Genomic DNA, 69,604 nt, shown 5'->3' with positions numbered 1-69,604 from the left:
GATGATGATGACGATACTAGCGCTGCTGCTGCCGCTGATGCTAAATCAGCTGGTGCTGATCATGATGCGAAAAATCAAGGTGATGATGCAGTTGATATTGCCCGTGCCGCTGGTGCTAACTCTGCCGATGCTGATCATTATTGTAGCTGTTACTATTAAAACAAATGATAATGCTTTTCATCATGCTGCTCGTGGTGCTGCTGCTACTGCTGATTGCTGATGCTGCTAATGGTGCTGCTGCAACTGCTGATTGCTGATGCTGCTGCTACTGCTGATTGCTGATTGCTGCTACTGATGCTGCTGCAACTGCTGATTGCTGATGCTGCTGCTACTGCTGATTGCTGATTGCTGCTACTGGTGCTGCTGCAACTTCTGATGCTGCTGCTAGTGCTGATTGCTGCTACTGGTGCTGCTGCTACTGCTGATTGCTGATGCTGCTGCTACTGCTGATTGCTGATTGCTGCTACTGGTGCTGCTGCAACTGCTGATTGCTGATGCTGCTGCTACTGCTGATTGCTGATTGCTGCTACTGGTGCTGCTGCAACTGCTGATGCTGCTGCTAGTGCTGATTGCTGCTACTGGTGCTGCTGCTACTGCTGATTGCTGATTGCTGCTACTGATGCTGCTGCTACTGCTGATTGCTGATATTGATGCTGCTGCTGCTGATTGCTGCTACTGCTGATTGCTGCTGCTGGTGCTGCTGCTACTGCTGATTGCTGATGCTGCTACTGGTGCTGCTGCAACTGCTGATTGCTGATGCTGTTACTGGTGCTGCTGCTACTGCTGATTGCTGCTGCTGGTGCTGCTGCTACTGCTGATTGCTGATGCTGCTACTGGTGCTGCTGCTACTGCTGATTGCTGCTGCTGGTGCTGCTGCTACTGCTGATTGCTGATGCTGCTACTGGTGCTGCTGCAACTGCTGATTGCTGATGCTGCTACTGGTGCTGCTGCTACTGCTGATTGCTGATGCTGTTACTGGTGCTGCTGCAACTGCTGATTGCTGATGCTGCTGCTACTGCTGATTGCTGATATTGATGCTGCTGCTGCTGATTGCTGCTACTGCTGATTGCTGCTGCTGGTGCTGCTGCTACTGCTGATTGCTGATTGCTGCTACTGATGCTGCTGCTACTGCTGATTGCTGATTGCTGCTACTGATGCTGCTGCTACTGCTGATTGCTGCTACTGATGCTGCTGCTACTGCTGATTGCTGATATTTATGCTGCTGCTGCTGATTGCTGCTACTGCTGATTGCTGCTACTGGTGCTGCTACTGCTGATTGCTGCTGCTGGTGCTGCTACTGCTGATTGCTGATGCTGGTGCTGCTGCTAGTGCTGATTGTTGATGCTGCTACTGGTGCTGCTGCTACTGCTGATGCTGCTGCTACTAATGCTGCTGCTACTGCTGATTGCTGATGCTGCTACTGGTGCTGCTGCTACTGCTGATTGCTGATGCTGCTGGTGCTGATGCTGCTGCTGATTGCTGCTGACGATGACTGCGAGTCTGGGCTGCTGGCGCCTCTGGCCCCGCGTACAACACCCCCCGGATGCGCGGCCTGCCGCGCTTGGCCGCCGTCGCCACGACAGCGCGATCCTTTGATGGCCATCACGGAAACGAGCGACACATTTGGGGGTTGAGGGGTCACGCTCGGAAACTTCCTCAACTCCTCTCTCCCCACCCCCCACCCGAACTCTCTCGAGCCCCCCCCGCGCCCGCTGACCAAGGCCACCGCATAACAATCACAGATCACCTCGCCGCGCGCGTAACAAACCCCCCAATTCCCACCGCTCACAACCAACAAATCCGACCTCCCGCCACTGCCATCCTCACCCCACCACCCCCCACTCCGGGCAGGGGCGGCGGGGGGGGGGGGGCGCGGGCGGGGGGGCAACCGGGGGCACAAAGTTGGGGATGGGGGGGGTAAGAGGGCAAGGTCAAGTTATTTTTAATTTTTTATTCTAAAAAAAATAGTAAAAAATAAACTCCTGGCGCCGTTTCGCCACCGCCGTGGTCGAGAGTACAGGAAAGAGAGAGCGCGTGGGAGGCAGGGTGCGTGGGCGGCAGGGTGCGTGGGAGGCAGGGTGCGTGGGAGGCAGGGTGCGTGGAGGCAGGGTGCGTGGGCGGCAGGGTGCGTGGGAGGCAGGGTGCGTGGGCGGCAGGGTGCGTGGGCGGCAGGGTGCGTGGGCGGCAGGGTGCGTGGGAGGCAGGGTGCGTGGGAGGGAGGGTGCGTGGGCGGCAGGGTGCGTGGGCGGCAGGGTGCGTGGGAGGCAGGGTGCGTGGGCGGCAGGGTCCGTGGGAGGCAGGGTGCGTGGGCGAGGTGGAGGTGGGGGGTGGGCAGTAACCACGCCCAGCCACCTTTGTCTCCCCAATGTTGATGTTTCAATCCCCACTGCCCCAGGTAATCGTCTAGCCTCAACACACTGTTGGGAGCAAGTGCTGTTAGCGAGTAGCACCTATGAAGGCCGGAACGCCACACCAGGGGGTGGGTGGTCAAAACCACGCCCGGCCACCTTTGTCTCCCTCGTAGCGATGCTAGGTACTCATTTTTGGGGCCGAGTAGACCACGAGGGGGAGGCCCAGGACCGGGTACGATATTCGCCGCTCGTGTTATTATTGGTCGTGATCCGGAATCAAAACTCGGGACGCCGGGTTCATAGCGCAGTGCGCTAACCACTGCGCCACCGCTCCCCCACTACAGCACGCGTGCTTATAGGTACAGCGGGAGGAGCGGTCGTGTATCGGAGGACAATATCTTAATCGAGTAGGTGACTCTGCAGGTTTCTCTTGCAAACGAGGCTATCCCGGTTTCACGGCTTCTCGCCTGGCTCAACAAAATTAACTTTAACCGTGGTTATGGGACTCCCCTAGTTCTACTCAGCCTTAAATTAGTACCTGGTGCAGTGTAAAAAAATCACTGCCGGGGAGATGCGTGGGGGGTCACGCCCCCCCCCCCCACCTCACCACCACTCCCGCGACACCCCCTCGTGCGCCGTCCCGACCTTCACAGATGCTTGCGAACAGCACTTTGCCTCACCAGCCTCCGTAGGCTACACGGGGGATCTTTGTTTTTGGTATGTGAGTGTAGGGATACACGCGCGCGCACACACACACCTGCGTGCGAGCACAATCCTGGCGCGTTTCCCTGCCCCCACCCTCCATCCCCCCCCAGCCCCCCCCAGCCCCCCTCCCCCCCGGGGTAACGCCCGTTCACACGCCGCTGGCATGGAGGGGAGGGGGCGCGCGGGGGGTGGGGGGCACAAATAGCCCCCCACCCCCCGCATCCCTACCCCCCCTCCCTCCCACCCACCCCACCCACCCCGCCCACCCAGTTTCCTTCAACTTTCGGGTTGAGTCGCCGAGCCACCAAGGGCGCGGTAACGCCTCTCCTCCCCCCGCCCCTCACCCCCCCACAGTCCCCCCCCCCCACAAACCCCCCCCCAACTCCACCCCTCATCCTCCCCCGTGCTCACCCACCCCTCCCCCCTCCCATCGCCTCCCGTCTGCTTCATTCAATGGGCCAGAAGCGCAGCGTCAGAGGCTATGTGAGGGCAGACAGCGGACAAAGACAAAGCTCTCCCGTGTAGCCTTGACAGGAGTTTGGGGCAAGTGCTTTTAGCGAGCACCTACGGATACACGAATGTACACACGCCCACACACAAAGGCGAATATCCCCCTTTGGCTTTCGCATATTGTTGAGCCAGGTACTACTCGTGAGCACATATGAAGGACACCACGAGGGGGTGGATGGTCAACACCACGCCCGGCCGCCTTTGTCTCCCTAGCGCTGATGTCTAACCACTGCACCAGGTGTAAAGACCAGACGTCTCACACACACGTAGACCAATGTTTTCCGGTGACGGTTGTATCATCAACACATTCTGGAAAGGTGTCAACTTATCTGTGAGTCGTCAGCAGGGTTGGCCATTCTTAAGCTGACGTCCACGCACGGTAACTATTGCGTTCGTCAACTGTTGGGCAACTTCCCACGTGAAATAAACAAAAACATGCCATCTGGGCCCTTGGCCTAAGGGTCTACGTATCTGTGTGAGCCACTGGAATCAATCACCGCTCGTGTCTCTCTGTGTGATAAAGTATGGGTTGGGAAGTCCGACCCTCTGCCATCTCCCCACGCCTAGGCGACTTGGGCCCAGGAAACACGGCAAGAAACCTAGGCAAGGAAAGGCGCCTCCTCGGCCTACGAATCAAATCAAAATTAACCGGGCCTTGTAGATATATACGGCGCAAATAATATAATATGAGGATAATAAATTCGCCTGGGTTGTGTTATTGGCACTGATGAAAACAAATTAACGGAGGGTTTTCTCAAACGCCGTAATGCTGCCACGTGCATAACATAAATATTCAGCCATGTTGGATTTAGAATTGGCCGCGCCAGCCACGTGATCCCGCCCAGCCAATCAGAGTACGTGCTGCTCCTGCAGCAGCAGCAATAACAAATGTCAAACGTGGTTTTAGCAACTCCATTGTACTCGTTGCAACCCGACAAGCAACATCGTTGCGAGCAACTTTAGCAAATAAAGTTGCAATATTTTATCTGGATTGTTCGAGGAATTATAAAATACCCCCCCACACCCGTCTTCTATAATTAAAGCCAGTGATGGAGGTGCGTATTCTAATCTGGCAAACCTAAACGAGCGTCGCTGTGAATGTATAACAAAATTAATTATCAGACACCGAGCGACACTCGTAATTATATCAGTTACGTAGGACTAACAAATTGTGCCCGAACTGGGACCCACCGCACCCCATGTCGTATAAAGTGAAGGGACGTTGGCAGTCACATCTGGCAGTCCCCACAGCATTGATTGAAGCGAGGTCTGCTGATGAGACACCCAATGTCGAAACCGGTCCAGTTTTTTTCTCGCTTTTTGAATCAACGCTGCTGAAAATATACATTCGCGGAAGGCCGTGCCGCTGATGGGATGTGTAAAAGAATACTTTTATTCTGTGGTAGTGTATGAAGAAAACACATTGTCTGCGTATGCATTTCGGTGTAATCCGGTAGCTGTGTGTGAGAGAGGCCAGATTTGTGTAATTTTATGGACACCGGGCGCAAGTTTGAGGCGCTTCTTACTTTCGGGAGCGTCTTATAATCCGGAAAATGTGGCATCTGTCACCTAATCCTCCCCCCCCCCCCAATTAGCGCGCAATGTTAATGGCATCAGCTGCTGTCAATGGATGCAGAGGAGCTTCACTGACGATTTCGTTATAACGCTAATCACACGCCAGGCTCTCTAATTACAGAGTTGGAACACCTCGTCCCTCAAGGGTTATTGGTAAACAACAACACGAATGAACAACAACCACGAACACGACTCTGGCAAACCGCAACAAGAAAAATCGACAAGGTATACGATCATAATACCAACAACCGAACAAACCACCATAAAACCATCAACAACCACAATAACCACCACACAACCACAATAACCACCACAATAATAACCACCACACAACAACCACAATAACCACCCCACAACCACATTAACCACCACAACAATAACCACCACACAACCACAATAACCACCACACAACAACCACAATAACCACCACACAACAACCACAATAACCACCACACAACAATAACCACCACACAACAACCACAACAACCAGCACACAACCACAATAACCACCACACAACACCAACCGCCACAATAACCGCCCCGCAACAACCACAACAGCAACAATCACAACCACAAATACAATCACATGCCTTACACGAGTACCTGGTGCGGTGTGTAAACATCGACACTGGGGAGACAAAGGCGGTCGGGCGTGGTGCTGGCCACCCATCCCTTCGTGTGCCGTTCCAGCACCTTCATAGGTGCACGCTAGCAGCACTTGCCTCTACAGTCTGTTAAGGCTATACGGGGGATCTTTGTCTTTGTACATTTGTTGACATTTGTTGATGTGTGTCTCTATGTTCACGTGTGTGTGTGTGTACTGTGTGTATGTGTATTTGAATGTTATTTATAGCCGAGTGGTTAGCGCTACGAGACCGAGAACCCGAGTTCGATTCCCGCTCACGGCCAACACAACTGGGATTATTTGAAGGGGGTCCCGTGCCTCCATTCGGTAAACTTAAATAAGTAAAAACTTAATTTGGAGCTTTCGTGACTGCAGGAATTACTCTTTGGTTCTTTCGGCAAAGTCACGTATGAAGATAAAATAATTAATTAAATACTAGCATACGACGTTTCGATTGCAACACAAGCAATCGTCATCAGGTATACATGAAATAGAAACACAAATCTAGTATACTTAGAAATGTAATGTAATTCAACAGAAAGTCGGTTAACGTAACAGTCAACACCCTACCTGGTTGATTACGTTCTTCCTGAGAATGCTCAATTTGAGAGAGAGATAAAACACAGAACCAGAGACATATAGACAGACATATAAGCAGACAGATATCACAGAGATACATAGAGAGAGACAACACAGAGACACACAGAGACACACAGAGAGATACACACAACATAGACACACAGACAGACATATAAGCAGACAGAGATACACAGAGAGAGACAACACAGAGACACACAGAGACACACACAGAGAGAGACACACAACATAGACACACAGACAGACATATAAGCAGACAGATATCACAGAGATACATAGAGAGAGAGAACAAACACAGACACACAGAGCGATACATGAATAAGTAGCTGGTGCTCTGTGTAAGCATCAGCACTGGGAGAGACAAAGGCGGCCAAGTGGAGTTGTTGTCCACACCACACCACCATCATCACGTCGCATGCCGTGAATGTTCGCGAACAGCACTTGCCCCAACAGTCTGTTAAAGGCTACACGGGGGATCTTTATCTCTGTCTTGTGTGTTTGCGCGTCTGGGCTGACTCTAATTAACTCTCCCTCCCTCCCCCCGCGCGCGCTCTCTGTTCCCAATTAGCTCCCAATTCTGTTTATTATTTCTCTCGCACGGTGGGGAGAGGGGGGGGGGCTGTGATGCCCCCCCACGGCTCACTAAATTCCCCCGACCCACCCACCCCCAGACCGCCTTTAATTCCCACCCTAATCGATGCGCGATGGGGGTCGCCTGCTTAGCGATAATTGTTTAACCGCGTTATTGCCATCGCTGGGAAGGGTTGTAACGCGATATGGCTTGCCCCCCCCTCCCCTCCCCGCAATGTTATTTCAGGCTCTTTTAGGGGAGGGGGCGGGAGATGAAATTCGTAGGGGTGGAGTGGGTTGGGGGGGGGTATGGGATTAAGAGTCGCATCGTCTGTGCGATGGTAAAGATTGGGACGAGCTGGGGGAGAGTGGCCGACACGAGATCCACTCCAATCCCCTCGAGTCCACGGGAGGTGTCGTCAGGGCTCGTGTGGCTGCGTGTGCGCATGCGCTAAACGTAGGCGCTGGAGAGACAAAGACGGCCGAGTCGGGTTCTGGTCACGCCAACGACGACAAACACCCCCCCCCCGTGTCGCCTGTGACATACTGTAGGGGCAAGTGCTGTGAGCAAGCACCTATGAAGGCCGGCACGGCACACGAGGGGGTGGGTGGCCAGCACCACGCCCGTCCGCCTTTGTCTCCCCAGTGGCGATTATTATTTTTTTCACACACAGCGACCAGGTACTCATTTGAGGCTGAGTCGACCTAGGGGAGGAGGCCCAGGACCGGTTCACATAATCGTCACTGGTGTTGGCCGTGAGCGGGTCGCCGGGTTCGTAGCGCAGCGCGCTAACCGCTTCACCGCCGCTCCCCACACACCGCCCCAACGCTCACACCACCACCACCAATTCGTGTGATGTTCCGGCCTTCATAGGTGCTCGCTAACAGCACTTGCGGTAGTGGTGATCGCGGCTCCACGCTATCAAGTACGTATCGGTGCCACGTTGAATCTGCCTTGCAATCGTACAACGCCATTAGAATTTACATGAGTTCAGGACCGCCGGCTATACTAGTTGTTATGATAACAACACAAAATCAACGCGCTCGTCAACAACACCGTTCATGGCCTCGGAAGGAGTAAAACATAACAATAGGCGACGTTTCGAGCAATGGCCCTTCTTCACGGCACATGAACAGAGAGGCGAGCGAGGGCTCGAGTGGGCAATGCGAGTTGGACACACCGCGGCGGGGTGGTGGTGGTGGCCCTGATGAACATCGCATTTTCATCTTCTTGTTTCTCCGATGACCCCGTTTCTAAATAGGCGACGCGAATAGTTACCGAGTCGTGGCTGTTGAGTAACAGACAACCCCCTGACCACAATCACAAAAAGCGTTATCACAAAATAAACGTATCCATGTTTGTCTGTTATCTTTATTAGACGTACACGCGTGCTTACGTGTGCGCGCACACACACGAGTACTGCACATGCACAGTATTTCACTTTTTGGTTATTTCGGTAAAGTCACGTAGAAGGGAGATAATAAAATGATAAAAATAAAACATAATTTTCGATTTAAAGCTTTCGTGACTGCAGGAATTGATCTTCTTGGTTCTTTCGGTAAAGTCACGTAGAAGGGAAGTAATAAAATAATAAAAATAAAACATAATAAAATAATTCTGTCTCCCCGACAGACCTGGTCTTCACCTGAGGACGGCTGCTTGCGTTGTGGCCGAAACGTCGTGAGAATTATTTTATTATGTTTTATTTGTATTATTTTATTATTTCCCTTCTACGTGACTTTACCGAAAGAACCAAGAAGATAAAACATAATTTTCACGTAGAAGGGAGATAATAAAACAATAACAATAAAACATTATTGTATTATGTTTTATTTTTATTATTTTATTATCTCCCTTATGTTTTATTTTTATTATTTTATTACATCCCTTCTACGTGACTTTACCGAAAGAACCAAGAAGATGAATCCCTGCAGTCACGAAAGCTTTTCATCGAAATTTATATCCCTTTTGTCAATCCGCTGCCGAATCGGCGTTCTCTGTGGGTCGTGGCGGAGGTCGTGGTGGATTCCTCGACCATACTTCACCACGGCGCTCACTGCGGATTCGTAATTGCGAGCACAGGCGCGGGAGCACAGAAGTACAATACAACAACGTGCTCCGTCGTACGGAAGATGAAAGTTAACCAGACAGAGATGAAGTTCCTACCAGAGCCCCAACAGACCGGTCCGCCAGTGGGGGGGGGCGGGGTGGTGGCACGTGCCCCCCCCCACCCAATGATCCGATCTAAATCCCTCATTTCGATCGGATCATTGGGGTTTATTAGTAATAAATCGGCATTTTGCGACCACCACTGCCACTGTGTAGCATATTATTACGTGCCAGGGACTTTTTGAGATGATAGGACAATAGTCTGAGTCCATAATTGGCAATAAGTAACGGCAAAGCGGTTATAAGTGACTCAGAATTGTGCGCAGTTGCGTTTACAGTCCACGACTTCCCTGAAGGCATCAACAGCTTCAGCGAGCGCGATGCCGATCACACAACGCGGTTCGAATTCGACCCTCGATCGATGGCTGCGCCATCGCCGCACACGCGTCGAATAAAAAACAAGGCACAACTCCTTACTTACTCTTTAGTTCTTTCGGTAAAGTCACGTAGGTGAAACATAAAAGTAAAAAAGAAACTCACTATTTATTTTTCTTTTTTCACCTACGTGACTTTACCGAAAGAACCAAAGAGTATGGATTCTTGCAGTCACAAAAACTTCAAATCTAGAATAACGACTTACTTACTAACAACTCCTTACTTACTAACAACTCCTTACTTACTAACAACTCCACTATCATGTTTCATTGCTGGAGGGGTTGACCCCCCTTCCTGAAAATCCTGGCTCCGCCATTGCCGGTGACGATTATCTTGAACCTGTCCTGGGCCTCCCCTACATCGACTCGGCCTCAAGCGAGTACCTGGTGCGGTGTGTAGTAAACATCGCCACTGGGGAGACAAAGGCGGCCGGGCGCGTTGCTGGCCACCCACCTCCTCGTGTGCCACAGTGGCGGCCTTCATAGGTGCTGCTACTCGCTTACAGCACTTGCCCCAATCGTCTGCTGAAAGCTATACGGGGACACGTTGCTTCTGTGTCGTGGTGTGTATTGTATGCGGAGTGTGTGAATGTAGTTGCGTGTATATTTGCGTGGCTCTCTTTGTGTTATTTCATGTGAATATGCAATTGTGTTTTTGAGAGTATGTGTGTGTGTGGATAATGCCACGCGAATGATCCGGGGGGAGACGCGGGGAGACACGGAGGGACACGCAGGGAGACGTGGGGGAGGTTGCATAGAGACACGGAGAGAGACGTGGGGGAGGTTGCATAGAGACACGGGGAGACACGGAGAGACACGCAGTGGAGGGGGTAGAGGGGGGGGTGGAGGGGGTGGAGGGGGTAGAGGGGTAGAGGGGTGGAGGGGGTGGAGGGGGTAGAGGAGGGGAGGGGGTAGAGGGGGGTCTCACCTGTTCTCTCTGCGCGGAACCGCAGCTCCAGGTGTTTGGGCCAAAATTCCTTCTTTTCCCTTTCCTCAACCACAACCTCCACCACCAACTACCACCAACTGCCACCAACTACCACCATTCGCCACAAAATAGCGGTGACATCACTACAGCATGTGCCAGACTAGGTACACATTGAGACCACGTGATTGGTCGAAATCCCCCGGGCAGCAGCTCACGGGACAGACCCAGGTGCTGTGGGTTGACTGAGTTGACTGACAGATGCACCACCTGTACAACCCCACTGCCCCACCTGGCTGAGTTTTATCCACCCAACGCCTCTGCTCGTGGTTGTGAGCGTCGTTCCTCCGCTGTTGTTGGGAGGGCGACTGCCTCCAACTGCCCAGCGGCGTCCTTCACGAGCCTCCTCCACTGAGGCCGATCGTGACACCGCCGGTACCAGTCACCGGCAAATCCACTCAGCTCCACGTCCTACCTGTAACCACATCACTCCCATCACCACTCGCGCCACGATGCCCAACCATCACCACTAGCTACCATCACCAACTACCATCACCATCATCATCATGACCAGCACCATCATCATCATCATCGCCACCACCTCCGCGTGCCGAGCTTCTGCGCGATGGAGTTGGAGGATGCGTTCGAGCGGCGTCGACGGATGGACGTGAAAGACAAAGATTGGGATGCCACTTCGGATGTCGTGGCCACCGCGGGGCTGTGGCGCCACCAAGCGAGCACGAGACGACACCGACATGGGAGGTGAGGGCTGGAGGAAGGGGGGCGATTTACAAGGTGCACCCAAAAAAAAACGATTACTCAACGTGTACCTCAAACTAAAAAAATCAAACGAGTGTCCAAATATTGATTCAGAATTATTCCTGCACAAGGCCGATCTACTGAAACGTCGAGATCTTACCTTTACTCAAGACAGTAACATCCTTTCGATTGCGTAATTCGCCTCTTTTTATTATTACACGCTTTTTATTAACTCACTGTTGTCGTTGTTGTTGTATCCACAAATCTTGTAACTCAATTTTAACCCACTTCCCAATGTGGTATCGACTGCAAACTTGGTATACGTATGTCATACTGATGACAATATTTCATTCTATCATAAAAAATATCTATTTTTAAACATTCTTCTGTATATGTTACGTTTCGGCTTGGGTCTAATTGTCCCTTACGTGATGGCAAGCTTCGGGGCCACTTTCTGGAGTCGTGGAGTTCTGCCATTACTAGTACGGTACATTTCATTAAAGCGTGTTTTTAAAATGATTACTTATTTGTTGAACGTTGAGCCGGCTCGTAACTCCGCACGGCAATTTTCAGCCGAGACGGGAGGGTCCGGGACGTCTTGAAACGGGCCACCCGATTTCATGAACCGGCAGAGGTCGCAACCGGGTACCCGATACCCGGCCAGGTACGGGTACGGGTAGCCTTTTGCGACCCTGGTGCGGCCGGGTACGGGTACGGGTAGGCCGTGAGTCACTGGTGAGTAACCGTTTGTCACTCATTTCGGGTAGGGTACGGGTAGGGAACGGGTACCCGTACCCGGCCCATTTGCGACCCTGGTGCGGCCGGGTACGGGTAAGGAATCAAAACCAGTTTGCGACCTCTGTGAACCGGTCCAGGAAGCGGTGATCCCACTGGGGTGTCACGAGGAGGGTGCCGATTGGCTCGCGTCGAGTGTAGGAGAGACGGCACGGGGCGGCCGAAGTCAAGGCGCCGTTCATTCGCCCTCGTTCCACGCTTCAAAAAATGCGGGGACAGTTCGCGATTGCGTCTGGCGCGAGACGTTCTCTTTATAAGTGCGGCAAAACTGGGTTTGAACCGGTTTTTCCCACCCATGCGGTTACCGGTTTTTCAACAACAAAAACACATTCCTGCGGAGGGAGCTGGTAGGAGCGTTGGGTTGCTCGGTCAATGGCCAGGGTCAACGGCGGCGTGGTGTATTCCGCAAATATGCCTGACTGTGAGGGCGGGCACAAGCCGGCGTGAGTAGGTTAAACGTTGAGTTTCATAAGGGCACCACGGGGTGACCAGCCCCTCCCCACCCAGCCCCACCCTCCCCACCCAGCCCCACCCTCCCACCCCCCACCCAGCCCCTCCCCACCCAGCCCCTCCCTGCACGACGGACGGACAGAATAATCCCCTGTGTGCAACAAGGGCGAGCGGCATCTGGACCGGTCACCGGGCCTTCCGCTTCACCAACAAACCATCAGCGCCCAGCGCGGCGAAGAATGTTCAAAGAGCCGCCGTGATCGAAGAGGTGGGAGCGAGGAGGCGTCCATCCAGCAGTGGAGTGACAAGGGAGTTCCCGACGAAAGCAAGCATCTCAATTTATTGTGAAGAAGGAAAATATCGTGAAAACGTCTGTAGCGTCCGGTCAAATCACCATCATCACGGCTGTCACCATCAACCAACCACTGACATGATGTCATCATCTTGGTTACCATCGTCACCTTCGACATCATCATTGGCATCACTATTATCGCCACCATCTCACGCCCGCTGTCACTGGTGTTCACCTGAGCACGGCATCACCCACGGGGTTCCATCGCTTGCATCACCATCATCAGTCGTCATCATCGCCATCGTCAAACATACGATTCATCGTTGTCATATCGTGGTGGTCGTCGTCGTCATCATCTTCGTCATCATCGTCACTGTCATCACCATCACTGCAGTGTTAACATCATCACAGGCATCATGCTTATCGTCGTCGTCACTGTCACCACCATCATCATCTTCATCGCGATCGTTGTCTTCGTGGGCACACAGAGCTCGTGTGCCGCCCCCTCTTCACGTCGTCGTCGCCGTGGTGGCGGTGGTGGCAGTGGTGGCGGTGGTGGCGGTGGTGGTGGTGGCGGTGGTGGCGGTGGTGGTGGCGGCTGCTGCTCTGTCCATGAAGCGAGCTAGCCGCACGTCGTGCTCCGTGACCCCACCGCAGTCGTGCGACGTGAGGGTCACGCTCACCTAGGGGTCAGGGGTCATGGGGGTTGAGGGCAAGTGGTGATAGGGGGCGAGGGGTGATGGTGGTGAGAGGGAGTTGATGGATCGTGGTGAGGGATGGTGGTGAGCGGGGTGGGTGTCTGTGGTGCCTCACCTGCTTGTAGATGTTGCTCCACTCTGGGTGGTGATTCATCTTCTCGGCCTGCATCGCGACGCGCGTCATGAACCCAAACGCCTGCTCGCACAAAAACAAAGATCCCCCAGGTAGCCTCAAGAGGGCAAGTGCCGTTGGGCAACAACAAAGAAACGCCACGGCTCACGAGGGGGGTGTTTGTCGCTCGCCCCGCTTTGTCGACCCAGCGCTGATGTTTGCACTCATCAGCGCCGGGTACTGATTTAAGGCTGCGTTGACCTAGGCGAGTCACATGATGAGTCTCGATATGCGTCACTGGTGTTGACCGTGAGCAGAACTCGGGTCGCCGGGTGGTCAGCGCTGATCACCGCACTACCGCTCCTCACACATGCACTCACAACCCACAGGCGCACATCACAACAGCGCTTGTGCCAGGCTAGGTGCACTTTCAGGCTGGCAAGTGAAGTGTGGAAGGCTCCCTGCTGACAGGTCACGGACAGACCCAGGTGTTTTGGGTTGACTCCTGTGCCAGGCTAGGTGCAGGAGGTCACGTGACAGACCCAGGTGTCTTGGGTTGACTGCTGTGCCAGGCTAGGTGCAGGAGGTCACGGGACAGACCCAGGTGCCATGGGTTGACTGCTGTGCTAGGCTAGGTGCAGGAGGTCACGGGACAGACCCAGGTGTCTTGGGTCGACTGCTGTACAAGGCTAGGTGCAGGAGGTCACGGGACAGACCCAGGTGTCTTGGGTTGACTGCTGTGCCAGGCTAGGTGCAGGAGGTCACGGGACAAACCCAGGTGTCTTGGGTTGACTGCTGTGCCAGGCTAGGTGCAGGAGGTCACGGGACAGACCCAGGTGTCGTGGATTGACTGAGCGAGATGACGAACAAATGCACCACCTTGCTGCATTTTAACTGCCCAGTGTTCCACTCGTTGTTGTGAGCATCCCGCACACACACACACACGGTGGGTGGATAAAGTGAAGTGTGGGGAGGAGGTGGGCAGTGCTGCGCTCTGTAGCCGTGCATGGCTTCCTCTCTGCATGCACTGGGCGCTACGATGGCTAGGCGATGTTAACTACCTCGCCTGGTCCGCAGGAGGTCGTGGGTTCGATCCCGACCCTGACGCCTGCTGCTGTATATTTGGAGTTTGCGTGTCTCTCTCTCTCTCCCCGTGGTCGCGTGAGTTTTTCTCCGCGTCCTCCGGTTTCCCCCCCCCCCCCACATTTAGAACCAACATCACTCGTTCTGACTGTTTGGCTGCTTTACATCCCCACGTGACGACGAGCCACTTGCTTGAGCCGTCATTTGCGACAGCCAGGTCGCTTCTACAAAATGAGCTCTAACAGCTCATTGCGGCCTTAACCCGCTAAACAAAATAAACAGCCGATGAGCCCCTGCCTGGTTGAAGCTGGCGAAGGTGAACCTCTTGGTGAGCGCGTCACGTCCCTCGGCCACCGTCCAGCCGGCCTCGCCGAGCTCCGCCAGCCTCTCCTCTCGCTCCTCGGGCCCAAGGAGGCCGGGCCGGCCCGCCGGGGGCCGCGGTGCCGAGGCCTGGACAGGGGGGGGGGGGGGCACCGAGGGAGGTCAGGGCCGGGCCCACCACGCCTCGTCTGGGAGGCTCAGAGCATCACGGGTCGTGGATTGTGGCCGCTGCTCCGGAGAGCGAGAGAGGTCGACGATTGGTCGATGTTCGGTCGCCTCGTCCGTGGCATTCGTCGTGATTTGTCACCCAACGAGGGAGTGGGCCACGTGTCAAGGCTGCTGCCCTCGTTCCACTCCCTCTGGGGGGTGTGGGGCCCAGCTGGCAACCACTCAACGCTGCACACTCGACCACGGTAGCCCATGCCCGCCTCCACCACACCCCCGACTTTCACTGACCGGGCTTGGTGAAGTATGGTCACATACTGCAACCCCCCCGCCCCCATGACTGAGTGCATCACACCGTGAATTTCAGCTCGACACAACACATAACCAAACTAGCCCTAACCCCAACCACACTCACCCCAACCACACTCACCCCTACCACGCTCACCCCCACCCACACTCACCCCAACCACACTCACCCCTACCACACTCACCCCTACCACACTCACCCCTACCACACTCACCCCTACCACACTCACCCCAACCACACTCACCCCAACCACACTCACCCCAACCACACTCACCCCAACCACACTCACCCCAACCACACTCACCCCTACCACACTCACCCCTACCACACTCACCCCAACCACACTCACCCCTACCACACTCACCCCCACTACACTCACCCCTACCACACTCACCCCCACTACACTCACCCCAAGCACACTCACCCCCACTACACTCACCCCCTACGACACTCACCCCCAACCACACTCACCCCCACCACACTCACCACCTACCCCACTCACCCCAACCACACTCACCCCCAACCACACTCACCCCTACCACACTCACCCCCACCACGCTCACCCCAACCACACTCACCCCACATTAGCTCAATACATGCAAATAACGAAGTGTCAACCTTACAAGTACTGTATATACTGTATATATATACAAACGCACAAAGATCCCCCGTGTAGCCTTAACAGACTGTAGGGGCAAGTGCTGTTAGCGAGCACCTATACAGAGGTCGGCACGACACGAGGGGGTGGGTGGCCAGCACCACGCCCGACCGCCTTTGTCTCCCCAGTGGCGATGTTTACTACACACCGCACCAGGTACTCATTTGAATCTGAGTCGACCTAGCAGATGCCCAGGACCGGTTCAGATAATCGTCGCCGGCGGTGTTTGGCCGTGAGCGGGAATCGAACTCGGGTCACCGGGTTCGAAGCGCAGCGTAGCGCTAACCACTACACCCACCGCTCCTCGACCCCCACGTGCGTCCTGGGGGTAACCACGTGGAGCGCACGCGGAACCCCTGAAGCCATCGAGGGGACCCCCAGACCCCCGCTCACCATGGTCCTGGGGGCTCTGCAGAGGGGGCCCGGACCCCTGTAGACGGCGAGACGGAGCAGGGAGCGCATTGGGGGGGCAGGGATCAGCAAAGGGGACCCACTGCACGACCCCTGGTGGGAGGGATGGAGATTGGCTCAGACTTGCGTGTCACGCGTTGCCAGGTCAGAGGGAAATTCCCCGTTCAAATCGATGATAAAAAACCTCCAGACAGATAGATTTATATATTTTTTATATTTTTTTTTACACTACACCAGTGGTTCATAATTGTTTTTTTACCCTTTTATCTGGCAACAAAACTGACACCTTTTTTTACAAGGAGTCATGTTTGCATAGACCACAATACCTGCGGTCGTAATGCAAACAAAAAACATAACTCTGCGCCTTTTGGCGTCATCTGGTCCAACACCATGTGAGACTAGGCTCTAAGAAAAGCTGTCTCGGGTGTGGACCAATCAATTTCAAGGACAGTGCATACATCATCAGAGTTGTGTTTTTTGTTTGCATTCCAACCGCAGGTATTGTAGTCAATGCAAACCCTCCCCTCCCCAATCAGCCCCATCCAGCCCCTCCCCACCCTCCCCTCCCCACCCAGCCCCCCCCCCACCCTCCCCTTCCCACCCAGCCCTCCCCACCCAGCCCTTCCCTGCACGACGGACGGACACAATAATCCCCTGTGAGCTGGTGTTCCTACCAGTAAAACATTTCTATTCCGCAGCGAGGATTTAGAAAGCGCACTGCAACTACACGTGACGATTTCCATCCGACCGACAGACGGGGCTTGAATCAAAGGACGCGACCGTGGAAACACCGCGCGGATCGCAGAGCACGTGTCACCATGCCGCTCGACGTGAAACAAAGAGCTTTAGAGTTCAACGGATTCCTCCAGTATCAATATTGATTCTGAATTCAATCCAATCGCAGACGGCTGTGGTACCCCCCCCCACCGCCCACCAAGCTGATTTAGCAAAACTGTGAATGTGGGATGCTGGACAACCCGGTACACGCTTTGAGATATTCGATTAAAATTAATCACTTCTTAACAGAAAGCTCGTGGTGCCGAAATATCCTACCGTGGTTTTTGTATCGTTTGTTGTTGTAACGTTCTGACCTGCCCCTACTGGACATGTGATAAAGAGCTTAATAGCTCATCGGATTCCTCCAGTGTCAATATATATTTTGATTCTGGTATTTAACAAAACGGTACAATGTTAATGTTCACGATGCGACAATCATCGCGATATCAGTTTCGCCGTAACTTTGTTATCGCACAGGACATGTATTTCTGTATCTTGCTTTTCCGTACATCGTGTACAAGGATATTCACTCGGGAAAGTTGTTAGTTCGGCTGCAGTTCTCTCAACACAAGCCTGCCCCCCCCCTACCCCATGCGATCTAAAAATCACTGCGACTTTGACGATCTGTTGACACTCACGGCGAACGCGCACAACACACAAATAATTCAAAATACGAAATTGACGGCCAACATTTATTTGCCACGCCCGTCAATCAATCCAGAAAATGTCCGACTTCATAGATTCTGATGATGCTTTGCTGTCGTTTCAAGAGAAACGTCGACTAAGTGCCGAGTTTTGCTGTGGGGTGATTTCTTCAAGTCGCTGACGTGAACCGAATTGACGATTGGCGCTTTTAAACGCACGTGACGATTTGATGCATTTGGATGTCGGGCAGTGGAAGGTTTTACGACACTCCTCCAGATCATTACGTGGCTTAATCCCCCCAAAAATAAATTATGACTCCCAGAGTGCTTTACAAAGCAATTCATATTTTTTGCAGATTCATAGTCGGAAATATATTGTGAAGAAAATATGAACAATCCCAACATGGGGATATTTTGCAAAGCTTTGACGATGCGATTATCGTGGGTCTTATACCATACAATGTATCGCAGTATTGTACGATGGATCAGAGTATCATACGACGTATCACAATATCATCACATCACGGCAAGCGTAGTAGAAATGCAGTGACTGACAGCGCCATCATCCTCATTAAACACAGCCCAACAAATAACGCATCGCACGAAAACGCCATGAACCCAAAACCATATTCTAAAACTTTATTGTACAGCAGATCCCTGTGGTATTAACAACAATATACACACCAGGCACGTGACACTTTCAGCCCCACTCTGCCAATACAAACACATCGCCTCCACCTCGAAGCTGCTGCCAGGGACGAAAGATTATCAACATCACGCAGTAATCGTTGGCGTCGTTGTGCGGAATATAAATTACGAAATCGGATGATTCACCTCCACATGATGCACTCCCCGACATTGACAGACCCAAAGTAGGGTGGGGGGCAGGGGGCTCCCGCCCCTCCTGGCATCCCCAAAATTGGCATTTTTTAAAAAAATATTTAGCAGAGAAAAGACATTGAATGTTTTTTTTATCATTATAAATGTAGGGCTGGATTTAGAATGCCTGATATTTCAGTTCACTACTCCCGAGGGGTAATGTCTGCATCTGCCTCCGCTCGAGGAAAGGCCGTGTGGCTTGTGTTGCCTCCGAAACGTCGTGATTTTTATTTTATTTTACTTTTATTAAGTAAAATGTTTTACCTACTTGACTTTACCGAAAAAAACCTAAGAATATGTGTAAAGTAACTTTGATCTATTGTGTGGAGGAACAGGCGCGTGAAGGAGGCGAATCGTCTACTTATGAATGTTGTTACGTCGTCCGATCTTTCATCAAATGTCAAGCGAGACACACGCTGACAGGACAGGCGTGGTGGGGGCGTGGTGGGGGTGGGGGCGTGGTGGGGGTGGTGGGGGTGGGGGCGTGGTGGGGGTGGTGGGGGCGTGGTGGGGGCGTGGTGGGGGCGTGGTGGGGGTGGGGGCGTGGTGGGGGAGTGGTGGGGGTGGGGGCGTGGTGGGGGTGGTGGGGGCGTGGTGGGGGCGTGGTGGGGGTGGGGGCGTGGTGGGGGCGTGGTGGGGGTGGGGGCGTGGTGGGGGAGTGGTGGGGGTGGGGGCGTGGTGGGGGTGGTGGGGGCGTGGTGGGGGCGTGGTGGGGGTGGGGGCGTGGTGGGGGTGGGAGGACGTCGGGGGAGAGCCACAGTGCCCGCGCATTGAATATATGTACAGTACATCGCTAATTTTCAATAAATTACTAACCTCACAAGCGTTTGAGATCTCGCATTTTAGGGTGACGCTGAGAACACAATTAGTCGTGAAAGATGTCTCACTTACGAATCGTAACATCAGCTGTGAAAGGTGAGTTGCAAGAAATAATTGGATATTGCCAAACAATTACGTGTGAATCAGTCAAACAAGAACAAGACGGCCAGGGCTTAATTCCAGTCAGTACGAGCTGGGGTGGCAATTCAGAAAACGTTCCCATGCCCGGCACACCACATCCAGTACACGCTTCTCGCTATGGTGGACATGTAGCCAGAGGCTCACAGGGAGAGCCCGACTGCCACACTATCTCCTTGGGAGAATCAAAGGCAGAAGGGCAAGAGGAAGACAAAGACGGACGTCGTGGTGACAGATGACCTAGCAGGATTGCATTTTGCCGCTCGTTGCAGAAGTTCGTGATTCGAGCCCAACGGCTGCCTTGGCCAACACTGCAGGTGCATTAACCTGAAATGCGTGCGCGTTACAAATAGTTTTATTGTTATTATTATAAAGAGATGACACCGATGGATGGGTGGGCTAAGCTCACCATGGTTGGATTGTGTCCAAAACCACGTGTACAACTGCCCGCGTGCCTACACACACACGCGCGCGCACAACCCTGCAACGATTCCATGTCCCTCCCACGACGACACATTTTCCACGCGCACAGGCACATCAACGTAACCATGGCACTTGCGCCAAGCTAGGTGCACTCTTAGGCAAGTGAAGTGGTTAAAGCTTTCCACTGGGTGAAACAGCATAACGAGGTTGGCATGGGCCCTGGTGCAACGATTTAAACGAGGCCCCCCAAACCCCATCCAATTCCTGCCAGCCCCCCCCCCCACAAACCTCTCTTCTTAGCCCAGTGCCCGGGTCCTTCCAGAACAATGGGCCCTGATGTGATTGCACCGCCTGCACACTCGATATTTGGCCCGCATCTCACGGTGTGGACTGGCACGCGCATCAGCAGCACGTCACACGATGCCAGCCAGCTGCAATCCCCCGTACAGCCTTTAACAGGATGTGGGGGCAAGTGCTGCTTGTGAGCATCTGTAAAGGCCGGCACGGTGCACAGGGGGTGCCAAGGAGGGGGGTGATGTTGGCCATCACCACGCTCGGTGCTGATGTTTACATGCCGCCCTGGTGACGCGCCCCCATCGCTGCACCCACCACACTAACGTGCTGTGCTTTATACAAAACATCTCCACGGTGTAGCCACACAGGGTGGCGGTGGGCAGGTGTTGGGGTAGTGCTTAGATGGACACCCCACCACCGTACGCACATGGCGGAGATTGGCGTGCCGCTCAGTCCTGGTGCTGGTGCTGCTGGCGCTGGTGGTGCCAGGCGGCGGGCACGACGCGGCGCAGCACGCCGGTCTGGCTGGCGCCGTACGCGAGGAACGCGGCAATGAAGGCGAGCGAGAAGACGAGCAGCCAGTCCGTGGCGCGCGCCACCTCGCTTGGCACGGGCCCCTCCAGGTCCTGCGGCGTCACCGCCACTTGCTCGTCCGCCGGCACTCCTGGGGCCACGAGCAGACCGCCGGGGGAACACACAAGTCTTAACTGCACGCACCGCACGCGCCGCACGCTGGGAAAAGCCACACTTGAGCTATCGGTGACGATGCAAGCAAATCGCTCTGGACATCACGCACATGTGTTTATGCATACAGTTGCCGATGAGTGCAACGATGATGAGGAGTTTGATAGTGATGATCAGTGCGATGCTAATGAGTGCAATGCTGTGCATGAGTGTAAGGAGGATGATGATGATGATGATTTTGTTGCTGGGTGGAGACCTGTGTGGTTGAGAAGGAAGGAGGAGAGGGCGGGCAAGGTTCTCTCCGTGTGGTTGAACCGCGCCACCGGCTTTGCTCCCTGGAACAGCAGAATGTTTGGCACAGCCACCGTGCCGAAGCGCGTTGCCAGGCTGGGACACGCCACAGAGACACGGAGACAAGGGGGAGACACAGGGACACGGAGACACACAGGAACACACTCAGAGACAAGGGGTAAGACGGGGAGACGCGAGGAGAGAAGAGAAGCGAGAAACACGAAGAGACATGGGGAGAGAGGAAACGAAAAACAATTATTGAACGGAATCACGACCCGCAATTGAGTCAATTGAATCGGGGGAGGGGGGGGGGGTGATGAATCTTAGTTTTCACTCTCACATTGTTTTGGGCTTTGGGGGCGGTGAGGGAAGGGTGGGTTTGGGGGGTACGTGTTACACGGGTGGATTAGGGTTTTGGGTGCGTGGGTTGTTTTGGGGTTTGAGGGGCAGGTTTGTGGGGGGGCACCTGCTGTGCTGGGAGGCGTCCAGCGCCACGAAGTGGAAGGAGGGGAAGGCCCGCGCCAGCGCGTTGAAGTGCGGCGCCAGCCCGGCCGAGAACTGGCACCAGGGCGCGAAGAAGAGGACGACGGCGCACTCGCTGCCACTGCCGTTCAGCACCTCGAGCAGATCCTGCAGATGCACGCACGCAGAGACGAGCAGCGATGGTGCTGGCTACGCACACGGAGCCTGGTGGCGGTGGTGCTGGCAATGCACGCACATGGAGCGTGGTGGTGGGGGTGGTGCTGGCAACTAACGCACACGGAGCCCAGCACTTTGGCGGCAGCAACGAGGGTTGGTGGATCACTGCACCCATGTTGCGCAAGTCCTTTCCTGTGAATGTCGAGGTGGTGCAATATCCTGGCTTGCCAGGAGGAGGTCTAGAAAATGTTGACAGGGTGGAGTGTTGCTTCCTGGGTTTTCTCCGGGTACTCCGGTTTCCTCCCACGTGTGTACACCCTCCAATTGGTTGAAAACATCTTAATATATCGAGGGCCGCAGAGCTTGGGCAATTGTTGGTAATGCAGACTCACCCCCTGCTTTCCCGCTTGCCTGTGTATCCTCGCGCGAATACCGAATGCGTTACAAGCCAAAAATATTGTCGTGTTGATGGTCACTCTGTATCTCTACGAGTCCAAGCACATTCTGGTAGCTCACCCGCGCCTGCCGAGCGTGGTCCCACACACTTCACCGGTATCCGTGCGCTCACCTGCGACTGCTGGAGGATGTAGACCCCCAGGGCCTCGCCGGGATCCGCGCGCTCCGTGCAGTTGATCTTGGGGGGCCGCGCGGCAGCCTCCGTGGCGTTCTCCCGGCCGCCGCCGTCCTCCGCCTGCACCGCGTTGCCCGGCACCATCGACAGCCCCGGCACCTGACTGTCCTCTCCCCCGTCCTCCTCCTCCTCGTCCTCCACCTCCTCCTCCACCTCCACCTCGACACCCTCCACTTCCCCCTCAACCTCCTCGTCGTCTTCCACCTCCACCTCGGCCTCCGCTCCCTCCTCGGCCGGCCTGTCAGGTGGCCTGAGGAGCCGCGTGACGGCGGCGAGGAGATCCGAGAAGTCTCCCTGCTCCTCCACCGTGGCCTCCTCGGGCTTCATGAAGTCCACCGGGGGGGCCTCCCCACCGGGCCCCCCACCGCCATTCTCGTCGAGCCCCCCACCATCTATCACGGGTGAACAAAACGATAGGGATAAACTACAGGCCAGTCGTAGTGCACACACGCATCAAGGGGAGGGCAACCTTCACTTACTAGGGAGCTAAATAGCGTTTATAATATTTATAAGGTGCTGCAAAGTTTCGTAGTAGGGGGCAATGCTACGTGCGTTTTTCCAGCCGAGTGATTTGCTCGTAAATGTGGACCGTGACACTTTTTAGAATGTCACAATATCTGTAACGTCCACTGTGTAGTAGGCGGCTCGTGGTCAATGCACCCACAGCTTTAATCAAGCAGCGGCCATGGGACTCGACCCGCGAAACTTCACAGCAAGCGTCGAACGCTCGGTCAAAATCGCCGAACAGGACTTGCACAGCCACCACCGATAGGCGCTTCGAGTGACTGGTCACATACCACACGCGAGCATAACCGGAAAACGAGAATGGGTTGAAGACGACATCGGCGCTAGAAAGACGTGGCACTACTCGGGAATATTGTGGCACAAGACGGGGAAATAGTTGAAAACCAATGACGAAATGGGCAGTGGACATCCACGTGCGATCAGGCCATGAATAGTGATTATGGGTATAGCAAGTAGGTGGCAGAACGATTTGTAGAGGGGATGTTAGGTTTTGATTTAAAGCTTTCGTGACTGCACGGATTCATATTATTGGTTCTTTCGGTAAAGTCACGTAGAAGGGAAACAATTAAATAATAAAAATATAAAACAATACAATTCTCACCACGTTTCGATTGCAACACAAGCAATCATCAACATCAGGTGTGAAACCCACAGCAAGAAAATAAAAAAACTGGGATATTAGGTGTTATACTCGAGCTATGATTAAGTGAGCCCGGGTTTTTCCTCGCGAACACAACAATCGATCGTCGCGACAAGAGGTCAAACATCCTCCCCCAAAGAGGTCAATCATCCCCCCCCCCCCCAAGAGGTCAAACATCGCCCCCAAGAGGTCAAACATCCCCCATTGGCATCAGCGACAAAGGTGCAGACGCGGCCCGCTGCAATACAAAGATCTCAACTCGCACGCCACTTGCAAGCAGAAGGGGCCTTTGCCGCAGAGTTCAAGAGAGACCCTCCCCCGCCATAGCTCCGCTTGGCCTACTCTTCCACGTTGGCCAAACGTCCAAGAGAGAGAGGTAGAGGGGATGGGTGTCACCCACACTTTGCCCCACCAGAAGTGACCGGCCGATCGACGGTGGTGAACCCACGTGGACAGCCGCGGGTGGTGGCCAGAGGCGACGGGGTCACTTAAGTGGCTTTGCGCCGTTGGGTAAGCGCCGCACACGCATCATCGTCACGTCTATGAATATTAACGAGACATTTATATTTACGCGATCTAACCACCCCCCCCCCCCCCCCAAACAACAAAATAAACCTAGATTATTATGGATCATAGTTAGTGTTGTCATTGCTGCTGTTAAAAGGGTGGGGGTGGCAGGCCACACGGCGTCAGGTGGCCAACCTCGGTGTGGCCTAGAAGCCGCTGCCTCACCAGGCGCGGGGTGCCCGGCGGGAGCTTCTATCCGAGGACGGTGACCCCCTTCTCTAGCCCCAGGGCCTGTAGCAAGGCCTGACACGCAACCCACGCGCGGCTTACGGGAGGAGTCCGCGGCGTGGCAGACGGTCAGCCCCGGGGAGAGGAGGGCAGCGAGGAGGAGGGCGACGGCGGTGCGCGCTTCGCACCAACGCATGGCGTGACGAAAACAAGGCTTGACGAGGTTTTTGATTGTTGGATATGGTGGTGGGTTGGTGGTAGTTGTGGTCAGTGATGGAGGTGATTGCATTTCCTAGAGCGCATGCGCCACACCGCGCGTGTTGTGATTGGTCGGGAGGGCACGCCCGGGGGGAGGGGTGTGCGGGGGGGTGGGGTGAGGGCGGTTTGGGGCGCGCGCGTGCGCGCTACGAAATTTAAAACCACGCGAAGCCGGACACACACACAGAGAGAGATCACGTGAGTTTGGGGTCAACCGGGTCGCGGCTGCAGAGGTCACAAACGGGTTTTGATTCCTTACCCGTACCCGTACCCGGCCGCACCAGGGTCGCAAATGGATACCCGTACCCGTACCTGGCCGGGTACGGGTAGCCGGGTATCGGGTAGGGTACGGGTATCGGGTACCCGGTTGCGACCTTTGGTCGGCTGTCGGAAATCAGTGGAGGAAATGATGATCATCATCATCATAATTCTAGATTTGAAGTTTTCGTGACTGCAAGGATCCATATATTCTTTGGTTCTTTCGGTAAAGTCACGTAGATGAAAAAAAAATTATATTAAAAAAATTATGAAATAAAAATGCCTCCGAAACGTCGTGATTTAATTTAGTTATTTTTTTATTTATTTTTCATCTACGTGACTTTACCGAAAGAAGCAAAGAGTATAATCATAATCGTTATCAGTCAAGATCAATGCACAGCTTGATCGAGGCTTCCCCAAGCCGCGTCCACGTCTCAACGTTCCCACGGGACCATCTGTGGAAGAAAAAAATCTTTATAGCTCATCGGATTTCCTCCGGTATGAAAACAACATTAATTGACCCAGAAAACCTCTACACGAGCTGGATTCATCGCTCCGTCTCCCCGAGTGGACGCGAAGCGTTTCCCCCCTTTGGCTGCACACTCCTTGAGAGCCGTCCATAAATGTCGTCACACGATTTTGGACGATTTTTGACCCTAAAGAGAGGGGTGGATCAGGTAAACAGATCTTAGATCTGAGCACCCTCCCCCCAGCCCCCAACCCAGACCCCTCCACTGCCAAACGCCAACCCACACGTCCCAACCTTAACTTTTAATTGTTTATCAAAGGCCCAAAAACGCCATGAAGCCAGCAACAAACAGCAGCCAATATTACGATTCTTCAGCTTTTCTTAATTTTTCTGACCAAAATCTGTGTGGTCAGGACCCTCTACCACCCGACGCGGCCAAACAAACTTAATCGAGTTTATTGTTTCAGCTCGCTCCCTGCCGAGTTGAAGAACAACTCCAGCAGTGTCAGGTCAAAGGACAAACGAAATCGTCAGTCTGGATTCCTCCACCAATCCTCAACACTGGCTAGAGGAATCCGTGAGTGAAGTTCTTGGGAACGGTAATCATGGTAGCAGTCGCGATAAAAGAGTGTTAGCGATGCGGCCTCACCATGCCTCTTAGCCCCATCGTTGCGTGGGTGGCCCATTTGGACACCCAAGGGGACTCTGGGGGTCTCCCCGTTCATTTGCCCTCGGGGTCTGGAGGCCACAGAACAAAGGGGACCGACCCCGCTCTGCCCGGAGCTCGCGAGCTGAGCCCCTAATCCCGGCCAGAGCGGTGTCCTCCAGAGGGGGTGGGGGAGGAGGAGACTAGGATATCGACTGTGGCACTTACAGATTTCTAAACTTCTACAATAAGACAAAGATCCCCCCCATCTAGCCTCTAAGAGTCTGTTGGAGCAAGTGCGCTTTTAGCGAGCACCTATTAAGCTCTCGACCACGTCCACGGTAACCAGAGCTGCGGCTAGCTGCCAACTCGGCGCACGAGATGGGGCGATTTGGCCAGCCACCATGCCCGGCCGCCTTTGTCTCCCCGAACGATGATGTTCACACACCACACCATTTGAAGCCTCATCGATCTGTGGGGAGGCCCAGGACCTGTCGATAGGTTTGTAGTGCAGAGCGCTAACCACTACGCAATCTCTCCACCCCCCCCCCCCACACACACGTATGATACATACATACAAACACATCCAGTACATCTTCTTGGTTCTTTCGGTAAAGTCACGTAGAAGGGAGATAATAAAACAATAAAAATAAAACATAATAAAATAATACAAGTCTTTCCGACAGACCTGTTCTTCACCTCAGGACGGCTGCTTGCGTTGTGGCCGAAACGTCGTGAGAATTGTATTTTATTATGTTTTATTTTTATTATTTTATTATCTCCCTTCTACGTGACTTTACCGAAAGAACCAAGATGAATCCCTGCAGTCACGAAAGCTTTAAATCGAAACATCCAGTACAGTATGTACATACACGATACACGACACACGAACGTAGATCGCATCGTTATTCATTCTGTTAACGACCTCACCTGGCGCGCAAGGAGGTCGTGGGTCCGATCCTGACCCTGTCGCCTGCTGCTGTATATTTTGGAGTTTGCGGTGTCCCTCTCTCCCCGTGATCGCGTGGACTTTTATCAGGGTCATGCGGGGTTTTCCCTCCACATTTAGAATCAGCATCACGCGTTTAGAGTATTTGACTGCTTATAAATTTCCACGCGATAAGCCACTTTCGTTGAGCTATCATTTGTGGCCAGGTCGCTTCTGAAAAAGAGCGATACAGCTCAGTGGGCCTTACCTGGTAAATAAAAAAAATAGTTTAGTTCATATTTTAACGCTGACAGGGGCATGTCATCTCCCCTGAGCCCTTTGAACTTTCCCAAGAACAATAGTTGTAAAAGGCGACAAAGCCTTTGCCCGTTGTAGCAGCAACGTTTTCGAACAACAGTGTTCCTTCCCTTACCATCGTAGATTTTCGTTCAAAAGAATATCCTGAAGCAGACGATTCGAGGTGTATAGAACCACATTTGCCACTGTATTTTGTAAATTTGACCCTTACCCGTGTATCGATGGTTACATTTTAATGTGCCATTTTATTGAGGTACTCTGTTGTCTTGGTGTAGTCTGGGACTGTTTAAAAAGAAAAACGACTACATGGCCAACCAGGCAAAAGCACGTGCTCTACCCCTAAGCCGAACACGGCGGCTTGGGACCCCCCCCCCCCCACCACGACCCCCCCCCTCCACCACGACCCCCCCCTCCCCCGGTTCTCACGGGCGGGCCCCCCCCCTGACCCACCAACCAGACCCCAAAACTCCCCGCAAGAAAGCCGACAATGGGTGCTGTGGATTAAGTGTAATTTCCGCAAGCACAGGTGTCTGAAATTACATGGGCATTCAGGTGGGTGGGTGGGTGCGCGCGCGGGTTTGGCGGTTGGTGTGGGTTCGTAATGGCCCGTGCCAGAAAACACTGAGCTGGCAACCCATGAGATATCGTGGGTTCCAATCCGGGTTTCAGCCGCCTGGCGATTTAAGGTTCAAGTTTCACGTTGATGTTGCTTAACCAGGTTTATCACGCAGGAGACGATGATGATATCTCATTTTTAAGAGTGGCCGGGGCATTATTATTCTGCTGCCAGTAGGAGGCGATGATTGCTGCTGCTGCTGCTGCTCCTGCTGTGTATAATCTCAATTGAGTAATTCGCGGGTCACTTGCAAATTTGGCGCATTAAAGCGGGTTCTAGCGTATGGCGAGTTGAAGGTAATTGCGCACAAAAAATATCTGAGAATTAAAACATCGGACTCACTGTCACGGGATGAAGATGACTCACTGTGGCGGGCCGGGTATGGAAGTGCCACCCTCTAATTTGTCACTCAGACGCTATTTTGAGGCATCTGCGAGGTAGCGCTGTGGTGTCCGCTTCCGTGGGCCATTGGCGAACACGAAGAGGTTGGGGACCCTCTGCGAGTCTTCCGAATGGAATAAAATTGGGAGCAAATTCCGAAAGCAAAAACACGCATTTATAGCATCACACTGAAACGATTTTCGAAGATAGTCCCTTCCCAGGGGCCCATTCTTCCCGACCGCCAGGCAGTGCACTGCTCGCTGGAGGAGTTCCGAACGTGAATTCCTTTGTCTCCTGACTTGACCGCGCTAGCGCAATTACACGTTCTCGCGGTTTACGGAGCAGACTCAAGAGCCGAAGACGACAAGCGGCCAGCAACGTTCCACACTCTTGAAGTTGCAAAACACAAGACGTACACTACGACTTTTCTTGGAATGCGCAAGTCTCTGAGAACATGGGGAGAGAGAAAAACAAGAGACGATGCGAGGAGCGAATTCCAAAGTGGCGCAGTGCGAGGGAAGATGCAGAAAGAGAAGTGAACGTGGCCTGCAGTGTGGTGAGTCTGTGAGTGCAGAGGAGCGGTGGCGCAGCGGTTAGCGCGCCGCGCTACGAATCCAGCAACCCAAATTCGATTCTCGCTCACGGCCAACACCAGTGATGATTATCAGAACCGGTCCTGGGCGTCCCATAGATCGACTCGGCCTAAAATGAATACGTAGTGCGATGTGTAAACATCGCCACTGTTCACGGCCACCAACACCAGTGATGATTATCAGAACCAGTCTTGGGCGTCCCCTAAGTCGACCCAGCCTCAAATGAATACGTGGTGCTATGTATAAACATCACTGCGGGGACAAAGGCGGGCTGGCGTGGTGCTGGTCACCCATCCCCTCGTGTGCCTTGCCGGCTTTCGTCGGCGCTACTCGCGAACAGCACTTTCCCCGACAGCCTGTGAAGGCTATAGGGGGGATCTTTGTCTTGTTGTTGTGACCCCTCGTGCGGTGAACAGCGTGGATGAGACGCAACTGTCCGCTCGGGACGGCAGGCAAGGCCGCAGCGCCCCCTGCCGATCCACCACGATGCCCGACAGACGCGTTCCGCCAGACTCACGACCCAGCGTGTTTCAATGCGGCTCAAAGCGTAATTATCACCATCATCAGCAGCCATAATTTATCCACTGCTGGATGAAGGCATCCTCACCTTCGCCATCCTGAACAGCCACTTTGTTGAGCTATTATTTTTGGGCAGGTCGCTTCTGAAAAAAAAGTTATAACCTCAGCGGGCTTTGCCTTGTAGGATGGGGATGGTTTAGTTTTATTTGGATGTTTTTCGGTAATTTGTTTGCTTTTTATTTACTTTGCACAATGGTGGTTTTGTATTGTTTGTCGTTGTAACGTTCTTACCCGCCCCGATTGGACATCTGTGAAGAGCAGCTCCGTAGCTCGTCAGATGATTCCAGTATAAATACACATTCTGATTCTGGCCTGAGATGCCTGCTAAGATCCATTGAGAGCGCCTGAACACGACGAGATTTCGTTTCTCCATCCCCACCGGTGGACGTCCACAAGGGGACGCGTTGCCTCCTTTGGCTGTCACTCCGTCCTTAGCCTCGACCACTGCCACCATTGTCCGTGTGCAGTCGTGACGTGTCTTGCCCCGAGTCAACGTGCGGTCCCCAACCTACGCGTGTTCTCATTCAAGTGTTCCTATTTCCATCTCATTGCCTCACCCCCCCCCCCAATAATTTGGTTTGTTGCATGTAACGTGTAGATGTGGACATACCCCTGCATCAATCCACTGCTGAATGAAGGCAGACTGCAAAAACTTGGCAGGACCCTCCTGGACAGATCGCTACAAGACCCAATGGGACTTGCCTGGTTGACACAGCACAATGTTCAATTCACATGCGGCAGTTGGTACACTTTGAAGTGTGCAGGCAACTCTCCCCCCCGTCCCCCAACACCAGCCCCTCTCTTAAGGTCATGATCCACCGGTTGAAATTGTCACCGACAAGGATTTCCGCAGAAATTCCATGCCAAAAATCTGGTTGCCAAAAAAATGTTAATGATCGGCGCTCCGTCCAATTGGCACCTAGGACATGTGTTAAGGTCATATAGCAGCTTCCAGGTCAGTACATTGGCGAGGGCAGTGGACGGATGAGAAAGCCTTCCTCTTGGGTTTCCAGCTTAGACTGTCACTATTACATTGACCGCCAAGTTGCGAGTCACTTGAGGTCCATGCGTCGCTGGTAATGATTGCCCTAAAATGTATCGAGAACCGTAGCCTGTACACGACCATCCACCACCACCTGGAATGAATGTCAATGTGTGCACGTGGGCGCACTGTTCAAATGCAACTCTCTCGGTAAAATGTTAGTTGAACTTCTTTCGCACCGTACGTAGACCCACCTCACCAGAGTGCGTGCAGGCTGTAAATATAAACACAACGCAGAGATGTGCTGCTCACAAATAATTGTAAGGCCCGATTTACAACCATATGCCTGCATACATGTCACATGTCCACATTGAACGTACAATTCTCAACCTTGCCCAGTCCACCGGCTCAACGTCCCATCATTAGAGAGGGATCACGGGGGAAAGTAGTCAGACCCGACGCTTGGGACTCAAAGAGATGAACAATGTGGCTTCCACCAAGGAGGGCTTTTATTATAAACTAACACACCAACACAGACTCAGCTGATGTGACTGGCGCTATTCACGTGTTCACGTTGCGTGTGTTAAGGTCAGGTTTATAATGGTACACTTTTGGAAAACATTTCATTGGTTTATAAAACAGCAAATCCCTGGCATCCCTCCCCAGTTCTGGCTGGGCATTAAAACTTGACAATTGGGGAGAGACAGCAGGAGATCACACATCAACATAAAACCTATACCGCCAAGGCCGAACACAAAGCAGAAATCAGTCTAAAACAAAAATAAAAATATATTGTTCACCTATATTCGTCATAGTTAAATCTTACGAATTTCTAAGTGAACAAGACCACTGTCACACGGAACTGGGCAGACTGAACAACAGTCACTGCAAAGAGGAACGTTGTGGTGTAAAAAGACAACCCATCTGTGAGCAACCGAGACAAACGGGACATCGTTTCCCCAGTAGGAGTAAAACACACCAGACGCCTGCTCATAACGACGAGCCGTGGGTCTCTTCAAAACACAAACCGCCCATCCGTTCCGACCTAACGTTACAGCTCCTGCCCACGCAGGCCACTCATTGGATAATATAATTGCGTTTCCACGGCCTCAAGGCTGCCATGGTAACCGTTCTCCGCAGCTGCCCTCCACTCGTGTCACTGCTAGCCACGAGTCCTCTGCAGCCAGATTTTCTACCCACGTTCCCGTGGGAAGTTGAAAAGAGGTGGGAGGCGTAACGTTCCGACGGGGCATCACAGCAAAGTTCTGGCTGACATCGCGAGAGCGTGACCCCTAACCCCCAAGGTGGCTGTGATGGTGGTGGTTGTGGGATGGCGAACGGGAGAGCTTACTGCACCGCGCGCCACAAAGGAACGGGGGAAAAACGGGGAACGCCCCTGCCCAGTACGAGAGGTCAGGACGCGCCAAAAAAAAACCCGTGCAGCCGGAAGTAGCAACTGGCCTCGCTGTTTACGCGAACGCTGGTCGTTGGAATCGGAACGGCACCCCCCCCCCCCTTACCGAAAGCATTGGCCACCTCCCACGAGCAGCGCACACAAGAAACCGTAAAAACAAGGTGGAGATCGACGCCAAAGCGGTTGACTCGCTTGCACGGGCCGCCGAGTGACTAACGGCTTCAGTCTCCTAGCCTTTGATCGCACGGGGCCCGAACCTGGGTGCCCGTGACTGAGGGGGGAGGGCAAAGCAAAGTCACCACCGCACTTGGAAAGCAGGAGCCGTCGAATGTAAAAATACTACAAAAACAAGCATGTTACAGCAATATGCTCTAAAAATGCACATAACACACAGACCACTACATATACATGAATCTATACAGCTTTCAACTCTTTTTGTGTTTTTTTATAAAGGATATTTTTTTTTCAACTTTGAAATAACTGAAACGATTTGCTTATATAAGATTGTGTCCGCTATTTTTTATTTTTTTTATTTCTTTTTTTGTTAATTCTGAATTCAAATTGATGATTTAAAAACATTATTTTCTCTACTTGTCTTCCTCTTGTTTGGAACTCAACCCCCCCCCCTGCCGTGCTCCCATTGTAGTCGATGGGACCAGATCAGTCATTGAAACTTGTCGGTACCACCTGACGTGGCATCATAACTTCAGAGATTCCAATGGATTTACGTGGCCCAACACAGCGATGTAGATAACCATGTATAATGAGCTGCTTAGCAAATAACTGTAAATACATCGGCACTGCTAAAATTTGTCAATATCTGCTCTGGCCCATGGACTACCGGACAACCCTCCCACACCTCACGCCGTTTTAATTTTCCTGCTCTAAGCCAACATGCATCTAAAATTTATAACAATTATGGGCCTAACGAATAACACTCACCAAACACGACCACCACAGACCAGTCCATACCCAGCCACGCGCCGACTGCAAGTCGACAACACACCAGCGCCAACACAGCGCACATGCCACGGCGCCCTCCGACTTGCGCTCCCTCCGCACGGTCCACCCGCCGCTGCTCACCCACACCACCCCGGCGCTGCCCAGCACGACTTTCCGTGCCCGAGTGGAGAGTCAGAGAAGAAGCAACCAAGACTCATACCGTTATAGTTTGTAAATACCCACCGAGGCTGTAGCGTCACGGGGTTTAAAGATTTGTCCACGAAAAGGAAAAAAAAAACCTCTCTTGTTAAGCTCGCCATGATAGCACCAAATGGCATCTATTCCTTACATGATAGCTGGACAATGCAGTGATTTCACTTGTCTGTTACTTTTAAAGTAGGGCTTTGTTTTTATAAACAAAGAAACCTACAGCCCAAGCGCGTACCTGCACGAGCCTGTTTGTTGCATTCTGCTCTGAACCGAGCTTGCCTGGGCTAGTGAAACTGGCCTTTTTTTCCTTGCACAAAATAAAAACACAGACGTCACACCAGGTGCTGTGCTACCCTGCGTCCACCAGTCATAATTCTGCACCCCGTGTGTCGCGGCGCACTTGCATCCGCACGAAGGGCGGCGGGTAGGGGTGTGCGAGTGTGTCGAGCTGAGCTGCTTAGCTCAGACACGGCTCCGCTCGTCACCCATCCAACACAGCGGCTATTCCTCGCCGGTCAGATCAACAGAGGGATTACCTCTGGATCCAACTGTACGGTCCATGTGAGCCAAAAACGACCAAATGATACCAAAAACCTTAGTGGAATTGACGTATTTGTAAAAAAATCCAATTCGTCAATAACACTGTGGCTTTAAAAGAAAAACAATATATACAATAGGTGACGTTTCAGGCAACGGGCGTTCTTTGTAGCACACGAATAGGGGCAGTTGCTCAAAATGTTGCGGATTATACATTTTTTCTTTGGCCAAAATGTGTAGCTTTTGTTGTTGTGTCTGTTCACTGCTGCCAACAGCATCACCAAATAATACGTTAGAGTTATTTGTAAGACCAACATAAGAGAGTTATCCAATAACCTTTTCCCGATGAGTAACCACCATAATTCACTGGTCATTTTGCCACACAACTCTGAACCACTTCCACTTTGCCGAATCACTGACCCACGGATGAGTTTAAAGGCAGAAGCCAATTTTCACTTCCCAAACGGCCGACATGCTTACCTTGTTAAAAACCACGTTAACTCCATCACACTGCAAGCGAGGCAAGTTGTTAGACGACGCAACACTGTTTGCGGCCAGCCTTACGATCCCATCAAGGGGGGGGCAATCCCCCGCCCCCCCATGCCTTTCGGCTATAAAAAGGGTCGGGTTGTATTTTCAAAATAGTTTTGGGTGACGATATGTTCTTTTTCTCTACCCCCAAAATCCTGCAGCGTAACATACACGGCCGTACAAAATAAAATAGAACTCTTTTATCCCCACCACTGTGGCAATGTTCTCTGCTATGCCCGTGTCCTCCGCGCGCGAGTCTGGCTGGAGAGCGTGCCGCTGGCTCACACCGCTGGCTCCTCAAAACGCACCAACACCCTCGCGCCTCTCCTCCTCAACACATCTTCAGAGGCGCCGTCACTCATCACGCCACGCTACCCCCTACCCCTCCCCGAGAACTCCCCTCCTGAACCCTAGCCTCCCTTCCCACCTCTATCCCGCACCCCCCCACCCCTGCACCCACCGTCCGCTCCTCCCCCCCCCCTTGACCCTCGTTAGGCGAGAGGTTAATTGCTCTCGAGCTTGGCGAGCTCCTGCACGTAGACGCCGATGCTCTCGCTGTCCGACAGCACAAAGTAGACGGACTTGAGCGATGACGTGGTGGTCGCCACGAAATAGGCGCTCACCGCCTTCAGGATAAGCTGTGCCGCCGTCTGCTTGGGGAAGCCGTTCCTGAGCGAGCGGAGGGGGCAGAAGGAGGAGTGGGGGGGGGGCAGGGAGAGTGCTTAGGGTCTGTGGGAAAAAGCTAGTACGAGTGGTTGCCTGTCTAGTTAGTGAGGGGTAGCGCTAAAAACTAGTGGCCGGTTGGTTATGGTTGGGGCAGTGCTAGTAGTATTAATAGTGCAATTAGTAATGCACCCAATATTTCACAGAAACAAATGGTCGTAACTCTGAGGTACGGAGCCAAGCTCAGTGTCACTTGAAAGCCAGGGGACAGGGGTGGTGGGTTTTTATGTGTCTCTTCAAAGAGTAGGTGGCACATTGAATGCTGCAAATGTGAAGTGGGATGGTTTTCCAGACGGATAGGCTGGTTTTGTGAGTGGTAGTGTTTGGCAAGGAGCAGGGTGAGCACGAGGTTGGCCTCACCTCTCCTCCCCCGTTACCACACATCACCACTTCATCTGTTGTATGCTTTTGTTGTGATGCCGACGTTCACCACGCCACTTCAGGCTACGAGTGAGCATGATGAGATGGAAACGTGTGAAGGAAAAGAGTTGTTGTGGGGGGGCGGGGGGGGGGGGGGCCCTCACCGGCCCGTGGCGATGGCAGGGAAGGCCACGGACTTGAGCTTCTTGTCGTCGGCCAGAAGGAGGCAGTTCTTCACGGCCTTCTCCAGCTGCTCCTCACACTTGTCGGAGCCCCACTGCGGCGCGTGGCTGTGAATTACGAACTTCACCGAGAGACCGGCACCCACGCTGGCCGCCGCTGCACACACGTACACAAAGATAAAGATCCCCATGCAGCCCTTCAAGGTTAAATGCCGCTCGTGATCACATGTTCATGCCAGGGCATCTCGGAGCCCTTTATACATGACATGAAAGTGCAGTTGGGTGTGCAGAAATTGAAAAGATGAAACACTACCCAGCCCACAAGCTGGCATTAGTCTGCTAGTAATTTGTGATGATTGCTGTGTGTAATTCCAATTGTGTAATTTGCAGTGTAATTTTTAAGAATTTGGCACATTTTGGATCATGATTCTGGCACGCAATGGCCTATTCATTTTAATGACGTGAAGGGATATTTAACAATCAATTTGAAGCAGATGGCGCGTTCATATATTGTGGTTATTACACCCGCAGTCATCACCAGGGTGGTCTGCCAGTTGAATCGTGCCGCTCTCAAATAAGTGGAATACGCACTACCACCGAGTCACATCACCACTGGACCTACGAATGCCACCACGGTACACATGGGGTTGGTGTTGTGGTCAGCACCAAGTCAGGCCACCTTTGTCGATTTGCTAGAGGTACAGGACCATTTCAGTTAAAAATGACTGGTGTTTGCTCTGAACGGGAATCAAACTCGGGTCGCCAGTTTGCAGCGCAGTGCACTCATCACCGAGCCACCACTCCCCACGCCCACAGGTACGTACACAAACAAGTACACAAAAACACACGCACAGCACCGTTAATAACACATTGCCAAGACCCTTACAGCCTGAAACTTCATTCCACATGGCCAATGGCCACATAACGGCCACCAAATTGAAACTGACCGCAAGTGACATTTAAACATCACTACATTTCGACATTCTCCATCAGTTACACCAAGAGGGAACTACAGGTCAAAGTCACCGACACACCGCTAAATCTGGCCATCGTTCTCATCCCTTTGCTGGAGCCTGCGTGAGCAAGCAACACGCTCACCAGCAGCGATGTCAAGCGGCCCGTCGGACTTGCGCAGCTCCTTGATCGACTCCGTGAAGTCCTTCCCACCGGCCTTCTCCAGCGCACTACCTACACCCACCACCGGCACGCACAAAAATACTTGGTAAAACAACAACAATCTGCATTCAGTGGCCTAGAAAGGCCTTCATCCAACAGCGGATTGATAAGGGCTGGTGATGATGAAGTGCTTGTGCAGGCTGTACATGATTGTTATTCCACCATTGGAACCTCATTTGCCATTAAAAAATATGATAATTGTTTTTTTTTTACCCTTCCATCTGGCAACAAAACTGACACCTTTTTTACAAGGAGTCATGTTTGCATAGACCACAATACCTGCAGTCATAATGCAAACAAGAAACATAACTCTGATAATGTGCACTGTCCTTGAAGTTGACTTCAAGGACAGTGCACATTATCCGAGTTTATCAGAGTTATGTTTTTTGTTTGCATTATGACTGCAGGTATTGTGGTCTATGCAAACATGACTCCTTGTAAAAAAGGTGTCAGTTTTGTTGCTAGATGGAAGGGTAAAAAAAAACAATTATCATGATTGTCATTGTTCAGCCCTTTGTATCTCAAAGCGATCAACAACAGGGAAGATGTATAATATAGATCTTTGTTAATCCACCGCTGAAAAGCCTGCTCACACCTTATTGTGAGAGTTGTTTTGATCATACTTCATCACATCGGTCAGTACAGGTTAGCGAAGCTGGGGGTTCCAGATGTTTGCATGTAGGTTGAACTTCTTTCGCACCACGGCCGCAGCTCAGCCAACGGGCGAGTCAACGCCGACTGACCAAACTATGGGCGACTTCGTTCAAGCGTGTGCCACATCGCTCACCGAGGTCATCCTTCAGGTCGATATCGGCCGTGGTGGGGTGCACCACCGCCTCCACACAGATGTTGGCGATGTTGCCGACTTCGCTCTGCGTGAGCGCCAGCTGGGGGCGGCACAAACACACACGACGCACGGCTCGTCACACAGCCAACCAACAGCTAGGACCCATCAGGCAATAATCTGGTAAATCAACTATCCGATCAATTCATCAACCATCGCATCAATCAATCAACCATCCAGTAAATCAACTATCCGCTCAATCAACTATCCGATCCACTTTTGTATCCCCTTTGTTGACTTCATCATCTTACTACACTATGCTCATGCCTTGGATTACAAGGCTCTAATATAAACTCCATCATACAAGGGAGGATTGTTATTCCAAGGTGTTAACTATGTCACACCTTTCAATGAATCTTATTCAAAAAAATTTTTTATACAAATTACCCATATTTTGTGTCTAGAAGCAACAGTTTTTTTTTTATTAATCCGAAAATAGTGATCGCCGAGTATACATAATGCACAAGTGTTGGAGAGGTTTGCGGTTAAAATCCAGCAGACCCCCCCTGGTTAATACTGTGGGTGTATTAACCGCTAAATGCACGTCATCTGCTTCACAGTGGACATAAAAAAATCCCTGACGTCTTCGAAACGAGAAGGCCATTGTGTGTGCCATTGTCAGACCAAATTAGAAAAATTACTCCTTTGGGATGAGCGGCACAGAGCTGCAACGGGGGGGGGGGGGGGGGGGGGTCCCTCTTCAAACGGTTGACATGACATGGAAGGCACTTTGAGATGCCGAGGCATTCAAGCGAGCGCCATATAATTGAAAATAATATTAATATATAATATTACTTTGATACTGGCAAAAAGGTCCCGTCAAAAGCATATTATTACTATGTGAATACAAAGACGTTTACCGCATCGCGCGCTTTCAGATGTGCTTCTGCAGACGTCTAAAACGCACTTCCTTCCGATATTCGGAAGCCACTGGAGCCACGCACTTTTAATCTAAAACTCTTTAGAGCTGCTTTTAGTGTTTAGTTTGTTGTACTTCCCCGCACCTCCGATTACCACAGTTGGCTACGTATGGTGCGAAAGAAGTGCAACATATATACATACAATAGGCATAGCAAATGAGCAAGTAAAAACCTAAAAGCATCTTCCTATTCCCATTCCAGCATTGGGGCTGTGTCAAATTTCTAATGGCACCGAGTCAGTGCTGGAAGTCTCACATTGGTCTGATGAGGGCGCTAATCTTTACCAGAGGACAAACAGCATTTTTTTGCCCACAAAGGGGTACTCTCAAGTTATAAACTCCGACAAAGTGTGATGGGCCAAGGCGACAGCTGATGACAGGGATTCGAACTCGCAACCTTCCGATCGCTGCCAGGCCGGCCCAGTGGCATTTTGGGCAGATGCAATCGCCAAGCGCGTTATCGATCGCCCGCGCGAAGAGGTGATAAGGCAAAGCAGAGCAGCACCTTCTGTCCCAGGAAGAGGTTCTTGGTGGATAGGATGGTGAAGCCCTCCCCAGGCCCATCTTCAGTGGCACTGTCGTTTGTCGCTTTGTTGCTCTCGGCCGTCTTGTCCTGCGAGAGAACACGTGCGCTCGTTAATAACAATTGTTATAAATAAACAATTACATGTTTCTTCTTGGTTCTTTCGTTAAAGTCACGTAGAAGGGAAGTAATAAAATAATAAAAATAAAACACAATAAAATAATTCTCACGACGTTTCGGCCACAACGCAAGCAGCCGTCCTCAGGTGAAGAATGAAACACCACCAAGCTGAGGACGGCTGCTTGCATTGTGGCCGAAACGTCGTGAGAATTATTTTATTATGTTTTATTTTTATTATTTTATTATTTCCCTTCTACGTGACTTTACCGAAAGAACCAAGAAGATGAATCCCTGCAGTCACGAAAGCTTTAAATCGAAAATTACATGTTTACCCAGGAAAATCATGCCGAGTGCAAAGACTCTTTCAGGAGGGGTCCTAAAGTGTCGTAAATTGATGGTCTCGGTCCAGTCGCCAAATATATTTTACATTATTTCCATACTGAATCATGTTTGCAATAACCACAACACAAGCAGTCAAAATGCAAACAAAAAGAAACAACTCTGATGATGATAATGATATGCACTGTCCTTGAAGTTGATTGGTCCACACCCGAGACAGCTTTTCTTAGCGCCTAGTCTCCATTGGTGTTGGACAAGATGACGCCAAAAGGCGTACAACTCAAAGACAGTGCACTATCAGAGTATTGAGAGCTCGGGGTAAGCATTTACACTATGAGACCTCCTTTACCAGTGGCAAAAATATTAAAAATGTTGGTTTGACCATCATGCGACGAACCTCACTGTCACATGCAGATTGGGTGGGAAATGAGTGGTTTAGAGATCACTTGAAGGGATCCTCTAGAGATAACTCAGTGATATCCACTTCTGTGGGCCGTTCTCCAATACGCGGCATTGGCACTACTTTGTGTCGCATGACGTGATGCCAACAGCACGGTAAGGGTAAAATTGTGGCCAAAAAATATTCCGAGAACTTGTTTTACTTCAACGAAAATCCAGCATCTGAATTATTTACGCAGCCTCAGACTTGGCAAAGCAGGTGATGTTTTGTTTAAGCGGGGAATTGGGGGGCGGAGGGGATACCTTCTCGGCTTGCTTGCCCTTCTTTCCCTTTTTGGGGGTGGATGATGCGGAGGCCGCTGCTGCTGCTGCCGCCTTCTTGGCGGCCGCCGTCTTCTTCGCCGCGGGGGAGGCCTTGGGCTTCTTGGGGGGCGGGGGCAGAATGGCCTCCAGCTTTCCCTTGGCTCCGCGCTTCTTGGTGAGCAGCTCGGGGTGGATGCGGGGCAGCACGCCGCCACTGGCGATCGTCACGCCCCGCAGCAGCTACAAGGGGTGCAACGGCACAGACGCGCGTGGTAAACATACAAGCGCGTGCGAAATCGCATGCACAACCGCGGTGAAATCACACGCAGACACACAGGGCAAAAACACAACCACACACGGCCATGTAAAACGGCAATCGCACAAACAAGCACACACAATCACAGACAACAGATACACTTACACACAACGCATAACCATGTGTAACCGCACAAATGCACGATCGCACACTTACACAAAAACACGTACATAATACCAATAATCGCAAACAGAACTATGCTGCATACCGAAATGCACGCAATAAACACAGGCAACAGTGCACGCAACAACAGCACAATCATACACTACCACACTTCAGTCTGAGTGTGCTAGCAGTGTGTGTGTGACAGCGATGGTCTATTCCAGTGTTCTTCATTGCATGGTCCACGGGCCACTGGCGGCCCCTGGTGGGCTTTCGCGCGGGCCCCTAACGTGTGACCCCCTATAATACACAAATTATTTCGATTTAAAGCTTTCGTGACTGCAGGGATTAATCTTCTTGGTTCTTTCGGTAAAGTCACGTGGAATGGAAATAATAAAGTAATAAAACATAATAAAATCATTCTCACGACGTTTCGGCCACAACGCAAGCAGCCGTCCTCAGGTGGAGAGCAGGTCTGTCGAGTAGACAGTCTGACAGACCTGCTCTCCACCTGAGGACGGCTGCTTGCATTGTGGCCGAAACGTCGTGAGAATTATTTTAGTATGTTTAATTTTTATTATTTTATTATTTCCATTCTACGTGACTTTACCGAAAGAACCAAGAAGATGAATACACAAATGTGAAAACACCCCTTGCAGGCGGTGTGGCGGCCCTCACACTGATATCTTATTGGCAAAAGTGCCCACCCCCCCGCTGAAGATGTGTTAAGGACACCACTCTATTCTGTGAAGTGTGCATAGGGTGGTGTTCTTGTGGAGCGAGCGCTGCTCACCTGGTTGAGCTCCTCGTCGTTGGCCACGGCAAGCAGGATGTGTCGCGGAGTCACGCGCCCCTTTTTATTGTCCCTCGCGGCGTTCCCCGCCAGCTCCAGGATTTCCGCTGCCGGGTTCACCAAATTTACACGAGTCGGTCAAGAGGTGCGAGAGGTCAAGGGCCCTCAGCCAGCATAGCTGAGATCCTGGGTGCTTATCTAGGTATCAGCCACCTGAGATTAAACCGGGTTCTTAAGAGCAATGGGTTGATGGTCTCAGCCCTATAACCAATAAATGCACGCAAAAAAACGGCACGTTCAAATTAGTAATGCACTTCATCGAGCCAAATTCCAGCTCTGGCAATTGGAAATATTAATTTGACTGTTATGCGACAAATATTACTCTTATGCAGCAGGGGTGTTGGGAGAGTGCTGCCCACTGCTATGTGGACCAGAGGGGGCTTAACAGGATCGGAGGTAGCTCCACAATATCCGCTTCCATGAGCCTTCTCCTCTCACGAGAAGGACCGCACTGCCCTGTCAAAGATGAGAACGGCTAATTTGTCTCATTACATTGCACTGTACCAAATATGGAAAATTAGGGATATTTTTTATCCAAAGTGGTTACATGTCTGCTGAAAACTGGTACTGGAACGAAGCTAGTCGAGAGGTTACCGGGCCGAGACCACGGACTCACTGCACTCGTGGATAGGGGCACAATAACGAACTAAACACGAGTTCTGCTTTGAGCACACAACGCAACGTAAGCAAGTAAGCATAAAATTAAATTTCAAGCAAACGTATCACAAACAAACTTGCCTACTATGCCCTAACTCCAGCGTTACCCTGGATCCGAGCCAAAGCTACCTGTGGCACTTGGCCCGACTCCCTTCTCACTTTTAAATGTATGGCAGCCAAGAGGCTACTGGCTGCACCGCTCGGATAATTTTACGCCTGAGCATCCATCCAAAGATACGTTACCACAAAAATTATAAAACCAATCGCTAAGAAAAATACTAACATGCCTTACGAATCAATACCCTAATTTGTACATAATGTACACAACCAAAAAAAGCCACAAACTTTCACCCAAGTGTTTTATGAACAAAAACTACGTATTTTTGTGCTAGTGCAATAAGCATGCGTTAGAATGCAAGAACGTGCATGTAAAAGTGCAGAAACCTAGTGCCCAGTTAGTTTGTACGTGTATCTGTATCTTAGTTTTTCCCTGCAAACATTGATGTGCAGTCAAATCCTGAAATGGAGGCCGCCCATTAATGGCCTGACTTATTAACTTATTAATGAATGGTGTTCACAGTCTCCCCTACCACCACGGCTCTCCAGGAACAGTTGAAGATTCTCTCCCCTCCAATATAGTGTCATACTTCCTCTTACAGCGGACAGGAAAGCAAAGCAAGGGTCATGTGTACAGACTGGTTTGGGGCAGCTTTATAGTGAAGTGTGGCATATAGTAGATCACCACCAGCACAGCAACATCTTCATAAACAGACACACGAGTTTGAGAAAACAATTGGGGGCAGTGCTTGGTAAAGTATGGTCAAGTTACAACAATCCTCAGTGTGTGGGGAGGGGGGGGGGCCTCATCCAGCAGTGGCTCGTGGAAGGGCTGTACATGTACATCGCACATCAACAAATTTGATGCGGTGGATACGTATTGCATGGGTAACAACCCTAATGCTATACATTTTGCGTAGACACCAACATACCTGGAATTATCATGAATTAATACTCTTATGGTTTGGTATTCCTTGTAAATATGTGCAGAAGAGCAACAATCCATCACTAGCTGATTTCATCGATGCATCTCCGTGGTGGACGACCTCTAGGACGTGTTCATCTTTTGGCTGCCACTCTGTCATTAATCTCAACCATGAGCCATCATCTCTTTGAGCAACATGCCGTGCACAAGCAAACTTACTTAACTTGCATCTGTTATCTGGCATGTGGACCACTTTCTGTCTCTGTAATTGCAAGCAAGCACCTCTCTGTGCTCCTTTGAGCACTTTTTGTTCCATTTAATGTATCAATGGCTATGTTTCTTATCTTAATGTCATCGCAGGTTATATATACCAACATTTTATTTCAGCCGCGTCAACGCTGAGGGAGCTATTGACAAACAATATTCTTGACTAGACATTCAAATAACTCCTGGATACTCTTGCCACTTCCGAGTCAATCCTCCCAGTTGCACAAAAAACAGATGTAGGAAGAATTTGGCCCTTCCGAGTGACTACCGAATTTCGAAGTAACATCCTCCTGCTTACCGTAAGATTTTCATGGATCGGTTTGGGCCAATACAGCGGCATTTAAGAAGGGTTTTGATACAATAATTTACTCCCACATAACTCTATAAAGAATAGACAATACGTCCCTATACTATTTCATCTAGATTAGTGAATGGCCCAGACTATTGTCCCCAAATGTGTAGCAATATTGCAGCCGCACGTCCTGCCAACCTAACCCCTAAATTCTAACCCTGGAAATATATTAAATTTCACATTCATTATGTTTATGCACTGTTTTCAATTTCTTCTGTAACGCAGTAGTTTTTGTTGTATTTATATTGTCTTGTTTATGCACCGATTTATTAACTTTATTGTTATATGGCACATAGTTTTTATGCTTTTGTTTTTGTAATTTTGGATAACCAAGAGGTCATCCTTGCAAATGAGACTATCCTGGTCGTGGATTCTCAGCGAGTTAAACAAAAACAAACTTTTTCCAAGAAATAAGTAGCATCGCTTGATATTTATGAAAGTTTAAAATAATTCCAAAACTGAAAAAGACTGCGAACAAGTGCAACCAAAGAGTCTGTGATTTGACGAAAATGTGGTCTCAGATTGGATAAAAAAAATCTTGAGTGAACAGTTGTTACTCCCTTAGTGTATTTAGTCCTTGTCAATCCACTGCTGGATCAGCGCCTGTCCACACCGTGCATTTCATGGGAGATACCTAACCATACTTCACCATGTTGTGTCAGTACGGATAGGTGAAGGTGGGCAGCATGTATGTGCAGTTCAGTACAACAATGGATTTATCTGGACTGCCTTCTGCTGCCCTTGTAACTGCTACTAGGAGCTCATGGAGGTCAAATGGCAAGATAATTCTAGTCCATCCTGAAAATGCTACACGGTGGTACTAAATGTATCCACCCGCAGTGTCTCCGTGCTTATCTCTACTGGCAGTGCTCGGTCATGAACGACATTTCCTCATTCCCATAACTAGGATCAGTCCACAGCCAGTTGCAGGCGCCTGCCCACAAACCATTATTCATTTTATCAACAAATAACATCTTACCAATGACACCTGGCTACCCATTAGCATTTGTTTAAAACCCCTGATCTTGTTTGTCAGAGCCAGAAGGTTGAAACCGATTCAAAGTTTACTTACTGCAAGTCTGCAAAACCAATAGGCCAGTGATTTAAAACACTGTGTAGACACGGAACGGAACTTTGCCAATTTACAGTTCATTGACAAAAAATATCTCGTGACACGACCGTGGGACGATGTTTACATCCGTTCATGGTACTTGGCCACATACGGAAACTCCACATTCCCATGGCAGGAGCCAGCGAATCCACAAAACCCACTTGCAAACGTCTCATAATCCAGTACTTATTTTCGCCAAACTTCCTACTCACTCACCAACAAAACGTAATCACATCGCCACCTGACCGACGATACTAGGTTCTGCCACGGCAACATCATGGATTTAGAAAGAGCCAGTGCTTCAAGAAACTGAGTTTCATCATCTTAAACCCTCGGGTAAACGAAGACGCAACAGCCCCGGCAGGTATTGCTAATATGCTTTAAGTTGGCGAGGGAGGCTACATTAAGAAGGTTTGGGCACGTGTTGAGAAGCAAATGTACTTGTAAAGATGATACAATAAGCTGGGCTACGCAGAGCGGAGGACCCATAGACTCACACAAGAGACAAACACTGTAGCTCAGGGGGCCTGTGGACGCCGGTGCTGGGCAGGAGCACAGGAAGATTTAAGGGGAGATGGAAGGACGCGGTGGAACGAGATGTTAAGGAAGTTGATGTGAATAGAGGGCATTTGGCTAACAAGATGTCTCCATGTAAGTCTATATATATATCCGTGTAAACACAGGGGCCTAAATATATAGTGCAAGGGTGTTTATGCAAGTGTACGGCTGAGTGAGTTTCTACGAGAGTCTAGGGGCTGTGTCTCAAAGGTTCACATGCAAGTGTTTGCACATTGATGAGTCTATGCAAGTCTATGTGCTATGGGGGGGGGGAGGGGCTCTCATTGCAGTCCAAGTGTGCGCCTCACACAACTCATCCGCACCGTCCACGCAGAGTAGTAAGGGGAGGGGAGGGGAGGGGGGGAACAAAACGCCAAGCGGCCGGCAACAAGCAGCACCGCCCGCTCGGAGGCTGGCAACCGACCACGTGCGTCTCACCCGTGAGGTACTCGATGACGGCGGCCATGTAGACGGGCGCGCCCATACCGATTCGGTACTTGTGGGTTCCCTTCTTAAGGTACCGCAGCATCCGCCCCACGGGGAAGATGACCCCGGCGCGCGACGAGCGCGACAGCTTGGTCATCTTCTTCTTACCCCCTCGCGCCGACATGATGGCTGATTGCGGCGTGCGTCTTCTCGCTTAAAACCGAAACGTTGCAAGGTGGCGAACGGCTGCGCAAAAACAACAAAAGTGCACACACGTGGAGGTAAGATACGGAGTGGGTAGTAGTAGTGGTGGTGGCGGCGTGGAGAAAAATGTGGTTAGTCAATGATTATCGCTGTTTTTAGTTGCGATTGTATTGTTTGTTGTTGTTGTTGTGTGGGCGAGTGGAGGCGACCACGGGGTTGGTGGTGGTGGGGGGGGGAGGAAAAAGCGCGGGGAAAACCTCGCTGCCTCGCACGGCCTCAGTGCGCATGCGCGGCGTTTTAAACTCAAGCGCTTCCCCATTGGTCCACACTCGCCGTGCAATGCGCGCGCCTCGCTCTCGTTGGTCCGCAGCGAGCACGTGACGCGGCGCTCGGCCAACGGGGGGGGGGGGGCACCATGGCCTCGTTAACGACCGCGGAGCGCAGGAAACGAGCAGGAAGCGCTTCCGGGTCATAGGGTCATGCCAGACAAAGCGAGGGGGTGCGAGGGGGTTAGAGGGAGGGGGGGGGTGCGAGGGGAGGAGATGCGGGGGGGCGAAGGGAGGGGTGCCAGGGGAGATAGGGGGGGGGGGTGGTTGCGAGGGGGTGGGGTGCGCGGGGAGGGGGTGCGCGGGGTGGGGGTGCGCGGGGGTGGGGGTGCGCGGGGTGGGGGTGCGAGGGGTGGGGGTGCGCGGGGAGGAGGTGGGGGGTGCGTGGGGAGGAGATAAGGGGGTCTGGGTGGGGGTACGAGGGGAGGGGGTACGAGGGGAGGGGGTTGAGGGGGTGGGGGTGCGAGGGGAGGGGGTGCGAGGGGAGGGGGTGGGGGGGTGCGAGGTGGGGGGGTGCGAGGGGGTGGGGGGGTGCGAGGGGAGGGGGTGGGGGGGTGCGAGGTGGGGGGGTGCGAGGGGGTGGGGGGGGGTGCGAGGGGAGGGGGTGGGGGGGGTGCGAGGGGAGGGGGTGGGGGGGTGCGAGGGGGGGGGTGGTGCGAGGGGGGGGGTGCGAGGGGGGGGGGGTGCGAGGGGAGTGGGTGGGGTTGCGAGGGAAGGGGGGTACAGAGCAGAGCGCGTCGCGGGGCCACGACTCGCGCGCGCCGCGGCTCCGCAGTCACCCGCGGCGGCCTTGCGATGCTCGCTCGACGCGGGCGGCGATTCTAGGAAAGGCGCGCTAGGCCGCGGCGCGACCTCAAGCCTCCCCCGCGCCGGGCCGACACGCGGCGTGCCCCAAACTCCGCGCGGGTGCAGAGGGAGGAGGGAGAGGAGGGGGAGGGGGTGGGGGGGCGGCTGCGGGCGCGCGCCGTGGCCCCCGCGGGTGGACGAATGCAAAGGAAGCGGAGGGCGTTGAGCAAAGTGCGCGCGCGGAGGAGGAGGAGGGGGGGGGGCGGTGGAGGAGGACGAGGGGAGGGGTGTAGCCGGGTCGCCACCACCTTCCCTCTGCTCCCCCCCAGTCCTTACCCGCTGCTGCTGCTGCCGCCGCTGCTGCTGCTGGTGCCGATCGCGGGGGGGAGGGGGGCGAGCGAGCCGAATGGCGCCGCACGACTGTTCACTCGTTTACATCTCCCAGTGCGCATGGGCAAGCGCGAGCGCCCCATTGGCCAGCGCCGGCGTCACGTGCCAAGGTGGGGGGGGGGGGTTGGGCTCAGGGCGATCGCGCCCGAGGTCCGCCCCCGTTGAACCAATGGGAGAGCGCGAGCGGCGCCGATCCGTAGTGGGGAATGTGGAAGGGGGGCGGGGGAAATAAGGGGCGGGGCATTGAGGGGCGGGGGAGGGCTCAGCAAGTTCAGTGCCTGGCCAGAGGGCTTCGTGGTAACAGACCGTGTGTGTTGTGCTTGATGGAGCCAGTGCCTGGCTCGAGGGCTTCGTGGTCACAGACTCACAACCTCCACCCTCCGTGTGTGTTGTGCTTGATGAAGCCAGTGCCTGGTCAAAGGGCTTCGTGGTCACAGACTCACAACCTCCATCCTCCCGTGTGTGTCGTGCTTGATGGAGCCAGTGCCTGGCTAGAGGGCTTCGTGGTCACAGGCTCACAACCTCCACCCTCTGTGTGTGTCGTGCTTGATGGAGCCAGTGCCTGACCAGAGAGCTTCGTGGTCACAGGCTCACAACCTCCACCCTCCGTGTGTGTTGTGCTTGATGGAGCCAGTGCCTGACCAGAGGGCTTCGTGGTCACAGGCTCACAACCTCCACCCTCCGTGTGTGTTGTGCTTGATGGAGCCAGTGCCTGACCAGAGGGCTTCGTGGTCACAGGCTCACAACCTCCACCCTCCGTGTGTGTTGTGCTTGATGGAGCCAGTGCCTGACCAGAGGGCTTCGTGGTCACAGGCTCACACCTCCACCCTCCGTGTGTGTTGTGCTTGATGGAGCCAGTGCCTGACCAGAGGGCTTCGTGGTCACAGGCTCACAACCTCCACCCTCCGTGTGTGTCGTGCTTGATGGAGCCAGTGCCTGACCAGAGAGCTTCGTGGTCACAGGCTCACAACCTCCACCCTCCGTGTGTGTTGTGCTTGATGGAGCCAGTGCCTGACCAGAGGGCTTCGTGGTCACAGGCTCACAACCTCCACCCTCCGTGTGTTGTGCTGGATGGAGCCAGTGCCTGGTCAAAGGGCTTCGTGGTCACAGACTCACAACCTCCACCATCAAAGCGCGACACACAATACTCCACTGTGCAGGAATATCATTACTGTTATACCGTTTGTTGTAGACATGGGGAGTTTTGTTTTACTGAAACTCCCGGGTCATCTTCTACGGAACGTAACAGGTGTAAGTCACAGTCGTGATGAGGCTGTGTGTGATTTGATGTTGTTTTTGTTTGCGTTTATTGATCTGTCACGTAACATTGGAAGTGTTCCAATCACACGTGCCTGATACAATGTTTTAGGTTTAACGGTATTTTAATCCGTAGGCCTTCCCGACCAATATCCATAATAAAGTGTTTTTTTGTTGAGATCGCGTGAATATAAATGTGTCGTTAAACCCGCCACTACCAGACAGTCAATTAGTAAGGGTTGTCACGTAATCAAAACGTACCAATTACTACTCACGCACTAATTGCCAATTACTACCTAAGCATGAATTGACACGTTTTGTTTATATGACAAAATTACTAATTGGCTGTGTCGGGTGGTGGCGGGTTTAACGACACATTTACGTTTAACGCGACCACACCCCAAAACACTTCATGGAGTTTGTTTAACGGGAAGCAGAGCACAATGACAGCACATATCACCGTCCTTAGACATGGGGCATCCGACTCTGGTTTTTTCGGTAAAGTCACGTAGGTAAAACAATAAATAAAATTAATAAAAACTAAATTAAATCACGTTTCGGAGGCAACACAAGCTTCCTTCATCAGGTGCCTTTTTTTACACCTGATGAAGGAAGCTTGGGTTGCCTCCAAAACGTCGTAATTTAATTTAGTTTTCATCTATTTTATTTATTGTTTTACCTGCGTGACTGGGGCAACCTGTTTATGGCTCCGTGTTGATGCTCCAGATTGAAACGCTGATATTCCGCAAGCACATAACAGATGCATTCCATTCACAGGCGCTGCGCTTCTGGTTCACAGTTGCTCTTCACATGCAATGCAGAGCGTAATGCCCGCAACTATTAAACTCAGTCATTGGGACAGAATTCGTTAAACTGCAAATCCTGAGTGTTCTTCAGTAGCACACAACACACGCATTTAATCACACCCGAGATGAATGGGCATCGGTGGCTGAGGAACACGAGTTGTGTTTGAGATGTTTTTCAAGTTGTTTTAATTGCGATGTAAAGATAAATACATTGAGCACTCATCTCCCGACCATTGTGCTTGGATATGACGTCCTTATGCACTTTTGATGTTGAACTGAAATGCATGGTCTTTCACAAGGACTGACAGAAACATTCCAATCGCATCAGCTGTTTTATTTGTTTTTCAATGCAATGCTGAGCACAATGCCAATACACCTCCCTTCCCCAGACAATTTGACAACCTACTCAAAAGATTGTGAATTACAATCAGGGCTACACCATGAGCCTCTGTGGTCTAAGCTGTTGCTTTAATTGCAATGCAGAGAACAATGGACATACATCAGCAATGATGCCAGCTTATACGATTGAAAGAGGTGTATGAACTGCTTATTTGTGTTGTTACTTATATTCTCCACGACGCTATTCGTTATTAATTTCCGTCAAACTTATATGTATGTTCAACTTCTTTCGCACCGTATGTAACCAACATTGCTAATCGGAGGTGCAGGGGAAGGACAACAAACTAATCACAATAAACAGTTCAAAAGATAATAGAGAATACCGCAAAGTGAAACACTTACAGCTGAAATACTCTAAAGTATTTGTAATCAAAGGTGCTTCTTTATAATTTTGGAATAAAAGTCTCCCACAATTTGTTTATTTAGCATTGCAATCACTACATATTTCCCATATATATGTCAAAGCACACCAAACTGATATTGTGCCTAGTAGATGTAGGGCCTAATACAGTATTGCCTAAGTTCGGTATACATTTTTTTACATATAAAATAAAAACTTGGCTTGAAAACTGACATTTCACGTCTATTATTCAGGGTCAGCCGGGGCAGGTACCTCCTCTTCCGATGCCATCTGGGGTAAAAACAAAACGCAGACATTAGAAACCAGCAATTATGTAAACACTCCTAGTGGATAGATATCAACCACACACCACTGCATGAGAGATTACAGAGCTGTTATTTTACATTACATTATTAGAAAGCTGATGTTACATGATGTAACCAACGCTCAATCTGTAATCCAATAGTTTGGCCAGGTTACTCAGCGGTATAGAGATAGCTCACAATCAGAAGGTTGCAAAGTTCAAATCCTGGTTGAGGTAGTTGCATGGTCTCTCTGGGTCGATAAAATAGGTATTGTGGGGAAAAGTCAACAGTGGTTGTCCTATGGATAGAATCGCCCTCTGCCAAAGGAATGTGAGGATTATCACAACTTCAATGCTCATTAGAGCAGGAACTCACTTGGACATTAGACTCTGAATAGCATGGTGATGAGTCAAAGTCAAATAAAAGTAATTTCCTGCAGCCAATGGTGTCAATTCTACATTCCTATGGGGGACATGTCGATCCATTGGACAACTACTGTTGACTTCCCTGCAAAGTCATCATATTTTATCGACCCGGGATGACACGATGAGTCAAACCCCAATCAGGATCTGAACTTGCAACTTTCCTATTGCAAGCCACTCACTCTGCCACTGAGACACGTGGCCGGTGAAATCGGGGACTAATCACATTACGTAACACACCACCACCACCACCCCACCCACAGCAAACAATCACGAGAGCACATCAAGATTTGCCCACATGGCAGACGAGTGAGCCACAGAACCAGAGGGAGCGCATGATCGCGCTCAATCCTCCCCGCTCCCCACACAATCACCAGGAGCCCAGCAGCAGTGACAGGAAGAGTGCAGTACACACACAGAGGCTGCGAGCCGCAAACCTTTCCCACATCGTTCCCAGCCTCCTCCTCATCCTCCTCCTCAGTCGCCACCACCACCGTCTTATTTCTTTCTGTAATTACATCATCGTCCCGTGCGGAGAGACCCGTAGCCTCTTGACCATACGAGACCTCAAACGCTGTTTTCTCGGCAGTGGCCTCCTCCTCAGACGCCACCACCACCGTATCATTTGTTTCTGTAATTATATCATTGTCCCGTGTGGAGAGACCCGTAGCCTCTTGACCATACAAGACCTCAAACGCTGTTTTCTCGGCAGTGGCCTCCTCCTCAGACGCCACCACCACCGTATCATTTGTTTCTGTAATTATATCATTGTCCCGTGTGGAGAGACCCGTAGCCTCTTGACCATACGAGACCTCAAACGCTGTTTTCTCGGCAGTGGCCTCCTCCTCAGCCGCCACCACCAACATCTTATTTCTTTCTGTAATTACATCATCATCATCCCGTGCAGAACGGCTGGTGTCCTCCTGGTCGTACGAGTCCTCAAATGTAATTTTCTCGGCAGTGGCTGCCTCCTCTTCAGCCACCACCGAATCATTTATTTCTGTAATTACACCATCATCCTGTGTGGAGACACCGGTGGACTCTAGACCATACGAAACCTCAAACTCCACTTTTTCAGCAGTGGCTAAAGTCTCCTCTTCAGCCACCACCACCTCATTTTTTTCTGTAGTTACAGTATCATCATCATCATCCTCTGCAGAGAGACCGGCAGCCTCTTTGCCACCCAAGACCTCCATTTCAGTTTTCCCAGGGGCCGTTGCTTCCGCCTCATCCTCTCCATGCGGCTGCTCCCCTGCCCGTGCATCGCTGCCTGCAACTCCGTCGTCTAGGTCGGCGCCGGACAACGCTGCGCCGTTACCGGATCTACCGCCCACGCCGTCGGCCGCTCGGGCGCCGGCGGTGGGACTTACGTCGACGTTCGTCCTTTCGACTTCGTCATCCCTGCTCGTGTCTGGCGCGCCAGCATCCACGCCGGCTCCTCCCGCCCCGTCTCCGTGCTGTTCCGTTATCTCGCCGTCCCCGTCTCGTGCTTCGGCTGCATCGGTGGCGACGGCGGTGGTGGGCGTCTGACCGCGAGCCTGCGCTGACAGCTCGGTTATTCCACTCTCATTGTCTCTTCGCTCATCGTCCTGCGAGCAAATATGCATCAGTTCAGCATGGCGCAATCACTCGTGTATGGCACACCGTAAAGGCAACGATTATTTAACGATTTACTCCTGTGTTTCATCGGGTCCGAAGACTCAACTGTTTCCCTTGCATTCAAATCCAAATTCCTTGCACTCCAATTCCGTAATTTGATCAGAAATTATTCTGTTGGTTATACGATATTGCAGCGGTTTTATTCTCTTTTTCACATCTTAACCCAAGGCTTTTATATAGTGTGTTGCATTAATATGTTTGTATCGAAATAGAATTAACATGAACATTTTTTAGGTTTTTCAACACACTGTCTTTCTGATAATTAACATTTTTAGCAACGCTTTGTGATGCATCTTGAGATGCGGTATCATAAGACGCTGCACAAGACGACGCTGCCTTGTGTGTGACGTGCGCTCGGCACGCGGTAAACACCAACGTTGACCGAACGCCTCGACGCACCGCAAGGCAACCGACGGCCACTCTTAACCCAGTCTCACGATAATGCGTGGAGACGCAGCGCACCATCAACTTGGCAAGGGGAACACGTTCACCAGAGCAGGAACACAGCCATCATCGCCACTTATCCTCACTGCAGCTAATACGTACCACTGGCTTGTGAAAGCCTCATGAGCACCAGCATGTCACAAGAATTCACGTTCCCAGCCATACCGATGCGTATTCATATATTAACCAACTGTAGCGAAATACTCAACCTTGTTATGTTGCCTTCTTCATGAGTGTTTAACATGGTAAGCTGTGTTTTATTTAGGAAATTACACTAACATTGAAAACTATGTTATTGCTGTTCTTTCTTGAAAGTATCTACAACAACAGTAGTCAAGGGCACGATAATAATGCCAGTTATGTACCAAGAGTTAACAAGCATCATTATTATTTACCAAGAAGATAGAGGGATTTGGTCTAAGAGGTGGTTAAGAGGTCAGAGCGCTGAGCTGGCATCTCTGAGGTCCTGGGTTCGAATCCAGCTATCAGCAACCTGTGCCAGTTTCTCAAGTGTTTTGAGTGTCTCAGCCCAGTCACCAATGACTGCACAAATACAAAAAGTTACTTTGAATTTGGTTCTGCACTTAATTTGGCTGAATTACAAATCTGAGAATTGTCAACATGCTACTGTATGTTTGACACCCTGGTCACCCTCGCAAATGAGATGTTCCAAGCAATTATCCAGGTGAAATATTTGAATAAATAACCAATTAAGTAATATAACATTAAGGGTTGCACTGCTCTCGAAGACATCCCAGTGGATTCTTCGTCACCTGACACAATGTCGACAGCGCAATCGTGACAATATTGGGGGAATTTTTTTAAAAGAGATGAAACAGTGATTAACGCGTAGGTTTTCACAGCCAATATATTAAGAGGGCCTGACCCAAAAATCAATGATGAAAAGAGTGATTTGGGGAGTAGGCGTCGTACCGCCAATCTCCCCATCTCCCTCAGGTCACAAATGTGTTTCCGGTCATGAAAGAATCTTGAATTGAGACGACCTTGTCTATAAACACGACGCGTGTGTGGGGCAAGGAATGTGAGTGCGTGTGCCTGCATGTCCAAGCCCCAAGGTGCATAGTGCCGAAATGTGCGAACGAAGACTGCACCTCGTGAACGTTACTCTCATCGCCCTCCTGCAGCGTGGGCAGCGTTGGTGCCCCCGGCCGAGAGAAGGCATCAACCAAAGTCCTATCCTCGGCCACCTGCTCAACATCCTGGCACCACAGAGCGAACGTGACGGGCGAACGTTTCACCACAAACCATACACACACACACACAACGATAGCGATCACATACCAATACCCGCCATTCGCCACTAACTGCTGGTGACGTCACCGCAGTGCCTGTGCCAGGCCAGGTGCACTTTGAGGCCATGTGAAGTGTGGAAGGCTCGCTAACAGGATGTCACGGGACACACCCAGGTGCTATGAGTTGATTGACTGAGATGACTGGCAGATGCACCAGCTATGCCCTCTCCTGTGCAAACTTGCTGCATTTATCCACCCAGTGCTCCGCTCGTTGTTGTGAGCGTCGTTCCTCTGCCCTCCATATTACACACACATACAAAAGTTATACAACACATACACACCACATAGAAACATACACGCAAGATCGGCAGTTTAGCCAACACAGACTTCTGCAACAAACGCTGTTATGAAACACCGATGAAGGCCCGCACGGCCCGCGAAGGTGTTAGTGTGGCCGGCGCAATGCCGGATACAAGTACACGCACAGATGCCCATACATAGACATGTCCTTGCCGTGAAACTACTCACTCAGATGTGGAAAAAACAGTTGCAGACGACCCAACTTAACAGGCAGTTCCCAGCGGCCATGCCTACAAACCTGTGGCGGTTGTATTGTTTCTGACGAATTCTGCAGCTTCTCATCTTCCAGCTTCTGCTGCTCCTGCTTCTCCAATGCCCTTTGTGCTTCCCTCTGCGCTTCCCGCTCTGCTTCTCTGAGTGCTTCTCTCTCCGCTTCTCTCTGGGTCTCCTGTGAGGCGGCCTCCTCCCTCTGCTTCTGAAGCTCCACCATCTCCTCTGCCCTCTACAAACAGGACATGTGGTACAGGAAATAACACGGTCAATTACGTGGAGTGTTAAATAACAAGTAGTAACCATTCTCAGCATCGATGATTCAGGAAGAGGTAACCATTTCCAGTGGAATATTAGCAATGAACGGACCGATTGGCTCATGTGAAAACGGCACAGTGGAACTAAAGTCATTGCATGCTACGTTTGCTTGTTTCTCAGTTGAAAAGTAAAGGTGCAGCTCTGAAACTGCTTGCTTACGCACACGACTGCAGGCAGAAGGGTCGACAGGTGGAGGGGGAATGTAAGAAACTTGCCCAATTTGTTGCAATTGCTACACTGGGAGTTGAAATCAAACCAGCAACTGGGGAATTGCATGTCCAGTGCCAACCATGACACCATAGCAGCTTCCTTTGTTTGTCAGTTAAAACGGCTATGTTTATTTGAAGACAATTCTATACGTGCCGTAAATCGGTGACCCGTTTTTACTATTTTTATTGCGGTTACCGGTAATGCAAAAAGCATTTTAATAACCATAATCTCAATGCAGTCTTGCATTGGGTTGGGAAAAATACACAAACATTCCACTGCCATCTCCTGCCAACCTCACAGCCTGGAAGATTAGCGAGTTTCACAAATCTATATAAAACATACAAACCTTGCCTCTCAAAACATTGGAATCACAGGCATATTTGTGCTTTTGACTGTTTTAATGCAGTCAGTGAACGTGCTGGTATTACGTAGTTTTGCCCTTGTCGGTTCAAGTTCCTACCTGTTAAAATAATATAAACTCCCGGACTCTGCCTACCTGTGGCTGTATGGCTGTGTGCCGGCAGCAGATTTCAGGGCGACTAAGTTGGGAGGAGCACAATCGGTGCATCTGTCAGTTATCTCAGTCAACAACCCACGGACACCTGGATCCATTCCATGACCGGCTGCCATCGGGAAATCGACACTGCACGTGGCCTCAAAAAAACATGCTTCAAATCGCTTTAAACTATTGTCATTGTAGTGCGTATTTAATGTGGCGCTGCACTCTGATGTTGTAGGAGAAAACATTTATTAAAAAGTATATGTAATTAAGTAGAACGTGTTGTCTATATTTATTTAAAGTTGCGCATTTTGATGTCACGTCACATTTCTCAACCCCCCCCCCCCTCATCACACATCGCCACAAATGTCTGACCCCCCCACCACACCCCTAGGTGCGTGACGTCATTTATGTACGGCCCTTCAGGTGCTCACCGCCGCAGCGTGCGTGGCGTTCTCGCGGTACTTGTACAGCCACAGAGCCAGGTGCTCGATGGGATCCGCCGGGCGCCGCAGCACCAAGTCGGCCAGGCCTGCCGCTAGGCAGGGCCCCATGCGCAGCTTCAGGTACTCCGAGTCCATGGCGAGGCTGGAGGCAATCGCACGGATCAGGATGTGGAGAGGTGCCCACGAGCGGTCGCAACAGTTAAACAGTGGTGGATCCATACTCTTTGGTGGTTTTTTCGGTAAAGGCACGTAGAATGGAAATAATAAAATAATAAAAATAAAACATAATACAATCATTATTTTTTATTATTTCCATTCTACGTGATTTTACCGAAAGAACCAAGAAGATGAATCCCTGCAGTCACGAAAGCTTTAAATCCAAATTTAAAGTCACGTAGGTTAAAAGAAAACAAACTTAATTTGGAGCTTTCGTGACTGCAGGAATTACTCTTTGGTTCTTTCGGTAAAGTCACGTATAAAGAGAAAATAATAAATTAAGTACTAGTATTTCATTTATTAATTTCTCTTTATTAATACTAGTATTTCATTTATTATTTTCTCTTTATTAATACTAGTATTTAAGTTATTATTTTATCTTTATACGTGACTTTACCGAAAGAACCAAAGAGTAAAAGAAAACAAATACATTTCTTTCTTTTAACCTACGTGACTTTACCGAAAAAATCAAAGAGTATGAATCCTTGCAGTCACGAAAGCTTCAAATCTGGAATAAGCGGTGGATCCCTCCGAGACCTAGAAATTTGGTATTACATTGATATTTACCAAAGGAAACTAACGTAATGTTTTGTTGCGATTATAATTGGCGTTATTTTAAAAGCCTGAAATTTCAAGGACCGTTCTATGGGGCAGAAGTACCGCCACCGCCGCTGGAAATCACAAATTGTTTTGTGGCCCATGATTGGGTTGCCACCTATCCTGGGTTTCCCAGGATTGTCCTCTTATTGAGGCAGCTGGATTGTATGTGTGCAGAACTTCTTTCGCACCATACATAGCCAATCGTGACAATCGGAAATGCGGATGATAGGCTGAGTCAAACACACACTATACTCTTTGGTTCTTTCGGTAAAGTCACGTAGATGAAAAATAATAATAATAAAATGAAAATAAATAAATTAAATCACGACGTTTCGGAGGCAACACAAGCTTCCGTCATCAGGTGGAACTGCCACAGCAAAATTACTGTAGTGATTAGAGAGAGCTATTTGTGACAGGCTGAGTCAAATACACAAATAGGATTTGAACTCGCAACCTTCCGATTTTGAGTTACCTGACCGGCTATTTGAATTCTTACCACAGTAAATGTTTTGGACGAAAAGCAAGTTCAGCAACTGCAGGTCACAGCACTTTACTTTCTGCTTCTGCCCTCACACCACATAGGGCAAGAATATTTCTATATTTGAAGCTTTCGTGACTGCAAGGATTCATACTCTTAGTTCTTTCGGTAAAGTCACGTATGTAAAAAATGAAATAAAAATTAATAAAAATAATAAAATAAAAACAAATATTTTATTATTATTTTTTATTTCATTTTTTACCTACGTGACTTTACCGAAAGAACTCAGAGTACAAGAATATTTATTGATCCTGCAGAAGAAATCCGGATTTGAAGCTTTCGTGACTGCAAGGAATCATCTTCTTAGGTTCTGGCTGTGACGGTCCCACCTGATGACGGAGACTTGTGTTGCCTCCGAAACGTCGTGATTTTTTGTTTTTATTTTATTTTACTTTCTACGTGACTTTACCGAAAAAACCTAAGAAGAGAAGAAATCCGATGAGCTACAAAGCTCTATTTCACACATGTTCGAGTCGGGCCGGTAAGGACATTACCACAACAATACAAAAAAACACGATAGTAGTACAAAAACATGCTCAGAGTTGGATTTTAACTCTTTAAATGTATAAGACGCTTGCTGAAATGGCTCGGGAAATTAAATCCCAATATTAACATAGCAGCTCAGTCAATCCGTATCCTGCTCATTTCAACAACCGTATTAACTTTAATAATCTTCAACGGTGCTGTTTGTTGCCGGCCTCTTGGCGGCGTGTGACCTTTGGGACTGTGCTCAGCACCCACGATTTATAAATGAAAGTTTTAAAACAAAAATGTTAGCACCCTCTTACCAATTGTTAGTGGAGATATCCGCGTCTCGGAAGGACTCTCCTTTGAAGACTACCGGAATTATTATAGCGATCTACTGTAAATATATTATACCGGGTCTGTAAGATAAAAAATAAAGATGTCCCTGTTATTGATAACAAACGCGTAATTATAAAAATTCACCCAAGCTGTAACTTTACGTGATCTTCATCACCGACTCGCTCCCCTGGTCGCCCTAGCAACGGGGCCTAGTCTGTTACCATAGCAACTGGACGCGCACCACCACCCCCCGCAACTCGTTGGACACCGCGAGCGGAGCAACCACATTTCTGCACCACCTCGAGAGAGTTGCTTGCAACGCGGACGACTCGTTCGTCGTCGGCGGTGGTGGTGGTGGCGGTGGGGCAGCGCGGTGGATCCGGCGGAGAGATTTTACCTCTCTCTGTTTCTCCCAACACAGCGCCGCCTGCCAACCTTGGAGAAGCCTCGCGGTGTAGGCCGCCGCGGTGGGGGTGGGGGGGAGGTGGCGGGTGTAGGGGCGGGGGGACCCCGTGGTCAGATTCCGCAACGCGGATTGGCTCAACCCCGGGGTCGCGGGGCGCGCTTCTCTCCCATTGGGTCCCACCATTGGTCGGCGCGCCAACCAATCACGCGACGCGGCTGCCTGATGCGCGCTGGGAAATTCGAAACGGGGGGAGGGAGGTGTCGGAGGCGTGGGAGGAGGAGCGGGTGGGGGGGAGGAGGCAGGGGGGAGGAGCGGGTGGGGGGGAGGAGGCAGGGGGGAGGAGCGGGTGGGGGGGAGGAGGCAGGGGGGAGGAGAGGGTGGGGGGGAGGAGGCAGGGGGGAGGAGCGGGTGGGGGGGAGGAGGCAGGGGGGAGGAGAGGGTGGGGGGAGGAGGTAGGGGGGAGAAGTGGGTGGGGGGGAAGGCCCATAACGAAGTCACGTGGTCGGGAACCGGCACGTGAAAAAAAAAACGCCCCCTCAATAATGGCAATGCGTGGCCGTCATATATAGTAGGCGACGTTTCGGGTGATAGCCCTTCTCCGGAGCACGTAACTACGAGTAAGGGCCATTACTTTTCATCAAGGATCTCAAAGCGCTGTACAGGACACAGCAGCAGCAGACACCTTCAGCATGAAAATAATACTACAAATAAATATAATCATTTACTAAATGAACTAAACATTTTATAAGCGGAAGCATATACAGTAAATAGGTTTTAATGCGCATTTTAGAAATGTCCACAGACTCAGAGATCGTTGATATCTCGTGGAATAAGAGCGTTCCATAGGCTGGGGACTGACACGGGGAAAAGATCGCTCACCCACACCTTTGGGGCCGTCCATAAATGACGTCACGCACCTGGGGGGGGGGGGTCAGACATTTGTGACGATGTGTGACGAGGGGGGTGGGATTTGAGAAATATGACGTCACATCAAAATGTGCAACTTTAAATAAATATAGACAACACGTTCTACTTAATTAAATAGACGTTTTAATAAATGTTTTCTCCTACAACATAAAAGAAGAGTGCAGCGCAACATTAAATACGCACTACAATGACAATAGTTTAAAGCGATTTGAAGCATGTTTTATTTCGGGGGGGCAGAGCTTTATGACGTCATATATGAGGGGGGGTCTGACTTTTTGTGACGCCGTGTGACGAGGGGGGAGGTCAAAAATCGTCCAAAATCGCGTGACGTCATTTATGGACGGCCCCTTAGGGACCTTGAGGGTACACATGGGTGCAAGATGGTTCACTGCTTTGTAAGTTAACAGTGGACTGTGATAAGGCCCACGCACGTTTGAGTGGCGAAAGGCGTCGATTTGTGTTTTAGTTGATTGTGCGCCACCACGACCACGAGATAAAATAAACTCGGGCAGGGGAGGGGCGCGGTACAGAGGGGCGTGCGGGTTTAGAAGGGGGGGGAGGGGTTAGAAGGGGGAGGGGTGAGAAGGGGGGGAGGGGTGAGAAGGGGGGGAGGGGTGAGAAGGGGGGAGGGGTGAGAAGGGGGAGGGGTGAGAAGGGGGGGAGGGGTGAGAAGGGGGGAGGGGTGAGAAGGGGGAGGGGTGAGAAGGGGGGGAGGGGTGAGAAGGGGGGAGGGGTGAGAAGGGGGAGGGGTGAGAAGGGGGAGGGGTGAGAAGGGGGGAGGGGTTAGAAGGGGGGAGGGGTGAGAAGGGAGGGGATAGAAGGGGGAGGGGTGAGAAGGGGGGACGGGTTAGAAGGGGGGGAGGGGTTACAAGGGGGAGGGGTTAGAAGGGGGGAGGGGTGAGAAGGGGGGAGGGATTAGAAGGGAGAGGGGTGAGAAGGGGGGGGGGGTTACAAGGGGGAGGGGTTAGAAGGGGGGGGGGTGAGAAGGGGGGAGGGGTGAGAAGGGGGGGAGGGGTGAGAAGAGGAGGGGTTAGAAGGGGGGGGGGGTGAGAAGGGGGGAGGGGTGAGAAGAGGGGGGGGTGTATCCGGATCCGTTTCCCATGTCGCATCCGCTAGGGGGGAGGGGGCATGGATCGATTCATCGACTTATTAGTTTTGCTATGAAAAGGAGGGCTGAATCGACGTGTGTGAATCGATGTTATGTGTGGGTCCAATTAGCCTCAAGTAGTGTAAGGTGCATCATTAGACATCCTTTGCCAGTACCAAAACATAATGATAGGGGGTTTCCCCTTTTTTCTGGCAAAAAACTGAAACCTTTTTACAAGGAATCATGTGTGCGAGGCTCAAAAGAAAGCCGTCTCTGGTGTGGACCAATCAGTTTCAAGGACAATGCATATTCTAGACTTGAAGTTTTCGTGACTGCAAGGGTCCATCCTCTTTGGTTTTTTCCGTAAAGTCACGTGGGTGAAAAATAAAATAAATTAAATCACGGCGCTTCAGAGGCAACACAAATTACTGTATCAAGTAATTTTGCTGTGACGGTGCCACCTGAAGACGGAAGCTTGTGTTGCCTCCGAAACGTCGTGATTTAATTTATTTTTATTTTATTTTCTACCTACGCGACTTTACCTAAAAAACCAAGAGTATATACAATGCATATTGTATTATCAGAGTGTTTTTTGTTTGAATTTTGACCACAAGTATTGCGGTTAATGCACACATTATTCCTTGTAAAAGGTTTCAGTTTTGTTGCCAGAAAAAAGGGGGAAACCCCTATTATTAGTCTAAGGTGGTCCAATTAATTCCTGCAGAAGATTCGATGCAGCAGCTGCAGCGGCGGTCGCTGTGAACCCGGTGCTGGATGAGGATGCCCCCCAAAGCTGATGGACACAGCCCCTGCACCCAAGCTGATTGCACGGCTCCATCTACCCGTGTAGTCATCGATTGTGTTAATGTGCAATTCTATTGAGGGGTCTTGGTGTTGTTGACCCGGTGTGGTCTGGGACTGTTTTTGGGTGTTGTTTTGCTGCCTTGCCCCAAGCTTTTCCAATTTAGTGTTGAAAAATCGGCAGGAATTTATCTATACTCTTAGTTTTTTCTGTAAAGTCACGTAGGTAAAAAATTGAAATTAAAATTAATAACAATAAAAGAATAATAAATCACAACGTTTTATTTTATTATTTTATTGTTATTAATTTTAACTTCAATTTTTTACCTACGTGACTTTACCGAAAAAACTAAGAGTATGAATCCTTGCAGTCACGAAAGCTTCAAATCTAGAATGAATTTATCTACTTATGCAATTTGTACTTTAAAATATTTTCTTGATTTGTATAAATACCAGAGGTGGGACAAAGTCATTGTTATGCAAGTCCAAGTCGAGTCGCAAGTCATCAAATTCATGACTCGAGTCTGACTCGAGTCCAAGTCACATGACTCGAGTCCACACCTCTGATAAATACATTTATTTTCAGAAAGTGACTTCCATTTTCCCCATTCTTGCACTCCTGTCGTGTTTTGTTGTATTGTCGTCTGTTGTTGTAACTTGCTGGACCGCCCCAACGTGGACCTCTGTGAATAAAAAGCTTCATAGCTCATCGGATTTCTCCTGGTGGTCAAATCAAATCTTGTAATCAAAAGTTAGTCTACTTCCTGTTCTCCAATCAATTCCAAAATCTGCACACACGTACTCAGATCCGGTGACAATGCATGCCTGTTTGAAAATCGGCATAAATGAATAAATTAATTGCCTCCTTTCAATCAATTAACAATTTTGTATCGACGGCTTATTAATTATATATTTTTGTGTAGGTCAAAAACGCCGCGGTCCCTAAACTGTGGAATCTGCTCGCACAAAACGCAGGCGCCACGTGTCTCAGGCGCCGTTGACGTTCTTCTCGACCGTGAGTTAAACGAAGTTGTTAATCAAACCGTTGTTTTAAAAACTACCTTTTTTAAGGAATTTATTCAACGATTTTACTTAACTTGACTCCCATGTTTGTCGTGGTCAAATCTTGTAATCAAAAGTTAGTCTACTTCCTGTTGTCCAATGAATTCCATATTTTGCAACACACGTACTCAGATACGGTGGCAATTCATGCCCGTATCAAAATCGGTATCAAATAATACATTAATTGGCTCTTTTAAAGCAATTAACATTTTGTATAGTGGGCTAATTAAATCTGTATTTGGGTAGCTCAAAAACGCCGCGGTCCCTAAACTCTGGAATCGCCTCGTCCAAGAAGCAGGCGCCACGTGTCTCAAGGCAGATTCATTACTAAAGTAATTAAAGTAATCGACTAAATCAGACAAGCGTTGATGTGGGAACAGGCGTCGCATCATCTACGTACTTCTCGAGGGTGAGTTATAACGAAGTTGTGAAAAAAAGTTGTTAAACTTCATTCCTCTGTAAGTCGTGGTCAGATCTTGTAAGCAAAATATCGTCCACTTCCCGTTGTCCAATCGAGTTGTTTACTTTTTAGTGCACTTTAAACTAAAAACGTTGTTTAAAAACAAAATTTTAAAGGAGTTTATTGTATTTATGTTGTCACTTTCTGACAGCCCCGCCCCCATGCAGATATTCTCATGCAGATTCGCCTCCCGTTTGTTACACTGCTAAGGAATCGATTTCGGAATCGATTCTAGATCGTTAATCGCGACAAACCGGAATCGCGGGTCCCGTCATCGCGTCCACGGCCACCGCGCTCCGTGGCGGATAGTCCGCTACCACCAACAACACCACCACTACCAACAACACCAACACCACCACTACCAACAACACTACCACCAACACCACCACTACCACCAACACCACCACCAACAACAACCACACCAACACCGCTACCACCACTACCAACAACAACACTACCAACAACAACAACACCACTACCAACAACAACACCAACAACACCACTACCAACAACAACGCCACCACTACCACCAACAACACCACCACTACCGACAACACCACCACTACCAACAACACCACCACTACCAACAACAACACAACTACCAACAACACCACCACCACTACTGCTACTAACACCACCACTAACCAACACGAACACCACCACACTGCCAGCAACACCGCTACCTCTTCACACGACAGTCGACAAAACTGTCTACAACCACTGTCATCAACTCTCTAAAACCACCACCGCTGCTAACGGCGACACTAACACGACTACCACCAACCTCCCGCCTCCATCTCCCTCGACTCTCATAGCAGAAGATTCCCCAGGCTCTGTGTGGAGACAAGAGAGTCGGGGCAGGAGGAGAGGCGGCTGACATTGTTCGGTGACCCAAGACATGAGGACACGTGGGCTGGCGGTGGGGAGGTCGTGGATGCTGCCCCTGCTGCTCCTGCTGCTGCTGCTGCCCTTGTTGATGTGCGTGGCGGCACGGGGCGGCTGGGTGGCCGAGCGGGTGAAGGAACTGCGGGCAGGCGTGCAGCTGCTGGATGGTTACCTGGATTCGGCAATGGAGTACCTGGGAGGGGAAGACGGAGTGTGTAGATACACGTGCGCCAATGGTAAATGGCGGCAGTGGTGGTTTGGAGGGGGGGGGCATAGCTCACCCACCCTGAAGCAGACAACCACGTGACACCAACACTGCCAAGTGACATCAACCATTCACCCCAACACTACCACGTGACACCAACACTACCACGTGACACTAACCAATCACACCAACACTGCCACGTGACACCAACACTACCACGTGACACTAACCCATCACACCAACACTACCACGTGACACACCAACACTACCACGTGACACCAACACTACCACGTGACACACCAACACTACCACGTGACACCAACCCATCACACCAACACTACCACATGACACCAACACTACCACGTGACACATCACCACTACCACGTGACAGCAACTCATCACACCAACACTACCAAACAGTACCATACTACCTCCATACCTGTCAACACCTTATCAGTGCCCCTACCTTATTACAGACCAATGCAGACCTTATTGGTCACCCCGTGCCCACTTATAAATGTCAACGTTCATCCTACAAATTCCCATCACAAGGGAGAAACACGAACAAATAGACAAAAATGTGATTTTCGTTTGCCCGTATTGAAACGGCTGTACTCGGTATGGACCTGAAAACTTAATTTTCCTGTACAAGAAAACGAGTAAATCGTATGGGTTTAACATGTATGCGACCTGTCACTTGCCAGCAACACCCCAACACTGCCACCAACACTCACCCACGCACTCTATCGCTCACCCACCCTCATCTAACTCATGCACTCATCCACTCAACCAACCCTCTCATCATCTCACCCGCTCACTTATCCACTTATGTACTCGATCTCCCACTCGCTCACCCACTCACCCACCCACTCACCCACTCACTCAACCACTCACCCACTCACTCAACCACTCACTCAGTCACCCAACCACTCCACCAATCACTCAACTACTCATTCAACCACTCACACTCATCCACTCACCCTATCATTCACCCACGCACCTTATCACTCAACCTCTCACACCCACCCACACACTCACCACTCACCCGTTATCTCCCTGCCGCTCAGGAGCCGAACCCGAGCCACGACGCGACTACACCCCGGCCGCGCCAAATGGATGCGGCTCCCCGGTGTTCGGCATTCAGGTGCCCCCCACTCCCTGCCCCCCACCCCCCCGCACCTCCTGTCTCCTCGCTCCTTGCCCCCCACTCCACCTGAATTCCCCCAACTTCATACCCCCACTTCCCGCCCCCCACAACCCCTAGCTCCCCACTCTCTGCCTCCCAACTCTGATCACTCCCCACCACCCCTTGCAACCCTCCCCGTCCAATCTCTCCCAGCCTCTTCATTGTAGCCGGATACAAACTCTACGTCCACTACCGTGGAGCGTTGAGGATACGTACATACGTAAATACACCCATAGCCTTCCATTCTGTATCTCCATCTCCACATATAAATTAAACAACATGCAATCATTATTTTCCTCCCTCGACATTCCGATACGATACGTTCAATGCATGTGAAAAGTTTTTTTATAGCAGATAAGATTGTTTCCTGAAAAAACGTTCTATTGCAGTTCATATAGGTAGGCTAAGAATTTACCTTGTTTTTTGCTTTACGTTTTACTGTGCAATACAGTATTGCAATTAATAAATATGTAGAGAAGTTCCGACGGACGTACTCGTAGACGGAGGTAAGTTAAGGGCTTCCGCCAGGGTTTATTAAAGCTGTTACAATATTACACAGCAGGGTACACAACTCCCAGGGGCTAGGGGTCCTACTCTGAGTCCGGGTCCCTGCCGGCTAGCTCCCGTCACTCTCTCTCGTGTCGGATCGTGGACTCTGCCGACTCCACCGACCGGAGAGAGAATCACCTCTACGGCTACCACCGGCTTCTCCCCAGACTCACTCTACGATCCCTCTCTCTACCCCTGATTCCCCTTCACCCTTCTTACTCTACCCGTTCCCACGGTGACCCCGCTTACGTCACGGGGTATCTCTTAAGTACCCTAGTAGACGTGACGTCATCGCACTGAACGGCACACCTGACGTCACGTCCCCATTTTACTCCTCTACAAATACTTACAGTATATAGTTTATATAGTACTGTACTGTAAATTGCTCTGTTTTGCTAAATTATGACCATTCTTTAAGACTCCTGGGTAGGCTAGGTCATCTTCGACTTTTTTGACTTGCGATGATGGGGTCGTCGTAACACATCTCCATCGTAAGTAGAGGACTACCTGTATTTGTTTACCTTTCCTATACTTTGCACTTCTATCGCGTTCTTATTTTGTTTGTTGTTGTCACGTTCTTACCTGCCCCGACTTGACATCTGCGAAAAAGAGCTTTATAGCTAATCCGATTCCTCCTGCAGTATAAATAAATATTAAGATTCCTGCGGTCGTGACATGCTCCGCTGTGTGCGTGTGTGTGTGCGTGCGTGTGGGGAGCGGTAGTGTAGCGGTTAACGCGCTGCGCTATGAACCCGGCGACACGGGTTCGATTCCCGCTCATGGCCAACACCAGTGACGATTATCTGAACCGGTCCTGGGCCTCCCCTAGGTCGACTCAGCCTCAAATTAGTACCTGGTGCGGTGTGTAAACATTGCCAGTGGGGAGACAAAGGCGGTCGGGCGTGGTGCTGGCCACCCACCCCCTCGTGTGCTGTTCCGGCCTTCGTAGGTGCTTGCTAACAGCACTTGCCCCTACAGTCTGTTAAGGCTATACGGGGGATCTTTGTCCTTGTGTGTGTGCGTGTGCCATTCAGTTTGACGTGGGCGTCCCGGCTATGACGCGCTGCTGCAACGACCACGACCGCTGCTACGACGTGTGCGGCGCCGAGAAGCGCGCCTGCGACACCGCCTTCCGCCGCTGCCTCTCCCGCATCTGCTCGCTTGTGGGCGTCAGCTTCACCATCTCGCCCGAGACCCTGGGTGCGCGCCCACTCCACGTTACCCCGCCGAGAGACGCGGAGGAACCACGCTCGAGGCTCGCATGCCTGGACTCTCGCAGAGGCGTGTCCATCTCGTGGAGCCCTACGGCAGGGGACCCCCAGTGGCAGCTGTCCCTATGCAGCGCAATGCGAATGCAGCAACTGGCCTGCAAGCGGGCAAGAGTAGGAGGCTCCATTTGCAGTGTAATTGATCACATTTTGGACCGTGGCGCTGGCACACAATGGCCTACACTTTTTCAAATGACGTCACGGGATTTTTGAACATCCACTGTGAAGCAGACGGCATGTAGTGTTGCTACACCTACTGTAACTGCAGTATTAACCGGGGCGGCCGCTGGGCTCAACCCCCGAACCAGGATGTGAACCTGCAACTTTCGAATCGCGAGCCTCTCGCCCTGTCGCTGAGCCACCTGGATTTTATTTAACCCCCACTAATTGGTGCCCCTCTCCCCCGTCACCCCCACCCCTTCCCCCCACCATGTGCCCCCCCCCCCCGCCCAGGTCGTTGTGAGGAGGCCGTGGATCTGCTGCACCAGGGGGTGATGGCGTTTGGCTGCCGCCCCTACATGGAGAGCCAGCGCGCGGCCTGCACCTGCCCTCCCAGGCCACACGGCACCGCCAGGGACCTGTGAGCGACGACGCCCTGCGACAGCCGCGGAAGCTACGGAACCAACCAAGACCCCTGCCACGCCTCGCGACGCCTCGCGACGCCTCGCGACATCATCACCCAGCCTCGCGACATCGTCACCCAGCCTGGGCAAACCAGCAACACAGAGTGGAAACCCTGCGGCACTCCCTAGCACCAGAGGCACTCTGCACCACCCACACACCACCGGCACTATGCACCCCCCCACCCCACCCCCCGCATCTCCCACGGTGAGCCAGCCACAGCCTTTGGTGGTGTGTGATTTGGCAAATGGTGTAGATGCCCAGCCGTGTTAACTCGCGCGCGTGCCCGCGTGTGTGTGTGTGTACGTGTGTGTGTACGCGTGTCCGTGTGTGTGTACGCGTGTGTGTGTACGTGCTCGCTGTGCACATCGGTGATGTAGCGGAAAGTGCGTCGCGTTACGAACCCGGCGACCCGAGTTCGATTCTCGCTCACGGCCAATGCCAGTGACGAGTATCTGAACCGGTCCTAGGCCTTCCCCAGGTCGACTCGGCCTTAAATGAGTACCTGGTGCGGTGTGTAAACATTTCTACTGGGGAGACAAAGACGGTCGGGCGTGGTGATGGCCTCGCCAGTGACTCGTACAGCGGTCTGGCCTTAGGCACTCGCTAGCAGCAGTTGCCCCACCATCCTGCACAGGCTATACGCGCAGGGGTGGACAACCTTTATTCTGCCAAAGGCCATTTGGATATTTATAACAGCATTCGCGGGCCGTACACAATTTAATTTATGTTGCTATGAAAAAATCTCCTAGATTTATTGAATTTCGGGTCGTGCGGTTGCCTTGGCAGGGCCTGAATAAATGATTTTGCGGGCCTTGTACGGCCCGCAGGCCAGACGTTCCTCACCCCTGCAGTATACGTGGGATATTTGTCTTGACTACGTGTCTGCGTGTGTTTACATAATTTGCAAATATATTTCGAAATCAACTAAATATATATTAATGTCGTGAGAGCCAATGTCTCTCACGACGTTGGCTGCACCACCGCTCGGAATCACACGGGGTCGTGGTTCGCTACGGCGAGCCGCTTGTAGTAAGTTAAGAGTGATTATGTTCGTGCAATATTTTGACTTCCTCGTAGTTCGTCAGTAACACTGCCTCGAAAGGAAAAACGGGTGACGTTTCGGGCAATGTCCCTTTGAAAGCGTGTAATAATAATAATAAAACGATTGTTTTCTGCGAAGATTTCTATTTGCTGCGTTGCTGCGTTGTACAGACAGTCCCCGGGTTACGGAAGGGTTAGGTTCCCTAGAACAATCCGTAACCCACATTTTGCGTATGCCGGAAACTGAACAATTCGTCCCCCAAAATCAAGATCAAGTCCATTGACCTTAATCCAGTTGAAGCTCAAGTGAGTCGTAAGGCAGCAGCTGCCCACATTGCGTCTCCTCGCCGCGCAGTATTCATCCGCAACCTCGCCGCGCTGTGCTGCTTGCGCAACTCACGCGGTCGTTTCCGCGTGTCGATTCGTTTTCTTAACACGATTCGATGGGAGCGTTTCCGTAAGGTCGGATGATCCGCAAGTCGGGTCTTGCGCAACCCGGGGACTGTGTTGCATTTGTTCTCTTGCTTTTGTAAATTTTGGTGAGCCCAGGGACCTCCACGCCAAT

At 51.1% G+C, this 69,604-nt stretch overlaps 5 protein-coding genes across 15 annotated transcripts; 1 reads left to right on the top strand and 4 right to left on the bottom strand.

The window, feature by feature from the left end:
• Positions 1–12,728: 12,728 nt before the first annotated feature.
• Positions 12,729–16,575, bottom strand: PCBD2 (pterin-4 alpha-carbinolamine dehydratase 2). Its single transcript, XM_078613325.1, has 4 exons — positions 16,436–16,575; positions 14,889–15,041; positions 13,512–13,592; positions 12,729–13,381 (listed from the first exon to the last, which is right to left on the bottom strand). The coding sequence occupies exons 1-4, from the start codon at positions 16,502–16,504 to the stop codon at positions 13,208–13,210; spliced, it is 477 nt and encodes a 158-aa protein (XP_078469451.1). The 5' UTR covers positions 16,505–16,575; the 3' UTR covers positions 12,729–13,207.
• Positions 16,576–20,050: 3,475 nt separating this feature from the next.
• Positions 20,051–24,887, bottom strand: TXNDC15 (thioredoxin domain containing 15). Its single transcript, XM_078613324.1, has 5 exons — positions 24,675–24,887; positions 22,610–23,064; positions 21,869–22,032; positions 21,368–21,498; positions 20,051–21,091 (listed from the first exon to the last, which is right to left on the bottom strand). The coding sequence occupies exons 1-5, from the start codon at positions 24,859–24,861 to the stop codon at positions 20,877–20,879; spliced, it is 1,152 nt and encodes a 383-aa protein (XP_078469450.1). The 5' UTR covers positions 24,862–24,887; the 3' UTR covers positions 20,051–20,876.
• A 9,806-nt stretch (positions 24,888–34,693) lies between these two features.
• On the bottom strand, positions 34,694–47,512 carry LOC144732072 (core histone macro-H2A.1-like). 2 transcript variants are annotated; one of them, XM_078613322.1, is made up of 9 exons: positions 47,399–47,512; positions 45,759–45,992; positions 41,334–41,440; positions 40,123–40,362; positions 38,944–39,051; positions 37,463–37,562; positions 36,598–36,687; positions 35,482–35,656; positions 34,694–34,903 (listed from the first exon to the last, which is right to left on the bottom strand). In XM_078613322.1, the coding sequence occupies exons 2-9, from the start codon at positions 45,928–45,930 to the stop codon at positions 34,738–34,740; spliced, it is 1,158 nt and encodes a 385-aa protein (XP_078469448.1). In that variant the 5' UTR covers positions 45,931–45,992; positions 47,399–47,512; the 3' UTR covers positions 34,694–34,737. The 2 variants fall into 2 exon arrangements, with proteins under 2 accessions (XP_078469448.1, XP_078469449.1); XM_078613323.1 differs by lacking the exon at positions 47,399–47,512 and adding an exon at positions 47,056–47,074.
• A 2,322-nt stretch (positions 47,513–49,834) lies between these two features.
• On the bottom strand, positions 49,835–59,020 carry LOC144732071 (DPY30 domain-containing protein 1-like). Of its 7 annotated transcripts, none has more exons than XM_078613319.1 (6): positions 58,838–58,988; positions 56,369–56,522; positions 54,936–55,139; positions 54,197–54,304; positions 52,352–52,570; positions 49,835–50,545 (listed from the first exon to the last, which is right to left on the bottom strand). In XM_078613319.1, exons 2-6 carry the CDS (start codon positions 56,513–56,515, stop codon positions 50,501–50,503), a joined length of 723 nt encoding a protein of 240 aa, XP_078469445.1. In that variant the 5' UTR covers positions 56,516–56,522; positions 58,838–58,988; the 3' UTR covers positions 49,835–50,500. The 7 variants fall into 7 exon arrangements, with proteins under 7 accessions (XP_078469445.1, XP_078469444.1, XP_078469446.1 ...); XM_078613318.1 differs by having other exon boundaries at positions 58,523–58,968; XM_078613320.1 differs by having other exon boundaries at positions 52,352–52,519; positions 58,523–58,968.
• A 3,668-nt stretch (positions 59,021–62,688) lies between these two features.
• Positions 62,689–69,177, top strand: LOC144732070 (group XIIA secretory phospholipase A2-like). Of its 4 annotated transcripts, none has more exons than XM_078613312.1 (5): positions 62,689–62,774; positions 64,097–64,402; positions 65,439–65,515; positions 67,141–67,306; positions 67,828–69,177. In XM_078613312.1, the coding sequence occupies exons 2-5, from the start codon at positions 64,180–64,182 to the stop codon at positions 67,956–67,958; spliced, it is 597 nt and encodes a 198-aa protein (XP_078469438.1). In that variant the 5' UTR covers positions 62,689–62,774; positions 64,097–64,179; the 3' UTR covers positions 67,959–69,177. The 4 variants fall into 4 exon arrangements, 3 of the variants coding, with proteins under 3 accessions (XP_078469438.1, XP_078469439.1, XP_078469437.1); XM_078613313.1 differs by lacking the exon at positions 62,689–62,774 and adding an exon at positions 63,088–63,230; XR_013588147.1 differs by lacking the exon at positions 62,689–62,774 and having other exon boundaries at positions 63,507–64,402; positions 67,828–68,027; positions 68,059–69,177.
• The last annotated feature ends 427 nt before the right edge of the window (positions 69,178–69,604 follow it).

The sequence above is a fragment of the Lampetra planeri genome, chromosome 41, assembly GCF_965212315.1.
Source record: "Lampetra planeri chromosome 41, kcLamPlan1.2.h2, whole genome shotgun sequence".
NCBI classification, from domain to species: domain Eukaryota; kingdom Metazoa; phylum Chordata; class Hyperoartia; order Petromyzontiformes; family Petromyzontidae; genus Lampetra; species Lampetra planeri.
The sequence above is the reverse complement of the archived record's forward strand: the minus strand, read 5'-3'. Positions and strand labels throughout refer to the sequence as shown.

What these genes read in the sequence shown, in the direction of transcription:
- PCBD2 (XM_078613325.1), bottom strand. Translation starts at nt 16,504, where the DNA reads ATGCGCTCCCTGCTCCGTCTCGCCGTCTACAGGGGTCCGGGCCCCCTC. An exon ending in GCAGAGCCCCCAGGACCATG is followed by an intron (nt 15,042 to 16,435) that starts GTGAGCGGGGGT and finishes CCCCCTGTCCAG; the next exon opens with GCCTCGGCACCGCGGCCCCC. An exon ending in GGAGCAACATCTACAAGCAG is followed by an intron (nt 13,382 to 13,511) that starts GTGAGGCACCAC and finishes CCTGACCCCTAG; the next exon opens with GTGAGCGTGACCCTCACGTC.
- TXNDC15 (XM_078613324.1), bottom strand. Translation starts at nt 24,861, where the DNA reads ATGCAATCACCTCCATCACTGACCACAACTACCACCAACCCACCACCA. An exon ending in ACATCCTCCAGCAGTCGCAG is followed by an intron (nt 22,033 to 22,609) that starts GTGAGCGCACGG and finishes GTGCATCTGCAG; the next exon opens with GATCTGCTCGAGGTGCTGAA. An exon ending in GACGCCTCCCAGCACAGCAG is followed by an intron (nt 21,499 to 21,868) that starts GTGCCCCCCCAC and finishes GGCGTGTCCCAG; the next exon opens with CCTGGCAACGCGCTTCGGCA.
- LOC144732072 (XM_078613322.1), bottom strand. Translation starts at nt 45,930, where the DNA reads ATGTCGGCGCGAGGGGGTAAGAAGAAGATGACCAAGCTGTCGCGCTCG. An exon ending in CGTCATCGAGTACCTCACGG is followed by an intron (nt 41,441 to 45,758) that starts GTGAGACGCACG and finishes TGAACCCGGCAG; the next exon opens with CGGAAATCCTGGAGCTGGCG. An exon ending in ACGACGAGGAGCTCAACCAG is followed by an intron (nt 40,363 to 41,333) that starts GTGAGCAGCGCT and finishes CACCCCTTGTAG; the next exon opens with CTGCTGCGGGGCGTGACGAT.
- LOC144732071 (XM_078613314.1), bottom strand. Translation starts at nt 56,515, where the DNA reads ATGGACTCGGAGTACCTGAAGCTGCGCATGGGGCCCTGCCTAGCGGCA. An exon ending in ACGCCACGCACGCTGCGGCG is followed by an intron (nt 55,140 to 56,368) that starts GTGAGCACCTGA and finishes TCCTGTTTGTAG; the next exon opens with AGGGCAGAGGAGATGGTGGA. An exon ending in ATGAGAGTAACGTTCACGAG is followed by an intron (nt 52,571 to 54,196) that starts GTGCAGTCTTCG and finishes ATTTGCTCGCAG; the next exon opens with GACGATGAGCGAAGAGACAA.
- LOC144732070 (XM_078613312.1), top strand. Translation starts at nt 64,180, where the DNA reads ATGAGGACACGTGGGCTGGCGGTGGGGAGGTCGTGGATGCTGCCCCTG. An exon ending in CCCCGGTGTTCGGCATTCAG is followed by an intron (nt 65,516 to 67,140) that starts GTGCCCCCCACT and finishes TGTGCCATTCAG; the next exon opens with TTTGACGTGGGCGTCCCGGC. An exon ending in CATCTCGCCCGAGACCCTGG is followed by an intron (nt 67,307 to 67,827) that starts GTGCGCGCCCAC and finishes CCCCCCGCCCAG; the next exon opens with GTCGTTGTGAGGAGGCCGTG.